General features: G+C 30.1%; 4 protein-coding genes across 4 annotated transcripts; 2 read left to right on the forward strand and 2 right to left on the reverse strand.

Annotated features, from left to right (window-relative positions):
• Window positions 1-3,839: 3,839 nt before the first annotated feature.
• On the reverse strand, window positions 3,840-6,934 carry LOC101507294 (probable histone H2A variant 3). Its single transcript, XM_004498592.4, has 2 exons — window positions 6,692-6,934; window positions 3,840-4,379 (listed from the first exon to the last, which is right to left on the reverse strand). The coding sequence occupies exons 1-2, from the start codon at window positions 6,797-6,799 to the stop codon at window positions 4,083-4,085; spliced, it is 405 nt and encodes a 134-aa protein (XP_004498649.1). The 5' UTR covers window positions 6,800-6,934; the 3' UTR covers window positions 3,840-4,082.
• Window positions 6,935-8,595: 1,661 nt separating this feature from the next.
• Window positions 8,596-15,203, forward strand: LOC101507601 (probable boron transporter 7). The gene is made up of 14 exons (XM_027333550.2): window positions 8,596-8,903; window positions 9,729-9,822; window positions 10,068-10,150; window positions 10,247-10,439; window positions 11,020-11,158; window positions 11,413-11,578; window positions 11,797-11,963; window positions 12,564-12,737; window positions 12,828-12,923; window positions 13,098-13,214; window positions 13,295-13,602; window positions 14,008-14,287; window positions 14,475-14,663; window positions 14,808-15,203. Exons 2-14 carry the CDS (start codon window positions 9,731-9,733, stop codon window positions 14,835-14,837), a joined length of 2,034 nt encoding a protein of 677 aa, XP_027189351.1. The 5' UTR covers window positions 8,596-8,903; window positions 9,729-9,730; the 3' UTR covers window positions 14,838-15,203.
• A 1,440-nt stretch (window positions 15,204-16,643) lies between these two features.
• LOC101507918 (potassium channel AKT1-like) lies at window positions 16,644-23,198 on the reverse strand. Its single transcript, XM_004498594.4, has 12 exons — window positions 22,805-23,198; window positions 22,121-22,486; window positions 21,854-21,911; window positions 21,074-21,388; window positions 20,677-20,922; window positions 20,423-20,521; window positions 20,005-20,037; window positions 19,716-19,901; window positions 19,372-19,569; window positions 19,205-19,280; window positions 17,662-18,264; window positions 16,644-17,019 (listed from the first exon to the last, which is right to left on the reverse strand). The coding sequence occupies exons 1-12, from the start codon at window positions 23,020-23,022 to the stop codon at window positions 16,751-16,753; spliced, it is 2,667 nt and encodes an 888-aa protein (XP_004498651.1). The 5' UTR covers window positions 23,023-23,198; the 3' UTR covers window positions 16,644-16,750.
• Window positions 23,199-30,673: 7,475 nt separating this feature from the next.
• On the forward strand, window positions 30,674-33,475 carry LOC101508456 (cytochrome b-c1 complex subunit 7-2, mitochondrial-like). The gene is made up of 4 exons (XM_004498596.4): window positions 30,674-30,902; window positions 31,003-31,160; window positions 31,890-31,937; window positions 33,206-33,475. Exons 1-4 carry the CDS (start codon window positions 30,809-30,811, stop codon window positions 33,272-33,274), a joined length of 369 nt encoding a protein of 122 aa, XP_004498653.1. The 5' UTR covers window positions 30,674-30,808; the 3' UTR covers window positions 33,275-33,475.
• The last annotated feature ends 20,219 nt before the right edge of the window (window positions 33,476-53,694 follow it).

The following is a 53,694-nucleotide window of genomic DNA, read 5'->3' on the forward strand; positions in this document are numbered from 1 at the left end:
GTGGTGTAGGAGGAATGTGTTGAGTATACCCAAACTGTCGTATGCACCTCTCGGGTAAATACGGAACCATCGTGAAACACCAACAAATGTATCTTGTAAATAATGACACAGACTGAAATCGTGTCACAGCGTTCTCATCGTAATTTGGTGCCCAGATAATATCAGTATCCCTCAAAGCATCCAACTTTGCCCTGTAATATGCAACATTCCCAGGTGTTTGTTTTGCAGTCCAATGAAACATCTGTGGCATCGAGGAAATATGTTCATCCATATCCCGTTTACAAATATCAGGAAAATGTTCATAAATCCAAGTCTGTAAATAATTGAAATGTAGTAAAATTATTAAGGTGATTAAATAATTAAAAAAATAATGATAAGTATAATAAATATAATAGTACTTGAAATAAAGATAAATATCCTCCAATCTGTTTGGTTGCAGGCAATGTACTATCTCTAAGATAGTCATATAACACAACAAGTGCAGACGGTCCCCATGCCCATTTCCCACAACTATCAAGATCTTGAAACAGAAAGAAATATTTTGCAGATACAAGTGTAAAACTTTTATCAGCAAGAATGGTACATCCTACCAAATGAAGTAGATATGCAACTCCCAACAAATATAATATGAGGCCCCTCTATTGGTCCTAGTCTCAGTGACAGCTTCATCATATGCAACTCCCAACAACTCAACAGCAGCAACAATTGCCAAATCTTCATTGACATTTGCGGGAGGTGTGAAAAATTCTCCAGTACATGGGATGCTCAAAAGACCCCTGACGTCGTCAAGAGTAATAGTCATTTCACCGAATGGCAGATGAAATGAACTAGTCTCTGCGTGCCATCTCTCAGCAAAAGCAGATATCATGTTACCATCAATCATATGCAAACTACATCTTCTCAGAGGACGTAATCCAGATATATTAATCCAATGATCTATTTGAGCAGGTAAATGATATCTAATATCAATAAATTTGTCTTGCTTTTTGCCATTGGAAACAACTTTCAAGGCACGTCTTTCCTGTTTAATTAAAAATAACACAATTAAAAATATATTATAATCTTATACTACAAATAAATTATAATGTGTAATAAAATAACCTATACTACAAATATATTATAATATGTAATAAAATAAATTATTTACTAACCTGTCCATTCCACACATTAATTGCAATATGATGCTCATAATCTTTAAGGACAGAAAGATCATAAGGACCTCCAGGAAACATGGGTTCTTCAGGCTGGTGCTGCTGACCATGTTCATCATCAAACTGTTGCTGCTGTTGATCATGTTCATCATCAAACACATGATCCTGCTGGGGCTGGTCATCTTGGGGCTGGTCATCCTGTTCTGCATCAAACATAAGATTTTGTTGGGGCTGCTCATCCTAGGGCGCCTGCCTTTCCTCATTTCTCTTTCTCCTTTTTTCAACATAACTCTCCTATTTGATTGTGTAGGAGGCCGAACTCGCGAATGATCACCACCGTCAGATTTTCCTCCTCTGGTCCTCACTAACAAAATTCAATAAAAATAAATTACACAGTGTACCGGAAATTTCAAAAAGGAATGAAATTTCCGGTACACAAACCGGAAATTTGAAAAATCCGGTAGTTCAAAATGCATACTGGAAATTCTAAAAATGAAATTTCCGGGAATGCATCCGGAAATTTCAAATTTCCTGTATTGATTTTGAACTACCGAATTTTTTAAATTTCCGATTTGCCTTCCCGGAATTTTCATTTTTGAAATTTTCGGTATGCATTTTGAACTACCGGAAATTTGAAACCTTTTGAAATTGCCGGTAAAAACTTTTTTTTTTTTTTTTTTTTGAAAAACTCACTTTTCCGCATTTTTCAAGTGTGGGGGGTAAATTGTTTTCATTTTTTCTTATTTTGACTTTTACTGATTTTTTTAAGGTTATTTTGGGTATTTCACTCAAAAAACATTAAGTTGGGGGGGTATAAGTTTAAATGGGGGGTACAAAAGCTAACTCTCCGCTTTCTTTTGGGTATGTAAAGTAAGGTAATTAGAATCGGTCGGATATTGAACCGGTGTAAGCAACTGTTTAAGGTTTAAGATATGACCGAAATCAAATTGGTATTAATTAAATGAAATATTTTTTGTATTGAATTTTAATATATACTATATCTAAAATATGATATTTAGTTTTATAATATTAAAAACTCAAATATATGTAACTAATTAATTGAGGACTACTTAAATTTGACTATCTTAATTTTTAAAAACTACCCTATATCCTATCAAACGCCCAAAAAAAAGGCTATTCTACAAGCTTTCACTCACAAAGCTAGTTTATCAAGCTTTCAGGATTCCAACAAATTATACTCTGCCTAATGTTAAATTTTTTCAACTAGTAGCCTTATGCATCTTCCAATGTTTTTTTGTGTGTGTGTGTGTGTGAAGAATACCCTTCCAATGTAACATCATATTAAGTCGATCAGAATACACTCTAAATTTACATCGGCCCAAAAATTTCTAAGATATACTCTTAATAAAACTAAGAGTAATATATCCAATAATATCTAGTATCCTTATGCACATTGTGGATGCTAATATTTAGAGTTAGAGAGGACCACATAAACAAAAAGCATATTCAAAATTTGAGTTTAAATTCAATATCAATAGTTAAGCAAGAAAAGACTCATGTCATTTTGCTAAATACTTTTGGATGGTAAAGAGTAAAGACATGATGTCCTCCAATTAAATGATAAGGCACATAGTTCAAAATATGTGAATAATCTGAGTTCATTATTTATCAAAAAGTAAATTTACAATGGGGTAATGCAAGTAATAATTGGCACGTAGGGTGTGAGGATTGTAATTTTATGCTCACATATGTATATGATTACGCTTACTAATGTAAACAAATTGCACATAGAAATCAATCAAAATAATTTTTATATCTTGCTACAATTTGAATTATATTTACAAAGTGATACTATGAAGGGTAGCGTGGTGATGAAATTTAAATCTGGTTTAGACTATTGTAAAAAACTTGTTTAGACTATTGTAAAAAATGCATTCGTGTATTCAATATATTTATTAAACTCCGTGTAACTAAAATATTAAATGACTACATATATTATTTGTAAAATTAAGTAATATTGTAAAACGGAACTAAGATTAGTTTGATTCAAGCAATTATGCATAATATAGTAATATTAATAATAATGATGATGATTATGATGACCACGACGAAGTGATGATAAAGAAAAATTAATTTACATATGCTATTTTCCTATATATGTATATATTATATATTTCTAATAATAGTTGACATTAACCATACTTAACAAAAAAATTATAAATGGTAAATTTTAATTATTTAATATTTGAATTAAAATGATAATATCATATAAATTATTTAAATCCCTTTCCATTAGTGAAATCATAATGTTTAAATCCTAATTATTGTGTTTCTTATATTTAAATAGGTTTAAATGACTGTAAGGAGTTAGCTCAACTATAAAAGTTTGACTTTGTAATATAAAGAAACAAAGTTCAAATATCTTTCCAGACAAATGAAAACATTTAAATTCAATTATATAAATACCGATTGCAATCAAAGTTAGTGTAAAAAACATTAAAATCTATAAATAAAAATCAAAGCTATTTTCTAATGTATTTGTAGTTATAAAATCAAAATCAAAATTAAAATCTTTAATTTTTTGGACCATCCAATGGGAAACAAAATCCTGAATGCTTGAACTCGAAATTCCCTCACAATCCGAATTCAAATATCACTATAAGAAACTGTCAGCAAAAGACTATCCATGACTATTGCCTAACATTTCAGAAAAGCAAAACACAAAAGTTTAACAAAACAAAAACCAACATGGAGAGACTAGACATATAGTACCATAACACAAAAGTGAGCATGTCAGTTAATACAATCCATATAATAAATAAAGAAGAAATTTCAGATTATCTTAAGAAGGATGGCTCAATCAATCAAACCAACGCAGCGAGCAAATTATCTGTAAAATTAAGTTATCACCAAATTTACATTAAAATCGGTCTTTTCTTCCACGTTGATTCGAAACAAATTACGAACACTTCATTCCTTTGATGATTTGTTGATAAGAGACTTGTGGATATGAGGAATAACACCACCACCAGCTATTGTTCCTTTGATGAGGGTGTCGAGTTCTTCATCTCCACGGATAGCAAGCTGTAGATGCCTTGGGGTAATACGCTTCACCTTCAGATCCTTGCTTGCATTGCCGGCCAACTCCAACACCTCAGCAGTTAAATACTCGAGGATAGCAGCAGAATAAACTGCAGCCGTTGCCCCAACTCTTCCATGAGCCATCGTCCTTGACTTCAAAAGGCGATGGATACGTCCAACTGGGAACTGTATGTGAAACAAATTAAAACAATACTAACAAATTCAATTAAGACTACAAATTATAGCATGCTTAATCTGGACAAAATATTTAAACAATTCCAGGAATCATCGAAATACAATAATTAACTGCATGCAACATCAGTCCTTCACCCCTCAACCTTCAAAAAAATAGTTAATAATGGTAAGACAAATGAATAAAACCTTCTTGTGCCAAAAAGAAAAAAAATCATCACACATCATCCAAAAATACTAGTCACTAAGGAAACAAGATCATTGTTATAGATGAACCTGCTGAAGCCATGAAACATGTGGAACGGATGAAGAAAAAAACAGAAACCTCTGACTTACCGGATGCCGCAGCCTTTCATATCAGGCTGACACTTTGTGAAAACATCAAATTAGTAATCCAAAAGCCAGAAGGTTAACCAATATGTAGTAGATAAAACACAGATATATGCATAGCAGCACAGAACAAGTAATGCAGAACAAAATTGCAATCTTCATTTAGGCCAGGTTGAGTACATTCCTATGTAGTCAATAACAGATAGTGTAGCGCAGCGGCCAACCCCCAAAACGCTATAGTGGTGTAGCGGGTAGCGGTATGACCGCTACGTCGAAGTCTAGGGAAACATTACAAGCAATTTATACCATACACATATAGAGGCTAAAAAATAGAAAAATGCTAACACTAAAGACATATACACTAGTCACAACTTCAAAGTTCATTGCTACAAATATTTCAAACATAATACAAAGCAAAATAGAGGACTATAAATGCAGAAACAAAAAACAGAGCACACTAATGGGGTACTGTGAGAATGCTTTGAGAGAAAGCTCTATTGGTAGGGATGAGTTGAAATCTCTGCTTTGAAAAGAAAGCTATGTTGGTAGGAGAAGAGGGTTGAGAAGAAGCTTCAGAACATAACTTTCAAATAGGAGAAGTAAGGTCCCGTACGATTACTGTACGTCTATACCCTTTCTTATTTTTATTTTTATACTTAAAAATAACCTAGAAAGAAAAGGACAAAAAAGATAAATTAAAAAAACCCTAAAACGGTTTAAAAGTGAGGGTATTTCTGGCTTTCCATTCTTAAATAGCGGAGAGACCAAAATCCGCTATTTTTGGCCACCATATAAACTGCCATAGCCGCCATCACATGTAAAATGGCCATGGAGGATTGTTGAAATACACACCTGAAATTGTGGTCAACAAAATTCAAAATCATGGTTAATTGCGTTTAGTGGATGGTCTCATTTGCGATACCTTGTTATATTAATCATCCACTAAACGTAACTAACCATGTATTTGAATTGTGTTAACCATCCAAATTGTTGTAGAATTTTGTTGTCAAATTTAGCACAACTCTCTTATAACTCAGATTTGTCAATATATCAATAATTGATTTTATCTAATTAACAGTTGAAATGTTTTAATATGAGAATTCAATGTAAAAGAATAACTCAGGTCAGGACCTAGTCTCTATTAAAAGTCCAAGGAAATAAAAAAAAAAGTCATAAAACAAGGTTAACTATAAACTAAAAGTTAAGGAAAAATGGTGGAATGAACAGAACCTTTCTAACAAAACCATACACATCATTATATGAGAATGGAAATCGCTTTTATAAACTTCCATGCTCTGAGTCTGAGGCACCAACACTTTAGTTAAAGCCGGTGTTAAACACATGTCAATGTCCAAAGTCGACACAACACTGACATGTGTAGTTAGATTTAATTTCTTTTATTTTTCAAACAATTTTGCTAGTTATATCTCTTTTATTTTCAGTTACACCCAAAAAATAACCTTTTTCTCACACATGTTTTTAACTAAGTTCATGTAAGTGAAATAAAAGTGGTGTAACTAGCAAAATTATTTTTCAAATTATTATCGGTGCCAATGTCTCAGTGTCAGTGCCCTGTCTGGTATATGAGCTTATTTCCTTCTTACCTTCCATGGTAAGACAACAAAAACAATACAATGCAATGTAAAAATAAAATGTACCCAAAATTCAATCATGGTAAAAAAAAAATCTCTTAACTCCATTTTCTATCTAACATTAAATCAAAAATCAGTTTCATCCATAACAAAAACATAAAATAACAAATCTAGAATTCAGTTACAAATGGTAAAACCCAATAGATAAAAAGGGGGAAAAAGAAAAGAAAAATGAATGTTTTGGGTATGTGGCATAAGGTAAATGCGGAGAACAAGTGGATCTCAAAGAAAAAAGTGAAAAAGTTTTCAACTTGGGAGGTTTTGATAAATAAGGAACAGAAAAAGATGAAATAAAATGGAAAAAGAGAAAGGAAGAAGAAGAACCTGAAGACCGGCTCTGGAGGAACGAGAAGTGGGTTTCTTCTTGTCTTTGTCTTTGGCGGATGATGGGGTTTTACCGATTGTCAAACCCTTTGCGCCTTTCCCCGACATTTTTCTTCTCACTTCGATCACTTCACAGAGAGAGATGAGAGAGATGAGAGAGAGAGTGAAGAGAGAGAAATAGAGAGAGAGAGGGGTTTGGTTTTGTTTGGTTTGGCTTTTCAGCTTTCGTTTCTATTGTTTCACCCACGCCTCTCTTTTATTCTCAAATATCTAAATTATACTTTTTGTTAATAAAATATCTAAATTACTCTATGAATGTATATATAGTATTTGAGGTAGATATTGTCTTTAGTGAATTTAGGAAAAAGTATATGATATAGTTTTTAAGAATTATTATAAAAGTTAAATACTCCTAGTTTATTCTTCAAAAATATTGTCAGTTTCATTTTTATTTAAATATGAGTTTATTTTAAACTACTAGTAAGGAGTTTGAAGGCTCGTATACAAGGTCAATGATAGTTCTTCAATAAATTTTATTTATTTTTAATATTTATTTTGATTTTTTAGAGATTCTTTTAAGGATTAAAAATATAATATTAAATTTTTGTTAAAAACAAATTAAAACCGACAAAAAAATTATTTAAAAGAATTTAGGAACTAAAAAGATTGAGAGTTTTTTTATATGAACTAAAAATAAAGTTTCAAAATTTTATAAGGAATAGAGATTTATTTTATTTTTTTAATTATTCAAATTTTCTTTTCTTTTTATCAGAAGTTCAACTTTTAAAATTAGAATAAACCTATAAAATATTTAAAACGACTGTCTCAAATAGTAGAATTTTTTTTCATATATTTTGTATTAAAAAAAATCAAAATATCTCACTTTAAAATTAATATACTAAAATGTTATACCTTTTTAGATTTTTAGGAGGTTGCGAGACAGAGATTGCATACTTAGAAATCTTGACAGCTCTAAATATGTTAGGGCGTGGGTTAGCATAGGACATTGTATTTTGTTGTGTTTAAATATGAGTGATTATATTATATCTCACATCAACTATATATGAATAAATTAAATACTTGATATATAAGAGATATTATCTATATATATCTAATACCTTAAGGTTTTGGGTGAAGATATATTATCAAATTCTCTTGTGATTCTAGAGCATATTTGATTTGTTGTGGTCCGTGTGCCTCTGGACTCCCTAACAAGTAGTATCAAAACTCTTATTCAACTTAACGGGTGAACGGGAGTGGATCCTGGTCTTTAATCTTTATATCGAAGTGTTTTTGTAGGCACGACATGACGTGTGTCCCATTGGTAATAACATCAATGCAAATATATATAGAATGAGTGAGACGTAAATTGTGAAGTTCAAGTATGAGTAATTATGTTTCACATTGACTATAAATGAACTAAATATTATTTAATAATACGTAAAAGATGTGACTTATATATCTACTATCTCAAAATTTTAAGTTGAGATATTGTGTTAAAATCTCTTATGATCTTGAAACATTTGTCTTGTTGACCAGGAATCTCCCATTCATATTTTTGGGGTGCAACAAAAATATATTTGAATTTACGCAACACATTCAAAATCTCATGTAATACCTTTGTTAATTAATGAGTGAGGAGGAATGCAAATTGCAATGCACCAACCATATGGTATAAGATAGTAAAGAGATATTTTTGGCACCAAATCTGAAAACAAATGAAAATCTAACTAGATAGATCATAGAACCACACATGTTGAAAAACATGATTATGGTATCTCCGACATCATAGGATCATATATATATCTCGAAAGCCACCCCACAAAACTCGCTCTCATTTTAATGTTGTGTTTCAAACATTTTCTAATTTTTGCATGCATGTCACCCTCTCCCTCTCTCCCTCTCTCCTTCTCTCCTTCTGTGTTTCAAAACTCGCTCACATGTTGTCTCTCTCCTTCTTGGTAAATTTGCATCCCTCTCTCCCTCTCTCCTTCCACCCTTGTTGCCTTAGAGAGAGACAAAGATAACACACATCCAAAACTCATCATCATTAAAATTTTGACTTAATTTTTATTCTTCCACGACACTCTAATTTTCTTCCATTTTTTTCATTTTTTTCTCAAACCCTTTAACCCTCCTTCCTTCAACCATTCTCCATCATCATTTTGTTCTTCCTCTACCTCTTGAGAGTCCACCTAGGCCCACATTTCAAGTACGTCTTCAATTTCTCGTTCTTTTTGTATGTAGTATCATGATAGGTATGTCATAATACCATGTATTTAATCTGTTTTGTCATTTATTTATTTATTTTTATTTATCCAAATTCAAGTAATTATGTTCATTAATTATATGCAAAGTTTGTTCATGTATATATATATGACTTATGCATGAAGCTTCTTCATCATGTTCCTTGACATATTTTATTCTCCATTGCATTGTTTAGAGACCTTAATAAATAAAAATACAAATATTTTTTTTCAATTAAAATGACAACATTATGTCATTATCTATTATTTTATACTAACCATGATTTCTTTGTCTGTCCATGCATCCAAACCTTACTTGTTTAATTAAGTTCTTAGGCTATTAATGGGACAACATTTATGATGAATCATGCCAATGCTTTAATTGTTTCATATTTTTATGTTAGTTTGTGTTGTGTAATTCATATCAACTAAATTGCTATATAGGATTGATTCCATGTATTTAATTTGTGTATTACCAACCTTGGTTGAGTTTAGCGAAATGGACTAGTCTTTCGCAACGTAGCGAATCACGGTTTGGATACTAATTCATATGCTCACATTTAGTGTATGAGAACTCCTCGAACAGAATGAATGAGCTCCGACAAAAGGACACTTGTGAATTTTTTAAAAATTGAATTTTGTGCCTTATTTCCATAATATGTTTTCTTAATATATGGTGATGGATTTGAATGAATAACTCAACATTTGAATCATCTCATTATTCAAATGTTATCAACATTCTGAAATTTGTGAGTTGGATGATATGTACTAATAATCTCTTGCTTGATCAGCTATGGGACCATTTAGAGGAATAAATCAAGATTTCCAAGGAAGAATGGAATGTTATAAACAAGATTGGACTAGTGCAATCGGTTCTGGTGTTAGGTAATTCTAATCTATCTTCTTGCTTTATGGTTGCATGCTCATGAAACTTACTCCGGTGTTGTTAAACAGCGGTTAGCATAGCAGAATTTAATCAAGTCGCTATCGTCCTACATACTGTTTAGTACAAGTTATTGTCAAATAGCAGCTATAGCACCGTTGCATAATGAAATTTAAACAAACTATTATAATTTTGGCGTTAACAACATTGCTTTTATTCTAATCTATGGTTTTTTGAACAATGCTAGAATATTGGCTCCAACTTTCTACATATTCTTTGCTTCTGCACTTCCTGTTATTGCTTTTGGAGAGCAACTTAATAGAGATACAGGTAAAAATGAGAAAAACCTTTCCAATAGCTTCAAATAATCTTTATGTTATTTGATGTATTTAAGGTAGCATTATCCATGTCATGTTTTTTTTGCAGATGGAAGTCTGAGCACAGTTGAAACATTAGCATCTACTGCTATTTGTGGAATTATCCATTCAATATTTGGTGGTCAACCTCTGTTGATTGTTGGAGTTGCTGAACCTACTGTTATCATGTACAACATTCTATACAGTTTTTGCACAAAAAGACCTGAATTAGGTGCCAAATTGTTTTTGGCTTGGGCTGGTTGGTATGTATGGCATTTAATTAACATTCTAATATTATATTTTGGCTTTCCCTTTAGTCCATTAATGTGTCTGAGAATCACTAATTACACACTATTTAAAGCAGTATGTAACCCTAAGCTTGAATAATAAAAAATTACCACAGTCGAAAAGTAGGCACAATTAGGCTGTTCTCCATGATCAAATCTTGTGTGTTCATTGTTTGTGTTTTTCATATCTGCTCTATGTTGAACTAGGGTTGTTGTTCTAGTTAATCTGTTATGTTAAAGACTAACAATCATGGTTTTAAATTGCAATTGTTCGATGCAACTGCAGTTGCAGTTGCGGTTGCAATGTCATTGCAGAGACCTTTGCGATTGAAATCGCAGTTGCAGACTGCAATTTAAAATCATGTTAATTCAACACACTTTTTAAAAGTTATATGAAAAATTTAATTTGACTTCCAGAAATAAAGAGTTAAAGAGTGTGATAAAAAAAGTAGGTTGAAAGTGTATTTCCAATATTTCTCTTGTTCATATATATAGCTGTTGAATTGTAGTATATCAATGGCTAACTTAGTAACTTGTATGGTAATATTTTTTGCAGGGTTTGTGTATGGACATCAACGTTTTTGATTGTGCTTGCAATTTTCAATGCTTGTGCGGTTATCTCTAGGTTCACAAGGATTGCAGAGGAATTATTTGGCATGCTAATCACTGTCCTTTTCTTTCAACAGGCTATAAAGGTAAATACATAGAAGATAAAATTAATTCATATGTACCATGTAAAGATTATTTACATTGTCAATCAATTATGATCGTAAGATCATAACTGTCAATCAATCAACCTGTGACTTGTTGACACTGTAAGAATTTTTACACTGATAGAGTATAAAAATTAAACTCATGTAGATAAATAGCTAACTCTTGCTAGCAAAATAGAAAAGAATTTTGAATTGTAAATAATTTGTTTGAACCTCACAATTGTTTTGATCCATAGGGACTCATAAGTGAGTTCAACGTACCAAAGGCTCAAAACCCCTGGTTAGATGAATATCAATTCCATTGGAGGTATACAAATGGATTACTTTCAATCATTTTCTTTTTTGGATTAATTTTCACTGCCATCAAAAGTAGAAGAGCAAGAACATGGCGATACGGAACAGGTAAATGACTCCAAAATCCAAATATCTAGTGTATCAATGTTTTAATTTGTGGTATGCAATGTCAATGTTCTTTTAGTTTATGCATCTGTCCATAATTTTTCATGATATCAACCGCAACTGCAATTTAAAACCTTATATTGTATGATAAGCCTATACTACAAAAAAATGTTATTATGTTGAGCTTATGTTCTCTTATCTCCTTTTGGCATTGAATGCAGGGTGCATAAGAGGTTTCATTGCAGATTATGGTGTTCCAATGATGGTAGTGTTATGGACTGCATTATCTTATACAGTACCAAGCAAAGTTCCCTCTGGTGTTCCTAGAAGGTTGTTTTGTCCACTTCCTTGGGAATCTGCATCTCTCTACCACTGGACAGTAGTCAAGGTATTTTTATACATTAACTAAATTTTATACACGGTGTTGGATCATTTTCTTAAGGGAAATACTTGTTTAGTCCCTATAAAATCATAACTCAAATCATTATTCCCTTAATATTTGCTTGCATTTTCGGTTCCTGTAAAATGCAAAAACTATGCTTTTAGTCCTTGTCGAAGGACTAAGTACACATGTTTTTATTAAATATGGGAATAAAAAAAGTGGAAGGGTAGATGTGCTCAGACTTACCCCTACCGAGATGCTATTTCCAGGAATTGAACTCGGCAACCTTACCATTTTTGTCAAGGATAGCCTTCAATGACATACAAGGACTAAATAAAATAAAAAATTTATAATGACTACAGTTGAACGGTCGTAATTTTTCTATATAGTAATAACATAATTTTCTCTGTAGAACTGAACCAAACCAAACTTTTTTTGAATTGAACAAGTTCATATAAATTGAGAACCAAAAGTTTTGCTCATATCATCATGTTATCTTGCACCATACTCTATTGCTCTTGGATATAACATGTTTTTGAAAATGACTCTAATTTCATGTTATGCAAGTCCTAAAATCCATCTAAAGTCATTGATTGCAAATTGTAGGATATGGTAAAGGTACCCTTGCCATATATTCTTGGGGCATTTATTCCAGCTATGATGATAGCAGGTTTATACTTTTTTGATCATAGTGTAGCTTCTAAGATGGCTCAACAAAAGGAATTCAACCTTCAAAAACCATCTTCCTACCACTATGATTTACTTCTTCTTGGAATATTGGTATGTTTATTGTGTTGTGATTTTGAGTCTTGTTTTATGTAAACTCCATGTTACAAAGTTTCCTAACATGTATATCCTTTTGATCTTTAGACTTTGATTTGTGGAATTCTTGGTCTTCCTCCATCAAATGGAGTCCTTCCTCAGTCACCTATGCATACAAAGAGTTTAGCAGTTCTTAGGAAGCAGGTAAGTATCATTTTTTTGCAATAAGACTAAGACCCTAATTGGATAAATAGCTTCATTGAACGGTTATAGCATAAACACTTATCAAACTATTTTCATATAAGTTATAAGGTGTTTTCATAAATTATTCTGGAGAGCTTATGGAAATATGCTGAAAACATGCCCTAAATTTTCCAGTTGATCCGAAAGAAGGTAGTGAAGAGTGCCAAGGAATGCATTAGACAACAAGGAACCAACTCCGAATTATACGGAAAGATGCGAGCTGTGTTTATAGAAATGGATGCAGCACCTACTGTAAGTATTTGTTAACTTGATAAAAATTTGTGTATAAGTACATTTCCAAGATTGATCAATTTTTTTCATATTTGGTATAGGTTAAAGAGTTGGAGACTTTGAAGGAGGCTGTAATGAAATCTAATGAAAAGAGTGGTACAAAGGAAAAATTTGATCCTATCAAACATATAGATGCTTATTTGCCTGTTAGAGTTAATGAGCAAAGAATGAGCAACTTATTGCAGTCTCTCCTTGTTGGTTTATCACTTTTGGCTATCTCTGTCATCAAAATGATACCTACCTCAGTTCTTTGGGGATATTTTGCTTACATGGCAATTGATAGTCTACCAGGAAATCAGTTCTGGGAAAGGCTTTTGCTTCTCTTCATCGCCCCAAAAAGGCACTACAAGTAAGCATTTTTTTTATCAGTTATTCTGGTCTTGCAGTGACAAAAACCGATTTTTTTTATGAATTGGTTTTCTAAAATTGGTTCCGGCTAAAAGTGAGTTTATCAGTTAATTTTCTCACAAAAAAGAAGTGTGTAGTCTATAAAAAGAAATGCTAAAAGATAAGTCTAATGGAAGTGGATTCTCTAGATTCTAGAATCATGTGAAGAATCATGCAATCGCATTTCTAAGTCATTGGATAAATATTAGACGACTATTATTTCGAGTTGCATTATAAAACTAACTTGGTAGTCGTCCAATCTTTATCCAATGGTCAAATCACTTGACTGTGTGACTTGCATGTGTCACTTGAATACACATTATCCGAGGCCGGTCTATTATTCTAATATATCTATATTTTTATGCAGAATTTTGGAAGGCTCTCATGCTTCATTTGTGGAGTCAGTACCATTGAAGACCATAGCTGCATTTACAGTTTTACAATTTCTATTTTTTGCATTTTGCTATGGAGTGACATGGATACCTATTGGTGGAATATTGTTTCCTTTACCTTTCTTCCTTCTCATAACTATAAGAGAGAAATTGCTTCCAAGGTTATTCAAAGCAAATCATCTTCAAGAATTAGATGCTTCTGAGTATGAGGAAATTATTGGTGCTCCACTTGGTCCACACTGTATACCACTGATTGTAAGTTTTTTTTTCTTTCATTCATTCATTTATTCAGCTAAGTATGTTTTTTATTTCAATAAAATTAACAAAATTTGATTTTACTTTCTCTCCAAGTTTTATGGTTTAAATATGTATTTGTTTCGTGCAAAGACATGGTATTTTACTTTTAGTCTCTGTAAATTTGATGTTGAAAATGTTTGATCAGGACAAAGATACACGTAATAGTAGTGACGCTGTTGATGATGGCTTAGAAGATTATTATGATGCAGAGATATTGGATGAGATGACAACTCGTAGAGGTGAATTGAAATTTAGAACAATAAACCAAAATGATCATGGTAGAAACTTCAACCGCACCTTCACTTATGGCTTCAATGAAGACAGACACTCTCAGGTTTGTCTTACAATTTCAAGGACAAATTAACTGTGACATTCACTTTTAATATGGAAATATATATATGTAATGTAGTATGTATTTTATGTTTTTTTCTTTGGATTATGACTTTATGTTAGCTAAATATGGCTTGGACTTTGACAGGTTCACCCTGAAGAATCTAGCCGGATATGATGAATTAGCCTCTCTGCATTAGCCAATTGTTAGAATGTAGAAAAGTGTTTGATATATGAGTAAAGATCAATCCTCTTCAATGTCATGCTCAAGATTCTTGTAACGTCGATAGGGTTGGAGAAGATCGATGTTTTGTGGACGACGAAGAAGAAGAGATTCGATATGAGGAACAGAAGAAATCATTTAAATTTTGAAGTAATAGGCTTCAATATTACTATTAGGAAAGTTGCATTCAAATTTGATTCATCAAGGATCATTTTCCTTCATTAGGTGGTTAGAAAGTTCACAAGAAAAAAGAATGAGAATGGGTGGAGATGAGATTAATATGATATGAATTTAATTTATACACACTTTCGATGTAAAGGATTTTTATAATGCATGACAGTTAAACTCGATATGATATATGAGAAAGAAAAGGGGAAGGAAGATCAAGGGAATGAGGAAATCCAAAATTACTAAACTTGATTTCAAGGTGAAATATAGATAAAACCTTAGAGCATTCTCTCTTATTTTATCATTGTTCCATCACTTGTTCTTTTAGTGAGAATTTGTAAGAACAAATATTTATTTAGTCAGTATTTAGATCAAGTATTATACCATCCATAGTACTATGCTTCATGATTTTATTCATATATAACATTTAAAATGGTGCAATAGTACTAGTAAAATTACAATTTGGACTAACTTCTGGTCTAGAAATAGTTTTTAACTGAGATGAAATTCAGTTTCTAGGTTTTAAAATACCTTGTACATTTAATTTAATGAGAATTAAATGAAAAAAAATGTTGAAATGTAAAAGTTTGTTTCAATTCATCCATGACCTGAAAATTTAACAAAAAATGTTTAATTTAGAACATCATAGAAAATCCTCTTTATGCGGACTTTTGTCTGAATTACACATAATTACTTTCTCATAATGAATTGAAAGATTAAGACCAAACAAAAAACTAATGGAAACAACATCTCCATTGCAATTAGGACTCAGCTTAATGAGGAAATATAATAATCATAGCAATGTTGAAAATTTGTTGATTTGCAACCATATTAAAACAAAAGAATAACAAGGACAGAATTAGCAATACATGCTAGGCATATCAGAGTCGTGGATTCCATGACTTAATGAGCCCTTCCTTGAAAAACACTCCAAAGCTAAAGAGAACAAATCTAGCATAAAAGGGAAAACACTTCTCCAAGAATCAAAGGAAGATTATAAAACAACCATTTGATCTTTGTAACACCTATATGTTATTCCCAATTTTTTAGAAATTCATAAATGTAAATGTATTGTAGATTTAGAGTTGAAATTGTGGTAGCTCAACTATTTGAAAAAAAGGAAATACTTGTTTTAGTGAAAAGAAAATGTATGTATACATAAATATTTCTTTCAAAATTGTTTCAGATTGATATCAATTTACTTTTGGATAAAACTCGCATTTATACTAGAGTCAATCATTCTATTCGGGTTAAAGAATAATAATTGTAGAACTTTTTTTTAAAAATTTATTATCGAATCATATACTTTCACCGAGAGGGTATGTTTACGCATTTTCTCCACTTTATTGACCTACATACTTCTATAAAGCCAACTCATCAAATTAATGTTTTTTTATTATTATTAAATGTAAATAATTGTTGTGTATTCTATTTTTTATTAAGGTAAAAGGGAGTTTGTATAGGCAAAAATAAACCAATGTTCACTCTATTTAGTAGGCAAAATAAATGTTAATTGAAGAAATTTTCAAGCCATTATATGAGGGATCAAAAGCATTATGATTGAACCAAATAATTGATAAATATATACCTCTTATCTTCTCATCTATATTTTTGTATATTTGTGTAAAAAATTTGTGTACAATCCTAATTTATAAATTTACAAAAGGGTATATAGGAGCCAATTCAAGTAGTTTCAATGGTTAGTCTAATGCAAGAATAAGAGTATCACCCTCTCTTATCAAGCTTATGTCTTCAACTTCAGCTCCATCTTCAGTCAAAATTTTAGTGGGAGAAAAGTCAAACTTTTTAGCACCAAGATGTAGCAACTCTTGAAGAGAATTTGGTAGAAATACAAGTTTCTTAGCATGTTCATCTTTTCCTTGACAACTAAGCATTACTCTAATTGGTAATTCACTCATACTTGTTGATGTGGTGAAACTGCTTTGAGATGTAGAGGATTCAATTTTATCTGAAAAAATAAACAAAATAACAAATCATTCACTTTTCTTAAATCAATTTATAGATTAAATCCATTGTTGAATTACAAATTACTATCATGTCTACAAGATATTAGAGAAATTCAAAATTAGTTAATACATTTTTGGGACATATCTAAATTAATGTCATACAAAATTCACAAACTTATTATGAAAGATAAGAAAATTTGGTATTTTTAAATTTTACAAGATTTGATACAAATAATCAAAATAATGAATAATACTATCTCCTACCTCTATCCCTATATTGTCCTTGTAACATGTAGTGGAAGAGAATGAACCGTTGACTTAGTTCCTAAGTCTTGGGTTTGACTCACACGGAAAGTAAAAACTCGCTAATTTTCATTTGAGAGAAAGGAAGCGAAAAGATTGTAAATAACAGTGTTGGTTAGAGATGTCAGACTATTACAAAAGATAGTACTATACTCATACAACCTGACACACATTCTAGCATAGCATCTAATTTCTTATATCTTAAGCTTTTTATTGGATTTGAACTTATGCAATAAAAAATATTTTTATCATTTCATTTTTTTCTTAAATCATTTGAAATAAATCCATATAAACTACTAAAATCATCGATTTATTTAAATTAGAAGACAAAATATATTTACCTTTACCTCTAGTAGCAGCTGACAACATTCCAAATAATGAATTATGAAAAGGGTTACTCCTTCTTCTCTTATGAGTATCCAACCATGTCAACTCTTGATTAGGTGGCAAGTTACCACTACCTTGAGGCATAGCTACCATAGAAGGTTCACTTGGACATTTTCCAATAAAACCCCCTCCATTATTATTTTTATTTGGCATTGGAGGAATAACATATGACAAATTATCCTCATTTCCAAGTTTTTTAAAAATATTTTGTATCTCTTCATGACATTGATGTTCTGCATAAGCTCTTGGAGTCCAACCAAAATCATCTTGTTTATCAATATCAGCACCTTGTTCTAAAAGGAATTTAACCATTTCAACATTTCCATCACAAACAGCAGCATGAAGTGCTGTGGTTCCCTTATTTGTGGGCTTATTCACATCACCACCACATTCAACAATACTTTTGAGTAATTTTATTTCATTTTTCTCAACAGCATAGCATGCTAAACGACCTACATCAGCTGATGATATGTCTCCACCATTGTCCATAAGTAGTTTTGTTACTAATTCATGCTTACCCATAATTGATTCCCATAGTGGTATAATTCCATTTGAATCTGTTAAGAAATGTATAAGAATAATTATTAGAGACTATACAACATTGCTAGTCCAATTCTTTTATGAAAAGAAGTTACTACTAATTAATAACACAAAAAGGGTATGCTTGATAAAATAACAATTCAACACTAATAATTCATCCTAATAACCAATTTATTATTGTTTGTTTCAGGACCATTGTTGTCGGCCATGGATCGCATAATATAGCGGCTTGTTAAATTTTCGATATAATACAATGTTATAATTGCTATTTGACAATATTTTATACTAAATAATGTATTGCTGAACAATGGGGATTTGTTCATATTTTGCTAAGCTATAATGCTATAGCCATTATTTGACAACACTGTTTAGGACATGAAACAAGTTTAGGGCTAGTCAAAATCGAATTTGACAAAATCATGTGAGATTCTTCTCAATGAGAATCAAATAATTGCACTTTCAAGAATAACATACAGACTTCCAGAAATAGTTTCCATCAAAGCAAGTTTTTCTTGCTTTCGATAGAATTTCTTTTAAAGCCTCTCAATATCTAAAACAAACAGGTTAGTACCCTGTTCGTTTTAGCTTTTTGAGAGATCTTAAACAAGATTTTGGTGGCAGCAAAAAAATATTTATTTGGTAAAAAGGTGCATAGAAAAGCGTCTATTTCCCGTTTGCTTGAAATATTAAGTGTTACTTTAGAGTTTATTGTGTATGCAAACTACTCTTGATAGAAAAATTAGGGCAAGTTTTATAAATAGGAAGTATTATGATTTAGTAATTTATATTTGGAAATTGAAACTTTTAAAATTTGTCAAGTAACTGTCCAATGCTAAATGTCTTACACTTCTTTATGTGTGTTCATGTTTGAAAAGTAGTGATAAATAACATCATTTATAACACTACATGTTTTTACTTTTTAACAATGACTGAAATTACAAAAACCTCAAACTATACCTTGAATGTTGGGATCAGCACCAAATTCAAGAAGCAAAACCACACAATGATCATTTCCTTTAGAAGCTGCAATATGCTACAACATGTGAAAGTAGAGTCTGTAAATGTCTAGCATATAGTATGTAGAAAACTATATATGTTCACATTAGAGTAAATAGAATTCTAACCAATGGTGTCTTTCCAGTTTTACTATCTATTTCATTTGGATCTGAACCCTTCTTCAGCAATTGATGCAACAAAATATCATCACTTTTGGAAGCTGCAAATATTAAACTTATAGGCAAATCCATTTTGCCTTTAGCCAACATTGTCTCTATGTCAGTCATTACTCCTACCATTGTTGAATCATTTGATTTTTGCAAATGCTACAGAACAACAGAGTATAAAACATATCATAGATAATGTAATCCTCCATATAAAACCAACGATTCATTAGCCCTTTAAAGCATATCAATCATTTCTAGAAAAATACAACTTAAAAAAGTTGAAAAATCTCAAATATGTTATATACCTGAAGAAAATTGTTCATGATTATTGTTCCATCTCCAACATTGTTATGAACAAGGTTTAGAAATGTTGTTCGACTCAAACGCAAAGTCTGGCTTAATCGCTTGGTACGAACCGTATAAAGTTGTGGCCTATAACATAAGACTCCTATTTCTCCAAAAACTCTATCTGTAAATGTTTCATCAAGAACCTGATACAATTGAAAACATGTTTTGTTAGTCATGGAAATGAGTTTTGTTTTTCAAGATGTTAAATCTGATGATATCAAATAAAGGAATGCAGATATAACTTGCCTTGTCTACTCCATCCCTATGAAAGATAATATCCTGTTGGTGACAAGAAATCAAAGTTAAAGTATTTCATAATGGAGAAATGAAATTTGAGAAACTACATATTTCATATATACTTAAAATTTGTTAGTTACATTATCATTCTCTTTGGTTTCAATTGCAATATTGTTACTCTCCTTGGTTTTTGTTTGTTTACTCTTGTGTCAATTAAGAATTCTAGAACAGGATAGCGTAAAGGAGGGGATTCGAATCCTAGTTGCCTTTTATAATGTTATTACGCAGCTTGCAATTTGTTTTTGATGACTAAAATCATTTGAACTTTGTTGCACAGATAAACTTAAATACAATCTGTGTAGACAATCTTCTTATCACTTTATTACAAATAAATGAAAATAAAGAGAGGGATATAATAATATCTTACAGCAGCTCCATTAACCAATATATAAAAATCTGTTGGTGTTTCATTCTGCAAGATCACTTCTTCTTTTGGAGGAAAAAACTCAGCCTTAACCTCTGTCACCTTCAAATTTTGATATTTCAAACATAGGCAGATAAAATAATACATTCATTCAAAACATTAAGAATAACAAGAAAGCAAACATGCAAAAAATTAATCTTTGAGCTTTACTTAGTTAGAGACATTGCATATACATAGCAGATAGAATAATATTTTACCAGTTGAAATAGTAGGTCATCCGACACACCTCGAAACAAGTATACTTTTTTGATATGTTCGAAGAATCGATAGTGCGCAATGCTTGACTGAATGGCTTTCGGAAGCGAATCAATTATCTCTTGTTGCTCCAATCCTTCTAAATTTGTTATGTACTTCATATGAAAATGAGCAAATATCTGTTCTTGTAAACGAACCGGTAACCGATTCCTGTGAGCGAAATTTGATGCAGCTTGGACAGTATCTCGCTAATTCGCCAAAAAAACAAAACACATTCAAAATTGAAATAAATGATCCTCTTAGATAAATTAAAGATCAGAACTAGTACTTTATAGAACATCATGATATTAATTCAGAATGTGGTAACTTAATTAAGTGCATGATATAATATATACTTACATATCTCTTAGTTTTATCTGTCCAATGAACAACCAAATTGGTCATGTTTCCTATAAGATATGCAGTGAGTCCAAAATTGAATAGCATATAGAAAATGTCAAATATCATTTCACCAACATTTATAGGATGCAAATCTCCATAACCAACTGATGAAAGAGTCACTATGGCCCAATAAATTGATGTTACATAACCATCCCACAAACTTAGGCTGTCACCATTTGAGACAAGTGAAAGCCATGTAACTTTTTTATGGCCATGTGATTTAGCAAGAAAATAGAAAAAGCAAGCTGCGACATGCACCGAAAATAGTGTTACCTACACAAAAAGGCATCACACTTAATCTCATAAGATAGGTTTTTTTCCTTTCTAAGTTATGATAATCGCCAACAAAATAGTTGGTTAAGCAGTTCAAATATATGGTTAATTACGTTTAGTAGATGACTGATAGATATAACATGTGTAAGAAGTCATTAATCAAATATATGATTAACCATGAATTTGAATGTAATTAACCACGATTTTCAAGTGTTCAATTACATGTGATTTAAACACCTGGTAGTCTTGGCTAATCAATCACGTTTAGATTCGTCGTTAATCATATTTTGTAGATAGTTAATAAATTTCAACATCTGTTATATCCATTAACTATCTACTAAATGTAATTAAACATGTATTTGAAATTTTGAATTGTGTAAACGAACTAATTTGTGTCGAATTTTTTTGAATCTTATAAGTCATAACTATGCAAAAACAATAAATGTATAGATAGAAAGTACTTACACATATAAGTTTTATACATCGCACCGTAAAGTAGTTAAATTTCCTATCCTTTTCTAACCTGACACAAGTAACAAAGAAGGAAAATAAGTAAATTAATCAAAACATTAGCCTAACTCAATTCTACTTAAACAAATTTAACATGATCCCTTTAGTAGGAAAACAAAAGTGCAGCCACTATTGAGAATAAGTAAATTTATGCACAAAAGTTACAATTGATCTTAAAAAAATAGACAGCACATGTGAATGCACAGATATTTTGCTAGTTACCTTGAAAACAATTCACCAGCTCTACGAAGGCGCCAAAGGCGAAAAATAGTTAACAAACCATATGCATTGAATGGAGATGGCAATACAGCATGAATAAGCTCATAAGGAATGACAGAGACCATATCAAGTATGAACCAGGAAGACAAATATCTGGTAGCAATTTTACTCGGCACGTCGACGAGTAGGCAACTTGATTTGTCAATGTAGGCAACAAAGAAGGTTATAATAATGTCAACCAGAAACAATGTATTCACAATGTTGTCTACTATAGCAAGTGCACCCTTTGATTTCTCAAGAAACCCAAATTCAAAAGGACACACCCATGCTGTGTACAAAACCCATATCATCAAAAAGCTGCACCATTGTCTGCAATATCAACTATCACATATCATTATCATTCATTCTATACATTATTTACCATAACCTAAATTACCGTCACATTTACGTTATATTATTGAAAATTACCGTCAAATACAGCTGATGTGGTTATAATTATGATCACAATGTGGTTGCGAATATATCAAAAACACCAATTTTTTCAAACCTTAATCATAATCTTAATTTATATCATGACATAAATTTAAATGGAAAAACAATATATTTACAAATTTGATATTTTTTAAAGATAAAAGAAAATTGTTATTATTATTATTATTATTATTACTGATTATTAATAAATCTTACCGATACGTATAGTTGTTTGGGGAGATGATGTGACCGCGAAGATGTTTCCGGCTGCCACCGATGGAGTTGGTGGCGCCGAGCGATGGAAGAATGATTCCGGTGAGACTATATTGGCTGGTACCAGCCTCTTCTTTGTTTTGATTTTCGTTGTCATTGTCATTGTCAATGTCATTCTCATTGTGACGACCACGAGACATTAAACCAAACATCTTCATCATTAAAAGGATCAAGGGGAGACACTACATGGATTCATGTGTTCTTACTCAACTCCTAATTTGTTCATGTTTTTTTTATATTGGGTGACATATTGGTAGTAATAATGTTAATGTTAACCAATGCAATTTAAAACAATTGTATATATGTTGTTTGTGATTATGCCACTAGCTAGAATAAAAAAAACCATAGTATTGTGTTTGATGAATTCAAAGGATGTTTGTGTTTGATGAATTCGAAGGATGTTTGTGTTTGTTACTATTTTTAGTGACGGTGCTAGTCAATGCGTGTGATATTTAAATTTAAACTCCTTGCTTGTTTGCTGGGGCTCTTGCCATTTGGTATTTCGTACTCTCTCCCAATTACTCAATTGGGTTCACAATCATTCACACCATAACAATTTACTATTTAATATATCAATAAAATCATTTGATTATTCTATTACCTAAACCATTTTGTATTTATATTTGGAGTAAACTCAAATGAGGTGAACGGAATTCAAATCTCAATTGAGAGATTTTTTATTTTTTTCATTAATCAATTTTATTTGGTGAACGAAATAATTCACATGCATAGTCAACGTTAGTCAAAATATCGATGATTAAGAATGTGTTTTACATTTGATTTTTACAATGCCTTAAACAAAATCATCTCTAAAGATAGGAACCATTAGAAAAAAAAAAATTGGTATATACAAAAAATTTATAAGTGTTGTTGAAATTGGAGATCAATCAACCACTAAACCAATAATGTTTTTGGTTTCTGTAAAACGCAGATTGTTCAGATTGTAAAATAAAACGGAGAATGATCAATTTGCAGAAATGGAGAATGTTCTCCGTTTTCTTACTAACAGGTTTTAAGGCTTTCAATTATAAAATGAACACACATAACTGTTAACCCAGTTCAGAGATAAATTGCTACATCTGGGGATTGAATTCGACTTGAATTATCACTTATAATGAGATGAAAATGATTCAATGTTTATGGACTTATGCTGCTAGTTTTTCACATTTTGCAAAACTGCAGCCTTGCATTATATTTTTTGAGTTCTATTAATGTCAGTCTTGTTTGTTTTGGCTTATATACAGTTTGTTTACAATTTATGAGTAACAAACTAAAGTAGTTACAACTAACTAACTGAAAATAACTACCAAAAACAGATTATATCTCAAAGACTTCTTAATTGAGTACCACTCTTAAAAATTCTCCACCTTGGTACCAAATGAGAAACTTCAGCTTGTGATTCTTCAAATCAGATCCTCTTAGTCCTTGATCTCAGTTTCTGGACTTGATTTGAAGCATATCCAAATAGTGTTTGAATTTGCTAAATGTGACAAGTCTCGTAAACGTGTCAGCTAGGTTGCCACTTGTGTGCACCTTTGCCACATTTATCTCACCTTTTTCAATGACATCCCTGATGAAATGAAGCTTGATGTTTATGTGTTTGGTTCTTTCATGATACATTTGATTTTTATTCAAATGAATGGCACTTTGGCTGTCACAATTTATGCAAATCGACTCTTGTTTAACACTAAGTTCAGTGTCAGCCAAATTTCTTCTTTCACAGCTTTAGCAAGAGCAACATATTTTGCTGTTGTTGTTGATAATGTCACTATGTGTTGTTAAACACTGTGAACACATATCTTGTAAGAGATCTTCTTCTATCTAAATCTCCAGCAAAATCAGAGTTTACAAATCCTTGGACTGGTTTTGATGATTCTGAACTTTTGTTGTATTCCAAACACATGCTTTGAGTTCCATTTAGGTACCTTAGAATCCATTTAATAGCTTACCAATGGCTCATTCATGGATTTCCCATAAACCTGCTTGTGACACTTACAACATGAGAAATGTCTAGCCTTGAGCAGACCATAGCATACATAATAGTCCTTATGGCACTTGCATATGGTATATTCTTCATGTCTTCTGCTTCTTAGTTTGTGTTTGAAGACATGACTGAAGAAACTTTGAAGTAAGCTGCTAGTGGAGAGTTGATTGTCTTTGATTCATTCATATTGAATCTATTTATGACCTTTCCAATGTAGCTCTCTTGGAAAATTATCAATTTTCCTTGCTTTCTAATTCTGATGATTTCCATTCCTAAGATCCTTTTCCCCAAGTCCTTCACCTCGAATTCTTTCTTCGGCTGACCCTTTAACTTTTCTATTTATTTTATACTTTTAGATGCTATTAGCATGTCATCCACATATAGCAGCAAGTAAATGTATGTTGCTGATGATACTTGTTTGTCTCCAGCAAAATCAGAGTTTACAAATCCTTGGACTGGTTTTGATGATTCTGAACTTTTGTTGTATTCCAAACACATGCTTTGAGTTCCATTTAGGTACCTTAGAATCCATTTAATAGCTTACCAATGGCTCATTCATGGATTTCCCATAAACCTGCTTGTGACACTTACAACATGAGAAATGTCTAGCCTTGAGCAGACCATAGCATACATAATAGTCCTTATGGCACTTGCATATGGTATATTCTTCATGTCTTCTGCTTCTTAGTTTGTGTTTGAAGACATGACTGAAGAAACTTTGAAGTAAGCTGCTAGTGGAGAGTTGATTGTCTTTGATTCATTCATATTGAATCTATTTATGACCTTTCCAATGTAGCTCTCTTGGAAAATTATCAATTTTCCTTGCTTTCTAATTCTGATGATTTCCATTCCTAAGATCCTTTTCCCCAAGTCCTTCACCTCGAATTCTTTCTTCGGCTGACCCTTTAACTTTTCTATTTATTTTATACTTTTAGATGCTATTAGCATGTCATCCACATATAGCAGCAAGTAAATGTATGTTGCTGATGATACTTGTTTGTAATACACACAACTATCAAAATTACTTCTAGCATAACTTTGACTAAGCATGAATGAATCAAATCTCGAATACCATTGCTTTGATGATTGCTTTAACCCATAGAGTGATATTTTTAGCAAGTAGCCCTAATCCTCATTTCCTTGAGTCCTAAAGTCATCTGGTTGTTGCATTAAGTTTGTTTCATTCAGATCACCATGGAGAAATGTTGTTTTGACATCCATCTGCTCCAATTTCATGTCAAAGTGTGCTACTATGGCTAGAATTATCCTTATAGATCCATGCTTGACTACATGAGAAAAGATTTCATTGTAGTCTACATCTTCCTTTTTAGTGAATCCCTTTGCTACTAGCCTTACTTTGAACATGGGTGGTTCAACTCTTGGAATTTCCTCATTCCTCTTGAAAATCCACTTGTTGCCTATAATTCTGGAGTTGGTTGGCTTAGGTGTGAGTTCCCAAGTGTTGTTCTTCTCCAGTGATTTCAGCTCCTCAGCCATAGCTAAAGTCTATTTGTCTTTGTCTTGATACCTGACAGCTTCATTGTAGTTCATAGGATCTTCATGTATGATCTCTTTAACAACATGTAATGAATGGCTGATCATGTCTGCATAACCATATATTTGAGTGGGTTTTGATGTCCTTCTTTATCTGTCCTTGATGAGGTTATACTCATCTAATTCCTGCTCTGGAAACATAACATGTTTTGATGGATTTGCATCAATCTTGTCTTGTTGAGCTTGTTGTTGTTCTGAAACCTAGAACATTCTTGGTTTTTGTTGATATTTCTCCTTTTCTGTGGCCGAAACCAAGAACGTTATCCGTTTCTCTGCAACTTTCTCCACCTCAATATCAAACCTCTCAGTTATGTCTTGTTGAGTCTGTTGTTGTTCCAAGAACGTTCTTCGTTTCTCTCCAACTTTCTCCACCTCAAGATCAAATCTCTCATCTTCAATTTGATGTGAGCTTTTATTCGCATCATTGTTAACAGACTTATATAGCTCAACCTCATGAAACTTAACATCTTTGCTAATGATACATTTCCTACTTTTAGGATACCAAATCCTATAACCTTTTACACCAGTTGGATGTCCAACAAAGTATCATTTCTTGGCTCGAGGGGCTAGTTTCCTTTTCCCTTCATTTACATGGTAATATGAAGCACATCCAAATACTTTTAGATGATTGTAGTTTGCAGCATGCCTAATCCATATCTCTTGAGGGGTTTTGAGTTAAATTGCAGTAGAATGACTCAAATTTATCAAATAACAAGATGTATGAACAACTTTTCCCCAAAAGTGTGCATACATCCCTGCATTTGACATAATGCATCTCATTCTTTCAAGCATGGTTCTATTCATCTTTTCCGCTAGTCCATTTTGCTGAGGTGTGCTCCTTACAGTCCCATGTCTGTTCACACCATGAGTTTTGCAAAAGCTAGTGAATTCTTCACTACAAAATTCAAGACCATTATATGTCCTTACAATTTTAATCCTTTTGTCAGTCCTATTTTCAATCATAGACTTTCAATCTTTAAAGGTTTTTAATGCTTCATCCTTACTTTTCAACAAGTAAATATATATTTTTCTACTATAATCATCAAGAAATGCAATGAAATACTTGTTACCTCCATGTGAAGTAATCTTTTGCAGGGCCCCATAGATTACTGTGAACATATTCCATAATTCCTTTTGAGCAATGTTTTCCTATAGAGAACTTGACCCTATGCATCTTTCCATACACACAATGCTCACAAAATTCAAGATCATTGATCTTGTCTCCACCTAACATGCCTTGTTTGTCTAGAACTTGCATTCCATTTAGGCTAACATGTCTCAACCTTTGATGCTACAAGTTGGCTTTGCTTGATGCTTAAACAGCCACTGTTGCCATTCTTGTCATTGATTGACCATTGAGAAGGTAGATGTCATGACCCCTTGTTCCCTTCATGATTACCAATTATCCTTTTATGACTTTTAGAGTGTTTTTCTCTACTTTGTATGAACATTCAGCTTCTTTCAGCATTCCTAAAGAAATTAAGTTCATTTTTAGCTCTGGAACATGTCTTACCTTTGACAAAATCTTCATGGTTCCATCATCTAGCTTCAACTTGATTGAACCAATTCCAACAATCTTGCAGGCTTATTTGTTCCCTATAATCACCTTGCCTCCATCAGTTTCTTTGTAGTCAAGAAACCAATCTCTAATTGAGGTCATGAGAAATGAACACTATAAGTCAAGCACTTCGTCATCATCCATGATTTCAGTCAAATTTGCCATAAGAACTTATGTACTTTCACATCCTTCAAAGGCTATAGATGCATTTCCATAATCATCATCACTATTTGATCATTTCTTTCCTTTCCAATATGGGCATTATTTCTTGAAGTCCCCTTCTTTCTTGCATATGAAATATTTTATTTTAGACTTGTCCTTTTCTTTATTCTTGAACTTGTTCTTCTGTTTTTGATTTTTCTTCCTTGCGTTGGCCTTGACAAATAATCACTCACCACTGATTTCTTTTTCTCCATTTGACTTCCTCTTCAATTCTTTGGAGATTAGTGCAACTTGTACTTTTTCTAATGACAAAGAATCTCTACCATAAAAAAGTGTATCACACATATTTTTAAGAGAGCTTGGTAATAAATTTATCAACAATAGTGTCTGATCCTCATCGTCCAATTTTACATCAATATTTTCAAGATATAATGCAATCTTATTAAACTCATCCATATGATCTTCAATTGGCCTCTCAGGTTGCATCTTGAATGTATATATCTTTTGCTTTAAGTATAAACGATTTGCTAATGATTTTGTCATGTATAGAGATTCTAATTTGAGTCAAATACCTGTTGCAGGTGTCTCCTTTGACACTTCCCTCAGAACCTTATCTCCAAGACTCAAAATTAGAGTACTATGAGCCTTGTTCACGATATCCTTCTTCTTCTTTTCTGGTAGTGTTGATGCCATGTATTTCTCTCATCCCAGTGCTTCTGTCAAACCTTGATGAACCAACAAAGCTTTCATCTTGAGACGCCATAACCCAAAATCATTCGTCCCATCGAATTCTTCAAGTACATACTCTGTTGATGCCATATTTCCTTTGAATCGAATACTCATGTGCTCTTGATACTAGTTGTTGTTGAAATTGGAGATCAATCAGTCACTAACCAATAATGTTCTTGGTTTTTGTAAAACACAGATTGTTCATATTGTAAAATAAAACAGAGAATTATCAATTTTCAGAAACAGAGAATGTTCTCCGTTTTCTAACTAACAAATTTTAAACCTTTCAATTCTAAAATAAACACACACAATTGTTAACCCGGTTTAGAGATAAACTCCTACATCTGGGGGGGACTGAATACGGCTTGAATTATCATTTTATAATGAGATAAAAATGATTATAATGTTTATGCACTTATGCTGCTAGTTTTTACAGTTTGCAAAACTACAACCTTGCATTCTATTTTCTGAGTTCTATTAATGTCAGTCTTGCTTGCTTTGACTTATATACAATTTATTTACAATTTATGAGTAACAAACTAAAGTATTTACAACTAACTAACTGAAACTTCCTACCCAAAACATATTATATTTCAAATGTTTCTTAATTGAGTACCACTTTTAACAATAACAAAAGTGTGAATGAATACCTCGATTACAAATATATAAAACTTAGTTCAACCGACAAATATCGATATTGTTAAACTGAATATCATATCCCGAGTTCGAATCTAAAATTTTCAAACGTGTATGAATTTATCTATCATTTTATTAAAATAAAAAAAATAAAAAATAAAAACAATTACAAACTACACTGACTTATTTTTTTATTAATCAAATTTTAGTATTATTTCTTATTTTTTTATCTAAACATTCAATTAATCATTTTGTAAAGAAAAAGTATTTAGATAATTAATCAATGGTAAAAAGGGATTGAAGTTTTTGTACCAAATATTAAATTTTATTTAAAAGAAATTGGTGGATTAAACAACAAGTCGATAGAAGGGATGTAGATTTTTTATTTAAATATCATTTTTTTAAAAAGTTAATTAAAATAACCCACTTTAAATAAAATATACTAAAATGACTTACTTTTTGGCATGAGTAGAAAATCGCATTTTGCAATCATGTGAAGAACTATTTTTTTTTTAGTAAGAGATGGCATTTTATTTTGCATATACTAACAATTTAATTTATTTTGTTAATGATTTCTTCATATTTTTTCTCCAAATCAAATAAATAAAAGATAATGATAATAAAAATAATAATAATAATAAAGTAAATTATATTAATAAAAAAATACATTAAAATAAAAAACAAAATATATTAAATTAAAAAAATACCACAAATTAAAAAAAATACATTAAATTTAAATTAGTAATTTTCATGTACGATGTTTAAACTAATTTATATTTTTTACCGTGGTGTATTTTGTGTGATTATTTTATTATTATTATTATAATATAAAATGTTATTTATTATTATTATTTATTTATTAGATCAGAATAAAAATATAAAAAAATTGTTAATAAAACAAAATTATTTGATTTTATTTATTTATTTAATTTTATTAATATTATTATATTTTATTTTTAAATAATTTAATTACTTTTTATTAATTAAATTAATTATTTTAAAATTTTTAAAAATGAAAATATATAAATTATCAAAAGTTAAAATGAAAAAGATATATTTATATACAGGAGATGCGACCTAAAAAAAATAAAAAGTAAGAGATTTTAATATATTTTTTTTTTACATTAGACATTTTCATTAAATTTTTTGAAAAAGAGGATATTTAAATTAAAAATCCAAAGGGATGTGGCAATCAACACAAACAAAATTAGTCGTCGTAGACCGAGAAAACTTAGGGCGAAACGAAAGATAAAAAAAGCACACATAATTCATTCCTCTCTTCCATCTCGATTATTCCAGAAACTGCAACAAGCGAGAGAGAACAATGGCGTCCTTGCTTCAAGCGATTGTAGATCCAAAGAAGAACTGGTTCGCTGCTCAACACATGAAAGCCGTTTCCAATCGCCTTCGCAAATACGGTTAGTTCATTTCTTTCGATCTTTGAAACCCTAATTTAATTGCCGAACTCGTTTTCGATTTTTACTGATTTGTAAAATTCTATTATCTTTTTTAAATTAGGTCTCCGATACGACGATCTGTACGATCCGTTATACGATGTGGATATTAAGGAGGCTTTGAATCGCCTTCCCAAGGAGGTTGTGGATGCACGCCACGCGCGTCTTAAGCGTGCTATTGACCTTTCCTTGAAGCATGAGTATCTCCCTGAGGATCTTCAGGTTAGTTAGTTAGTTTTTTCTATTTTTTTATTTTCCGTTGCTGCTTTAAAATTTCAATTACAATTTACAAGCAAGATGGAGTTGAATACTCTGTGTTAATTTTTGATAAATTTATTTAAAATCCTTGTGGATGTGTTTATATTGATTGATAGAAATGGATGAAATAAAGTGAAGTTGAACCAAATAACGATTCTGGTTTCGTAGTTTTAGATTGTTTAAATTGCGATTGAAAATTACAGAATGTTTTCTGGTGGAATGCATCTCTTTGTATCTATGGTGTTATATTGTTTAGAATTGTGGTTAAATGGATTGACGCAGTCTCAATTGTAGTTGAAAAATTGATGGAGCGATCCTGGACATTTTTTAACTTCAACCTCAGTTATGTCATTAAAAAATCTTGATTCAACTTTCCCTAATTCGAAGGTGTAAGATGTAATTTGTTTATTTGTTTGCTGCATTTTATTGTAAATTATCCAAACAGTAGATGAGGATTTATTCTAATTCATTGTGGATATCCAGACCATTCAAATTTTACGGAATGTCCAGTGAACTCTCGTGTTTTTTCTTTATTATACTTTGATTTGGTATTTTCGAATTGTCTATGTAAAAATATCAAAGAAGATCTAATGCTCTTGTTTGATATTTGCTTGTGTGAAGAGTCTTTGATTATTCTAACCATAAACGTCAAATTTTGAGCACTCGAATTCTCTGTTTTTGATTTTTTTACAGGCAATGCAAACACCGTTCAGGGGCTACCTTCAGGAGATGCTGACCTTTGTAAGTGCTTTCATGATATAAGTAACTAATTATGTGGCGGTGGTGTGTGTGTGTGTGTGTGTTTTATTATAATATATTTCATGGAGGTTGATTTCATACTTACCAATTGTCCATTTTTTCGGTAACCCTTTTTTAGGACTAAACTTGTTAATGTGAATTGATGTTAGTTCCTTTACTTACACTAGTAGGCTACAGTTAGTTAATGTCTCGACTGTCTTCTACTCCCTTGAACACAATCCTAACCTCAAAATGCTTTGCTGAGATTGCTAGAACTCTTGTTGTCTATGAAATCATTTAGTAAAATAGTAGTATGATTGATGAGCTTCTTTTTGTTTTCTGTTTATTTAAGAAACATGAAATCTTTTATGTTTCAAATTTCGATTCATTTTTGCAGCTCCTTTTTGTTAGCAGTGTTGTCAAATATAATATGTTGTCATTGGTTCCTATACAAAATCTTGAAAATATGAAACAAATGAAAAACAATGCAATTTGTAATTCAATTGGCCACAGTAATGTAGATGGGAGTACACAAGGTAAATGACCCATGGGTCCCACATACAGCCCTTCACATGTAGACGGAGTAAAATGATAAATCACCAACAAAAAAATCTTCAAATTTCGCCCCTAGTCTTGAAGCTTGACATCTATTTCTATCCTTGATCAAAAGGTGTTCTTTTGATGTTCGTAGTTTGAGAGTCCAATAGAAAGACCACTCCTAGTTGAAAACCTTTGGTCATTGCTTCCAAATTAACACACTCTCACAGGATCATGGCTCTTTATTTAACATGTTAACGAATAGGGTATTTTTTTGTCATTTATATATAATATACATCCTCTCCTTTTCTACTCAACTAAATGAAAGAAGAGAAAATTTAAACTTTTCTTTCTTTCCCTTTTTCTTCATCCAAACAAATAAAAAATCACCTCATTTTCTCTTCTCTCCATTTTCTCTCATTGTTTTTTCTTCCATTTTCATCTGTCATTCAGACGAAATTTTAGAAGCAATATACCAAAGAATTTAGCTTTAGTTTGAAGTATTATAAAATCAATCTGTTGCTGCTGATCCTTCCTGCTTGTCAGGTTTTATTTTTTATTGCAAGAGCTTATTACTTTCAAAAATTGAAAGCATATAAGAATTTCTCACTTTTGATTGTTTTGAGTGGTGTAAGACTTGCAAGAATTTTATGTACATGTAGCAAAAAGTGTTCATTTTGAAAAAATCAATAGCTAGAAGTGATACTAAATGCTTTCCAACTCACAATTTTCAGGTGAAGAGGGAAAAAGCAGAGCGTGAAGCATTGGGAGCTTTGCCCCTATATCAACGAACCTTCCCATAAGTGCTTTAAGTATTACATGAAGCTATTTTGATTGGAATTGGATGCTGATTTGTATAATTTTGTGGTAGAATGTTTTCGTTGAAGAAGAAATCTTCGACAGCTTTGATGAAACCTTATATGGATCATATTTTTTTTAATGCTATAAACTTACCTCGAGCATTTTCTAATAAATGGCAACAATAAACTAATTTGCCTTTATAATTTATGGCTTGCATATTTTTTTGGCCCGTCTTTATTGAAATCATCGCTTGTTTTTTGTTGTATACCTCGCTGTCAGACTTGCCTTAAATGATGGAGCTATATTTCTTGAGAAAACTTGTAATTTTTTCTTAAATTAATTCACTCATAATTTTTATTATTATTAATTTACTTTTTAAAAAACTGACCTACTTTTTTAAAAATTTATTTTTCCTTACTAGTCAACTATATATATATATATATATATTTCTAAATCCTTGATTCTTGACTTTTGTTCAAGTATCAAAAGCATAATTATGCTGTGTGATGAAAAGTATACTACAAAACACTCCATTCCAAATAAAATCTAGGAGTATTCAACTGTTGAAAAGTCAAAATTATTTATTTTTATTACAAAATTTTTGCTTTTATAATTTTAATCTGTGTCTTAAGGGCATTCGATGGTATTACCTAATATAACTGGTTGTGATCAATTACCACGATCTTTCAAAAATGTAAACTTTATCTTTGAATTTTTTTTTTACAAATTTAACTATTTTTTTATTTATGATTTTAAGATTTTCGAAACAATCAATTCAAATTTTCTGAAAATCTTTAATCTATGTTTTTCGGTAATATATTTGTATTGAAAAAAAAAATATTTTTAAGTTTTCAAAAAAATTAAAAGTTTCAAGTTTTTTAGAATAAGTTGTGTACCAAAAAACTTGTAAAAAATTTACAAATTTTTTGATGCATATCATTTTTTTTCTTTTTTAAATTTCTAAAAAGTTTGAGAATTTTAAGTTTTTTGGTCCAGACTTGTTTTATTAGAGAAATTTATTTTAAATTTTTTTAAAAAATTTAGAGTTTCAAGTTTTTTGGAATAAGTTGTAACTGAAAAACTTGTGAAAATTTTTTCTGGTATAAATCATTTTTTCAAAACAAATATTTTTAAATTTTTAAAAAATTTGGGGTGTCAAATTTTCTGAAACAAAGATGTGTATCCGAAAACGTTTAAAAAAATCTAATACAAAATGGTTTCTTTTTTTAAATAATTTATTTTTAAATTTTCAAAAAATTTGGAGCTTTCAATTTTTTTGGAACAAGCTTTTTTACGTTACTTGATATGAGTAATTTTGTAAAAAAATTATTATTAATATGTTTAAATTTGTCGATATTAATATAGAATTTTTTTGAAGAATTTATCTAAGAATTCCAAAACCTATCTTAACATATATTTTTCTTTTTTTAGTTATCTTATTTCAAAAGATTTTATGCTGTGAAGAAAAATAAATTCTCCAAATCTCTCTTTTCAAAGTTCGTGCTTTCATTTCTTCTTTATTCATTTTTTTAAAAGTTTGTCTCTCTTAAGTTCTCGAATATATAAAATAGATGTTTGATAAGAGATTTATTGTTCGTGAGAATCATTTTTTTTCTATAAGTTCTCTTCACATAAGATAATCATATTCGAATTAAGAAGTGTTAGACACTAAATGTAGTACATCTATCAACAGAAATTCAAACGCAAATTTATTATGTTGTGAAAGTCTAGTTTCTTCTATTAAACTTAAATTTTATTGATCGTGAGAATTATTTTTATGATGAACTAAATTCACTATATCATTTTAAAGTCTATCTCAATTGAAACCTCAAATAAGAAAAGTGAGAAAGATAAGTAGAGTACTACTCTTAGGTAAAGATGTCACACAAAGAAAGTAACAAAAAAAAAAAGGAAAAAATGGAACATGTTAATGAGTCCCATATTTAAAGAGCTTTGGTCTAAAGTTTTATAAGTGAAGGTATTTTTGAGTCAACGAGTCGTTTTGTATAAAAGTTAATTTACGTCTCACCTAACTTATCCTTTCTTTTATTTCATTTTAAGTTTCAATCATCTTCTTTTTTCACCATTCTCTTATAATACGAAAGAAAGGATTCAAACATATTTTAAGAGGTAAATTTATACTTTCACGTAATATTAAAAATAATATATTTAAATATCTTAATTTTATTTAGATTTTTATTTATATTTAAAAATTTAAATATATTTAAGATTGAAAATAAAATATCATTAAAATATATAATTTATATTTCTATTTAAATTATGTTTAGTTTTGTTCTTTATTTAGAAATATTATATGTTTTAATATTATAATTTAATTCTATGTATAAATGAATGAATAAAAGTTAATAATATAAAATTTCATTAAAAAGAAAATAGATTTCCTTATACAAAATAAATTATATTTCGCTTCCGCAAATACAGGACACCCAAAAATCCTATCACATAGTTCTTCTAATTTGATAGAGACACTATTAAATTTAAGATGATGATTGAAATATAAGTATATGTACCTTAAATACTTCTTTATTTGTCATTTAAACAAATCTAACTAAATCCATTCAAATACAATTTTGTTTATACAGATTCTGTAATTTGTGTTTGGAGTCAATTCATTTTCCGACTCTAGTTCGTGAGATGTGAATGTGCCCCACAATGGGGCAATCCAACGGATTCTATTATATTTTTTTCTTAGCTACATATTTGATCTATTATTTTAATTTGTAAAATTAATTCTCTTATTTTTAAATTTATAAATTTTAGTCTATTTTTTTATTTCTTAATTATAAAATTATATAATATATTTTAAACGACGTAACATATGATACAATATTGTTGAATGATTAATATTCATAATAGTATAAGACAATCTTATAAAAACTACAATTTCAACTTTTGAAATTATTTATTTTTTTAATTTAATTAATAATATAATTAATCAATATATCTAAATTATTCTATCGTATACAATCGTATGATACATGATTTAGAATATGTCAAATCACTAATTTTGAATGAAAAAATCTAAAAAAATAATAAAAAATGTTGAATTTAAAATAGAAGCACACATTTTACAAATTGATAAAAATAAATGACCAAAACTATTATTAAACATTTTTTTTGCAGTATATAAGTCCTTTAAAAAATTTCTTTTAAAAAAAAATGTCAATTAATGATTTTCTATTAGCTAATTTGTTTAATTTTCAAATTTGGAACAAATTCATAAAATCAAAATAAAGTGGTGAAATTCATATGTATAAACACTAAATTAGATATATAAAAAAAAATGAAAAATGTAATTATGGCTCATTTTTCCTCAGTAATATTTCAGAGTAATAAGTTAAAACCTGCCTTAATTCCATCCTGGGGAAAAACAAGAAATTAAATTAAATTATCCTCTATCTAACCATATTAGACATTCCACGTGAAACCATGAGAAGGTTGTCCTACACTAACAAAGCCACCCACCGCTCTATTAAGTTGCTCATATATGTCCACAACAATTAATAGGTATTCCTAAAATTTTGAGTCCCTTGTAAATAGAAAAAATAAATTGGAGATTAAATAATGGAAATATAGACTCAAATACTACATTTTTTAACACTTGGGTCTAGTATAAGTGGATTGATAAGTCACTTAAATCAATATTTGATTTAAATCATTGATAAAAGTGAAATAGAAAAAAAGTAAATTGAATTATATAAATGTTTGAAAGAATTACTTTACATTAATATATAGACTTATATAGCCAATTAAATAAACAGTGAATTAATGTAAAATAATTAACTAGTCAGTATTACTAACTAATCAACTAAGATATATTTAATATCCTCCCTCAAACTATAACGTATTTAATAAACTTCATGTTTAGAAAATTTCAAGAAAGAAATGTCAAAATTCGTCGACTAAATGAATTTGAAACACCAAAAATTCATAAGTCAACGAATATGAATATTGTGTTTGACTATCCATATTATGAATAGAAGCTAATATGAATAAAATCTAAAATATCAATTAAGACTAAAAATAATGAAATTGTGTTTAACCCTCCGATATATAATTTTTTGTTTTGGATATAAATTTCTCAAATATCAATGAAGCTAAAAAGAATAAATTTTGCTTAATCATCCATTTCTTTATGGACATAAGTTAGAATAACAATTAAGGTAAACTAAAAAATAAATTTTGTAGAATACCAAGGTTAAAAGAAATAAAAAATGAATTATGTAGAATGTCAAGTAAAGCTAAAAGAAATAATGAATTTTGTAAAGTATCAATTAAACTAATTATAAAGAAAGAAGAAATATATCACTAAATTTTTTGTGTTTTTGAAAAACTTTGACAAGTCTTGATTATAGAACTCAACCAACAGTCTCACATTTTTCAATCTCATGTCCTCAGTATTTGTTTCTACTAGATTTGGATGTGTAGGTTGAAGATTCGCTTAAAATGATCTCTTGCATATTAGACTTAGGAGGTTGATGATTGTGTTTTTCATAGTGGAAAATTGTAATCCCTCAACCGTTTTCATGATCGTAGAGTTAGGATGTATGTATTTATAATAATTTCTAAGAAACTTGTCACATTTATTCCATAAATTGGTGTCTCAATCACTCAATTTTATCATTGTTATTTGTGTTTTGAAATAATGAATATTGAATTAGAGATGAAACACTAGAGTGTTGATAAAGAAATGTATCGAGTACAGAAAAAAAATGTTTCAATAAAAAAATTCTCAAAAGATTGAGATGAAAAGAATATAGCAGAATAATTGCACTGTGATATCATATTACAATTTTTGATATTTTTTTTTGGTAATAAAAGAAACAAAGAGAAATAAATAAATAAAACTACTCCCTATGAAAAGAAATTCTCAAAGCATTTACAAACAATTTAGAAGAAAGCTCTACTCGAGCCATGGAAACAATCTTTAGAAAGTTAAGTTGAGAAAATCCATTTTTGACAAAAAAAAAAAATATATATATAATCAGTGCATTGATTCCCTTATATAAGATTGTATTGCAACTCTACACTCTACTTCCTACTTTTTTCTACCTTAATTTCATACAAAATCATAGCGAAACGATTAATGATTTAATTCATCGACAAGAGATAAATGGAAAAAATTAAATTGAATAATATTGATGACATAAATAATTATTTAAATCAATGATTGCATAGACTTATATAGTCAATTAGATAAACAACTAACTAGTATAAAATAACTAATCAATTTAACTAACTAATCATCTAAGATATATCTAATACAAACATCTAATATAGCAAATAATTGAAGATTATTGGATGTGATTGGTTACATTTTTTTTTAATAAAAAAGGGGTTAATTTCAATTATTGTATATCTATTAGTAAAGTTTGATGTTTACCTATTTTAAAAATGTTAAGAATGAGTCTAATATTATTTATTATAGGCCTATTTTTTGTGTGTGATTTGTCGTTTTTAAAATCTTACCAGGGCTGAAAGCATGTTTAAAACCTATTTTAGTGTTTTATTTTATGAATATCTACTCAAGTAGACACCTCAAGTGGTAAGTTAAGTGTTCTAGGCTTATGTGAATAACTAATAAGTTAATAAGTCAATCATCTTAAATTGTATTTTAATATATAACATGAATTTTGGAGAATCTAAAGTTGTATGACATCTTATTATCAAAAAAACTATCTAAAATTTTTTTACAAACTTTGTTGGGGAAATATTCAAGGTGATTTTAAAATTGTAAGGCTATATCAACCTAATTATTTAAATTATCAATATTCTAAAATATTCTTTAAATTAAAAATATAGGGGATAAAAATAGTTCTCTCTAAGTTTAACTCCCATTTAGATCCACCATTGTAGGAGTAGATGCTGAAGAAGTTTTGGAAATTAGTAAGAGATCATGTGTTGGTTTCCCAAACTTATCTTGGAAACATAGAGGAGACAGTTTCCTTAAATGCATGGGACGTGGACATTGGATTAATGGCTTTCAATTTTATGCAGCAAGATACTGTTGGATGCAATGTCTTTCTCAAAGATAAAGCTCTACCCTTTGGGCCTCATATACACATAATAAGATCCATACATCATATCAGCTAAAATAAGATAACGATAATAGAAGTTATTGATATGATAAATATTATCATATTATTTTATGTTTGATGTACATGTAATAAGAAACATGATAATATTATTTTATTTTATTATGTATTTAGAACATATTTTATTATGATATGAAATAAAATATACTAAGAAAAAACAAACAACCATTGTAAAACAATTATATACTACTTTTTCCAAATTATTACTTATAATACTTTAAAATGTTATAACTAAACAAAAAATACTAATAAATAAATAAGTGATAAAATAATTTTATATTTAAAAAATCAATAAACACTACTAAATGAACAATTTAAAAAATAAAAAATAAGATCATGAATAAGCAAATAATTTAATTTGTTAGATAAGCAAAATAAAGATACAATATATATTAAGTTTAATTGCAGTTTTAATCCCTCTATTTTCACCTATTCAAAAAATTGATCCCTCTATTTTTAAAAGTCAACAGTTTTGTTATAAATTGATCCCTCTATTTTAAATAATATGACATACGATTTTATGATATAAAATCATCTAAATGTATTAACTATTGACACGTTATAAATTAAATTATAAAAGTTAAAAACTTATGACGTTAAAAGTTAAGTTTTTAAAGTATTTTATTGCATTTTTATAGGTGTTAATAATCTAATATCATCGTATCATATATCATATTATTTAAAGTATGTCAGATCATTATTTTTTAGTTAAAAAATCAAAATGAGAGAACAAAATTGTAAGATTTTAAAATAGAGAGACCGATTTCGTGAATCGGTAAAAATAAAATACTAAAACGGCAATTAAATTTATATATTTCATGTAAATAAAAAAAACTACATTTATTTTAAATTTTGAAATTAATATTCATAGTTTTCGAAAACTATGGATAATAATTTATTAGATTATATAAAGTGATAAAATTACCTTTGTCATAAAATCATACATGATTTTTAAAATTAATTATTAATACTTTATATTCAAATTTAATGTTAAATTCTATTTTTTTAATTTATATTTTATTATATTTTAATTTTATATACATTAAAATATAATTTATAAACGTAACTGAGTAAATTATTATTTTTATCTTATCCTGTTAATTTTTAATTCAACTTACATTTAAAATATTAATTATAACTAGAGAGACAAAATAACATAATCTTCATAAATAACTTATCATATTATCTTATTTATTAAACACTAGACTAAAACAAAATATCATATTTTATTTGTTATCATGTTTATTAAACGAACCCTTAATCCACAAGTAAACCACCAATTTTAAGACCTGAAATTGTAAATAAAAATCAAATTAGACTTGAAATTTGTAAAATAGCAAAACATTTCCTCATTTTGTAATTAGTCAATAAAGACAAGACCTCCATCAACTTGCTTTGTCAACAATGGTGAGGTGTTTACATTAAGGTATTTGAGATCCTATTTTACTTGATGCTTTATCCAACTACTATAATTTCGTACCTCTTTATAGTTTGTTTATCTTTTTTTCCAAATAAAAAAATCATTAAATCCGTGAGAACCACCTCTTTCGCGTGTAGAATTAACAATATAAATAAATGATTAATGAAATAACTGAAGTGTATAATTCATATAAAGAATAAATATTTATCATTAATTTATCAGATAAATTTAATATTTTTTTTATATTTTTCCAAAAATTAAATAATTGTAATATATTAACGGCAAAATATATTGTATAGTCTTTTAAGTTACATGAAAATATCAAATTGATTATTTAACTTTTTTTGGTATCAAGCTTGTCTTGTATGATTGTAAAAATTACAATGTTGAATTATTCCTAATCTGAACTTCATTTCAATCATTTGTAGTTAGATACTTTTAAAATGGTATTATGAGATTTGTTATCAGTTATATAAAGAACAACATTAAATTTTCATGTGATTTCATGACGTAGATTGAGATAATTTTGTAATTTCAAAAACTTTAAAATTTATCTCACTCGAACCCTCTATTGTTTAATTATTTTTCTAAAATTTGACGAGGGCTTATGTTTTGATGATTATTACAATCAAAACCGCTTAAGAATTACACGAGTTTATTAAAAAAAATTAGAAGAATTTTTTTATTTTAATTTTGCTGGTTTCAAATTATGATCATTGATGTAAACATTTACAAGTATAAAAGACGAACTAAACATTAAAATAAATATAAATGACTAACTTATTACAATAAAATATAAATAATTAATTTATTATTTTTGTGTAACTTAAAGGACCACATATGTATTATGTCTATATTAATTGTAATTTATTATGATAAGTATACACAAGTTAAATATTTATCGTTAAATAATTAGTTAAAATGAGTTTTTTTAATACCTTCAACATAAAATGAAACAATTATATTACAATAACTATAATTTTTCGCACTTTAAAACTTTCACATTTTATTTGAAAATAAGTAACTAAAAAACTTTTGGAACATTCTATTTATACACGAGACAAATATTTATTATTAAAATTTTATTTTAAATTAGTATTTTAAATTTTGTACAAAAAAATAAAAGCAATTATATACGATAACTATAAATTTTTTCTTTTAAACTTTTCCCAAGTTGTTTTTCGAAAAAACAAGTCACTAAATAAATCGTTGAAGTGTATAATTCATGAGATAAGTATTTATTATTAATTAATTAATTAAAATTTAGTATTTTTTTAATAAAAAATGCTAACATATGCTTTTAGGGTATATATTAAAGAATAAAAAGTAAAAAAAAAAATTAAAAATCGTATATTCAACTATTAAAATTTAAATATTATTTTCACTAGTTAATTAAAAGATTATCATTGACGGGACCGATTAATTGAAAGAGTAAGTGTGTCATTTACCCAAACACATGACAAAATGTTGTCACTAGTGCATAAAATAAGAAGCTTTTCTGTGGCACCTGATCTAGACACGTACAAATTAATTGTCATAGCAACATTTAATAAGAAACAATTTTATTGATCAAATAAGTTTCCCGTGCAAGTGCACAAGAATAATTCATATTACAATAAGAAATGTATTATATTTCAATAGTTTTACTTATATATCAAGCATATTAATTTTAGGTAAAATTATATTTTTAGTTTTTTTATTAATTATATGATTTTGATGTTTATATTTGTTCTTTCCAAATAAATCATTTATATCTTCAAATATGTAAATAGTTATTTTTTCATTTTAAAATAAGTGTCATTCACATATCAACAATTTTATCATATTTTTTATTATAAAAAAACTTGTGTAATTTTACGAACTACATACAAACTGCGTTAATTTAATATTAAAAAATACACTCAAATATTCAATTCAACAATCACTTTCTATACTAATCTAAAACTCATAAATCTTCAAATCTAAAAATCCAAATTTATAACCTATAAAATATTTAGATTTATAAAATTATTTGTATTTTATATTTATACCATCATCATTCATTCTATAAATAAATATAAGGTATGTTTTATTGGACTTTAATATTCTCAAATACATAAAAATACATATTCGAATTCATCAATTCGAATATATCAACTATTCATCAAATCAAAGTTATTGAAGTAAGGTGAACCATGTACAACCCTATAACCACAAAGTTAGTGAAGTAACCTAAACCATGTACAACCCTATAATCACGGATCTTGTGAGTGACCAGATGCATCCTCTAAATTTTTTAATTTTTCAATATATATATATATATATATATATAATAACGATGTATTATATATACCTCTCTTTGCTTATATATTTTCTCAATCTGTTTTTCCTCTCTCAAAATTTATACTAATAAAATTTAATAAATTAATACAACAAGCTATATATATAGATAAATTATATAATATTGAAGAATAAACTAATTAATCTCGAACAAATTATACCACTATATTTAACAACTCAATTACTATACAATATGATAGAGTGTTATACTATTTTTTCATTGTGAATTGTTTTAATTAATATGTGTTTTTTTTAGGAGTGACACGATTTTTAAACATAAGAAAATTGATACATATTTCAAGAAGAAAGTTTCGACAAAAATAAAAATTGTAAAATTGATATATTTTGTTTGATTGAATTATATGAAATTCTAAAAATTTGTGTGAATTATGTGACTTGTGAAAATTGTGTGACTTGTGAAAATTGTAAAACTTGTGAGAATTGAAATTCTAACTTTTGCAACTTGTAAACTATGTATGACTTGTGGGAAACTCTAAAAAAAAAAACTACATGACTTCTATGAATTTCAATTATAATATTTTAGTTAATATTCGTCGCTCCCCGATATTTTGTGCAAGATCCGCCAATGATCACATTATGCATGATTCAATCATATCGGTTGATATATAGAATGGATGATAATGAGTATTAATATGAAAACTCAAATTTCACAAATCCCATATAGTTTTAATTTGGATTTTTAGGTTTTAAATTTATAAATTTATGAGTTTAACCTTGTTTGGAGTGGATTTTGTTAGAAGAGTGATTATTGATTGAATCTTTAATTTTTTTAAATTATTTTTTAATTTTATATAAATGGATTTTATAAGTTGAAGAAGAAGATATCAAATTTTTTAATGCAGTGTTCTTGATTTTTTTTTTCTCCATAAAATCATAAATTAATTTTACAAAAATTATATAATTTTTTTATATAAAATAATAAGATTGTTGACATTTTAATGACACGTCTAACACTTTAAAAAAAATGACAACTTTATACCTATTCTAAAAGATAAATGATTGATTTGGAAAAAAAAAACAAGATAAATAACAAAAGAGTTATAACTAAATAAGCTAAAGAACAAAAAAAATATAATATTATTTATATTTTATAACAATTTCTACATATTTTAATGTTTCAATTTAATTTGAGATACAGTTTTGTATTTGTCTGTTTGACTATTGTTATTATATTATTTTAAAATCCAACAAACGGTCTATCATTTTTATAATGTTGATCTTATATATCTAACATAAATCAATTGATATATGCAAATGGACGAATATTTTAAATTTCAAATTATTCAAAATAATTTAAATAAATCTATGAACTAAACAAAATTGTAATTGGACCATTGAACTTGTCAATAGTTTCTAATTAAGTCTCAAAATTTTAAAAACTTTAGTTGATTTTATAAACTTTTAAATAATTTGTAATGAAGTCTATGAGTTTTTATTCAATTATAAAAAAAAATTAAAGTTTAAGGACCTAAATGCAAACTATTTAAAAGTTGAAAGAGACAATTAAAAGATTTTTAGTTCATAAAGCTAATTGTATATTCTTCACAAACTCAAAGAGCTAATTACAAAAAACAAATTATTCAAAAGATTTATTTAAAAATTATAATTCAATAAAAGAGATAATTAAACCCTTAATTTGATTTTTCAATTTATTGTATATATATATGTAAACAGTAACAATTCTTCGTGATTTTGTTAATCTAAATCTCAAGTATAAATATTATATTTTTCAAAATAATGGTAAAAGCAAAATTTGCTACAAAGACATCATCCTAGCGCTTGCATTTGCTCTCTGAGAACATGAAACTGAGGATGAAAGCACAACCACTTTCAAAGGTGAAAACGTCCACTCGTTTGTTATGAAGAACATACACCAAAAAAAACCATAAAAACAAAACCAAGATGTCCTCTAATAATAGGGAGGTGTCCTTGAAGCAGTGGCTATACAGTCCACCTTGTTCCTTTTTGCTGCCTCTTTCCCAACCCCACTTTTCCTACCTTCCTCGTGATATGTTTGTTCCTTTCGTACTATTTTAACATGCAAATGTTTCGTCTTCAATGTACATTTAATGATTGCATCGGTAAATATCTATGTTCTTCCATTGGTTGCCATTTCTTTCACTCTTTACTCTGCTGAATTCAATTTAGCTTCTATACCTATCCATTATAAACTTAAAATACACCATTTAGCTTATTGTTGAATAAATAAAATATTTCTATAAAATTATGATATTTTAAGTATAGTTTGTTTTAAAATTATTTATTTTAGTTTTAATTTTAATTTTATAGAGACAAAAAGCATTAATTTTTTGAGAAAAAACTATTTAAAATAGAAACTAAAAGTGAATAGTTTTTTTTTAAACAAAAAAGTTGAGTTTGTTTTTTTTTTTTATATAGAAACTAAAAACTTATTTAATTTTTGTTTAATAGTGACCCTTTTTAGCTCAAACCATTTAATCGGTTGTTTACGCGAATTTGACTTGAGAAATTTCTCATCTATATATGCTTTGACACGTTCTAAAATTCTAAAATATCTTTATCAAAAGGACATTTATGGATAATATTTTACGAACAACACACTTGTGGTATGTATGAATTTAACATTAAGCTTCCTCTCTTCTTCCTCATTTCGTTTTTTCTCACCTCACACTCCAAAAACCTCAAAATCAATCTTAAAATCTTACTTAGAAATTTGGTTTCCACCAAAGTCGCCTTCAAAACATCAATTTTCACTCATTTACTAGTCTTAATCAAGAGGTAAGGGTTGATTTCCCTTAATTCCCATTTTCAATGGACGTTTTTTCTTGGTGTTGGAGGCCTACCAAAAGGATCCTTCTGGTAGGTCAGTTTCTATTTTTTGTTTGATTGTATAGGTTTAGAGTTTGACATAATTAGGTTTAAGTGTTTTAGTTTTCATTTGTTTGTTTTAGTGACGAAGAGATCAAAATGTTACTCGGTTTATATTTGGTAGGTCAACACAACACATATCTATTCATAAAGAGCATGAGACGAAACGAGGTCAAGACTGTTGAGACAAAATCTCTCAAATGATTTTAATGATAACAAAATTACTTAAGAGATTATGATTGTGGTTAATGACTAACATGTGCTCTTGAGTGTATTCATTTAAGATAATAGGTTATTAATCATTAAGGCAAAAAGAAGGAAAAAGTGATTTTGGCCTGAGGATGGAAAACCCTCGTGAGGATGGAAATTGCTGCAAGCGCGAGGATGGAAATTGCTGCAAGTTGAAAAACTCCAGATCTGGACAATCTGATTTCTCACCAGAATAATTGTGTTTATTCAAATGTATAACAATGTCAAACATGAATAAACAAAACATTCAAAAGTAAGAGTCAAACGGTCAAAACAAAAAGGTGAATATGGCTAGATCTAGTATGTAAAGCAAAGGCTAGCAAAAGTGAAAGCAACCTATCAAGCATGTGCAAAGGTCAAAATCTGAACATTTAATGGGCTTGCACGTTTTAATTCATAAGGAAGTCAAGTTAGCAAAAGGCAACTTGAAACAAGCCAAAAATGGAAGATCACATGTTGCTGCCAGATCTGATCCTCGGACTGAGTATGACAGTCCTATGTCATAAAGTGGCTTTTTCTCTCTTGTCCACATCACCTCAAAAGATGAAGCCAACCTAGACCTTAAAGACTTCGAAAAATGCAGCTCAGAAACAGCCTTGCACTCTGATTAAAGTGAAAAAGCAAGGACATGTCAAGATCAAAGACTATGCTGCAAGAGGATGGTTCTGCCTAAGCCTAACAAGCTGAGTGGTAGTTCTGTAATTTTGATGAAAACCTTGGATCCTTTGAAAATGAGCTCCAACGGTCATCAAGGGCTTGGATCTGTATAAAATGCATACAAGCTCTCCATTGGAAGACACACAACACACTTGCATAAAAAGATCAAGCATCTTAAAGCTTTCAAGAAGCAAATCACATCCTCCCTTATTACTTTCTTTGATCCTACACTATATCTTTGTATATCTTTTGAGAAAGTATTAAGTATCAATCACTCTCATTCTACTTTGTAATTTCCTAGTGAGTGAAGCTTGGAAATATTTGGAAATTGATTGTAAGCTTGGTGAAGCTTGATAATACACAGTTGTAATCATCCTCGGGTTGAGGATTGATCTGTTTTGAAAGTTAGTGAAATCTCACAAGGGTGTGAGGACTGGACGTAGCCATCTTTGGGTGAACCAGTATAAAATTGTGTGTGTGTCCCTCATATTCTGCTCCTACTTTTTTACTCAGCTTAGATCTAACGATTTAAAAATCCCATCCTCGAGCTAGCCATCCTCAGCGAGAGGATAGTTTTAAAAACACTTAAAATATTTTTTAACAGCAAAATCCCTATTCAACCCCCCCTTCTAGTGATATTTAGCTACAACAATTGGCATCAGAGCAAGGTTCTCTAAAAAATACACCTAACAGTGTAAGAGAAAAAGATCCAAAAAGAAATATGTCAAAAGCTAAGTACATCCCTGAAGGAGGATCATCCAGCCGACCTCCCTACTTTGATGGTACAGATTACTATCATTGGAAAGGTAAGATGAGGCTATTTCTCATATCACAAGACAACAACATGTGGTCTGTGGTGGAAAATGGAGATCATGTCATCAGGACCAACAACGCAGATGCAACCTCCGATGAGAAACCTCAAGCACAATGGACGGCTGATGAAAATGCAAAGGTACTCCTAAACTCTAAAGCTCATTTATTTCTAACGTGTGCTTTGTGCAGGGAAGAGTATGACAGAGTTGAAGAATGCAAAAACGCTAAAGAGCTATGGGATACTCTAAGAATTCATCATGAAGGATCAAGTCATGTAAAAGAAGCAAGGATAGATATGGGAGTAAGGGATTTCGAACTATTCGAAATGAAGGAGGATGAAACCATTGATGAAATGTTCTCAAGGTTAACCATCATATTGAATAACTTGAGATCTCTTGGAAAATTATACTCCGTTCAAGAAAGGATAAGAAAGATCCTAAGAAGTTTACCAAAAGAATGGAGGCCAATGGTAACTGCCATTACAGAAGCAAGAGATTTGACCAACATGAAATTAGAAGATTTGGTTGGAACTCTAAGAGCTCATGAACCATTGTTATTGGCTGATAAACCAAACAAAAAGGGAAGAATGATTGCTCTAAAAACCAGCCAAACAGAAAGCTCCAAGAAGAATGAAGATGTCATAACAAAGAAAAGTGCAGAGTATCCTCTGTCTGAGGATGAGGATGACCTCATTCTGATTTCCAGAAAAATCCAGAGGATGCTAAACAGAATAGGACAGAATAGAGGACCTCCTCAAAAAGAAAAAATTGACAAAAGTCAAATAACCTGTTATGGATGCAACAAGATGAGACACTATAAAACTGAGTGTCCTCTCAACAAAAGGAACTCTAGAAAATTCCCATACAAAAACAAATCCATGATGATCACTTGGGATGATAGTGATGAGTCATCCTCGGAGCAAGAAAAGGAAGAAGAGGCCAACCTATGTCTCATGACAAAATCAGAAAATGACAAGGTAAGTATTTCTGATCTATGTCCAAATTGTGAAAAATTAGAAGTTGAATTTGATAGCCTTTTAAATGACTCATACACTTTATCTCAAAAATGCATGTTTCAAAAAACCCAACTTGTTGAGATAAAGAAACAAAATGAAGAGCTACAGAAAAAGAATGATGAATATGTTAAAATCATTCAAGAGTTGCAGCAATCTCACTTTCAAAATTCTGAGAAACAAAAAATTCTTGAATCGCATCCTCCTGACGAGGATACAGAAAAGGAAATTTTGTAAACTGAGGTTATGGAACTAAAAAATGATATTTCCAACTTTGTCAAATCTACAGAAACATTTCAAAAGATAATGGGGTCCCAATCTGGAATATTTGACAAGGCTGGAATTGGTTTTAAAAGCTCTCAAAAACAAAAATTATATGAAAACTTTTTCTTGCCTAAAAAACGAGAGGATAGGCCTAAATGCACCTTTTGCAAAAAACTTGGGCATACTTCCAAAATCTGTCATGCTAAGAAGAAAGCTAACAATGAAAAGGCAGCATGCTCATTCTGTGGTAAACATGGGCACCATGATTCTATTTGCCATCATAAAAGGAATATCCTCAAAAGAGGAAAAACTAACCAACAAGGACCCAAAGCTATATGGGTACCTAAGTCTCTTTTAAACTCTAAAACAGGTTCATCCTCTAATCAACAAAAGAAAGCCTTGGTACTTGGACAGTGGTTGCTCAAGGCATATGACGGGAGATAAGCACTGCTTCATGTCTTTGGAGATAAAGGATGGAGGATCAGTCACATTTGGTAATAATGATAAAGCTCAAATAAAAGGAACAGGTATTATTGGTAAGAATAATTCTGCAAAAATTGAAAATGTTCAATATGTGGATGGCTTGAAACATAACTTGCTAAGCATTAGTGGTTTTGAAGTTATTTTTAAGCCAACTCTATGTGAGGTTAAACACTCATCCTCGGGTAGAGTTTTCTTTTCCGGTTTTAGAAAAAAGAATTTATATGAACTTTATCTTGATGATTTACCTACTGAATCTTGTTTTGTTTCCATTGAAAAAGATAAATGGATTTGGCACAAACGAGCCGGTCACACAAGCTTAAACACTATTTCTAAATTAGCAAATTTAGAATTAGTAAAAGGTCTTCCAAAAATTAATTTTGAAAAAGACAAAGTTTGTGAAGCTTGTGTGAAAGGAAAACAAGTTAAAAGTAGTTTTCACTCTAAAAACTTTGTTTCAACAAATCATCCTCTTGAACTCATTCACATTGATCTCTTTGGTCCTATCAAAACTCCAAGTCTTAGTGGAAAAAGATATGGCTTTGTACTTGTTGATGATTTTTCCCGTTTTACTTGGGTTCTATTTTTAAAACACAAAGATGAAGCCTTTGAGGCATTCCACCATTTTTGCAAAAAGATTCAAAATGAAAAAGGTTCAAAAATTGTCTCGGTGAGAAGTGACCATGGAGGTGAATTTGAAAATGAATCTTTTAAAAATCTTTGTGAAGAAAATGGTATTTCTCACAACTTTTCTTGTCCAAGAACTCCCCAACAAAATGGGGTTGTTGAAAGGAAAAATAGAACTTTACAAGAAATGGCTAGAACTATTTTAAATGAAGCCAACATTGAAAAATATTTTTGGGCCGAAGCCATTAATACCGCTTGTTATATTTCAAATCGTACATCCATTAGAAAAATTTTGAACAAAACTCCATATGAATTATGGAAAGGGAGAAAACCAAATATTTCCTATTTTCACATATTTGGGTGTTATTGCTACATTCTAAATAATAAAGAAAATTTGGGAAAGTTTGATCCAAAATCCGATAAAGGAATTTTTCTAGGATACTCCACAACGTCAAAAGGTTATAGAATATATAATCTTAGGACTCAAACTGTGGAGGAATCCATGCATGTTATTTTTGATGAGTTTGATGACTTGTGTTTAGAGAAAAAGGATAAGGATGAAGAAGATGAAAATACATCCTCACAAGTACCCGGTCCTCACGCAGAGGATGAGTCTGATCCAACCTCTCAACAACTTCCAAGAGGATGGAAAACAGTCACGCATCATCCTCTAGATCTAGTCATTGGGAATACTGAAGATGGTGTGAGAACCAGAAACTCTCTAAGGGAAAATACTTCCAACATGGCCATGATATCACAAGTTGAACCCAAGACAATTGATCAAGCTATTGGTGACAAATCATGGGTTGAAGCTATGATGGAAGAACTCTCACAATTTGAAAGAAACAAGGTATGGAATCTTGTACCCCATCCTCTGGACAAATCTGTTATTGGAACTAAATGGATATTTAGAAACAAACTAAATGAGGATGGAGAAGTCATTAGAAATAAAGCAAGACTAGTGGCACAAGGGTACAACCAACAAGAAGGAATAGATTATGATGAAACGTTTGCACCCGTAGCAAGACTTGAAGCAATAAGAATCCTCTTAGCTTATGCTACTCATAAAGGTATAAAACTATTCCAAATGGATGTGAAAAGTGCCTTTTTGAATGGGTTCTTAAATGAAGAAGTGTATGTTCATCAACCTCCTGGGTTTGAGGATGAAAAACGACCAAACCATGTGTTCAAACTCTCTAAAGCTCTTTACGGTTTAAAGCAAGCTCCTAGAGCTTGGTATGAGAAGTTAAGTTCTTTTCTTAAAGAAAATGGATTCATTAGAGGACAGATTGATACTACTCTTTTCAAGAAAACACTTGAAAAAGATTTATTGATTGTTCAAATATATGTCGATGACATTATATTTGGATCCACAAATGAAAAAATGTGTGAAGAATTCTCAAATCTCATGCAAAGCGAGTTTGAGATGAGTATGATGGGGGAATTAAAATTCTTCCTTGGTTTACAAATCAAACAACGAGAGGATGGTATTTTTATCTCACAAGAAAAATACACCAAGGATTTGCTCAAAAAATACAACATGAGTTCTGCCAAGAGTATGGGAACTCCAATGCACCCATCCTCCTCACTCCACAAAGATGATGAAGGAACTCCTATTTCTGAAAAGGAATACAGAGGGATGATAGGATCCTTGCTGTATTTAACTGCAAGTAGACCGGACATAGTCTTTGCAGTCGGTCTTTGTGCAAGGTTTCAATCCTCTCCTAAAGAATCTCATCTCACAGCTGTAAAAAGGATTTTTAGATACCTTGTTGGTACTATAAATCTGGGAATTTGGTACAAGAAATGTTCCAATCTTGACCTTATAGCTTATTGTGATGCCGACTACGCGGGAGACAAAGTTGAAAGAAAAAGCACAAGTGGTGCTTGCCAATTTCTTGGTAAATCCCTAATAAGTTGGTCATGCAAAAAACAAAGTACCATTGCTCTTTCAACCACTGAAGCAGAGTATGTATCAGCCGCTCAATGTTGCTCACAACTGCTCTGGATAAAAAATCAGCTTGAGGATTACTCGCTAAGGTACGCAAAAATTCTCATCCTCTGTGATAATACAAGTGCAATAAATCTTTCTAAAAATCCCATTCAACATTCTAGATCTAAGCACATTGAAATTAAACATCATTTTATAAGAGATCATGTGCAAAAAGGGGATTTAGAACTGATTTTTATTGACACTGAAAATCAATTAGCAGATATCTTTACCAAACCTCTCCAAGAGGATAGGTTCAAAAAGATCTTGGATGAACTTTCAATTATTAATTTGTCTAAAGTTAATTGATTTATCTTGTGATGCTCTTTATTATATTATTATTTTTTATTGTATTTTTTTATTATTTTTATTGTATTTTTTTTATATAAAAATCTGTTGCCTTTTAAATATGTATTTACTTTTTTAGTAAGGCTTGAGAGGATATGAAACCCACCAGAGGACGGAATGTCCTTATTGGTGTAATTTCACGTGACAAGACAACCTAGGAAGAAAGCCCGCGCCTCTCTCTCTCATTGGGCAGTACGCGTGGCGCATGCCTCCTTACTTCACGCCATGCATTTAATGCAGAACGGCTACATGTCCAATCCATCATCACACTAGGTCTCTAGGATACGGCGCATTAAATGTTTCTGTCCCCTTCACGTTTCCTCACGTTCCCTCACGGTTACTCACACGTTCTCATCGTTCATTTCCCATCCTCTTCATTTTCTCTCATCAACCTTTTGCCCAGAAATCCTTTCATCACTCAACAGTTTCTTCCCTCACCTTCCTGCATCAATGGCACGAATCAAAATAACTGTAAAACGCAAAAAATCCTGTCAAGAACCTGAGAAAAACCAAGATGTCTACTCAAGCACTGAGTCATATTATAATGAAGGAAACCAATATGAAGAAACTTCCATGAACACCATTTCTTCATCTCAACCATCCAAAAGCTCCACTCCTCCAAAAATCGTCAAAAAATCCTCCTCCTCAACTCCTTCCAGGCGCTCCTCCAGAATCATGTCTGGAGCCGTTTCGACCAAAAAGGCAACCCCTCAGGACAACACGATTCATGTCATCAACTCTGATGATTCAGACACCACTCCTCTTGTTGAACCAGCACAACAACCTCTTCCTGCAAAATCAGATTCTAAAACTCCAACTCCCAAAAAGACCAAACCACCTTCATCAAAACCCCCTTCGTCATCAACAAAAATTTCTGCCAATACTTCTTTGTTTGATTCGGACGAAGTAGAATCGGTCTACACTTCAAAATGGCAAAACAAGTCTGTAGTAAATGGAAAAATTATTGACCTTGTTGATATTAAACAAGGAGGGTTCAACATTGAAGAAATGTTTGAACAACTTGGTTGGACCTCATTCTTCAAAATCAATGAACCACAATACCCACGTCTAGTAAGGGCCTTCTATGCCGCTTCAAAAGGATCTAAAGGCATGACAAATTTCAGTATGGTACTGAAAGGGGTTCATATGGAAATTAATCCCACCACTTTATGTCAAATACTTGATATACGTAATGAAGGAGCCCACTGCCTATCTGAGACATGGTATTCACAGTGTGTCATCACTAGGACCTCTGTGCT

The sequence above is a fragment of the Cicer arietinum genome, chromosome 4, assembly GCF_000331145.2.
Source record: "Cicer arietinum cultivar CDC Frontier isolate Library 1 chromosome 4, Cicar.CDCFrontier_v2.0, whole genome shotgun sequence".
NCBI lineage: Eukaryota > Viridiplantae > Streptophyta > Magnoliopsida > Fabales > Fabaceae > Cicer > Cicer arietinum.

Coding starts and splice junctions, on each gene's coding strand:
- LOC101507294 (XM_004498592.4), bottom strand. CDS start 6,799: ATGTCGGGGAAAGGCGCAAAGGGTTTGACAATCGGTAAAACCCCATCA. Junction 4,380..6,691: donor CCTCCAGAGCCGGTCTTCAG/GTTCTTCTTCTT, acceptor TTTCACATACAG/TTCCCAGTTGGACGTATCCA.
- LOC101507601 (XM_027333550.2), top strand. CDS start 9,731: ATGGGACCATTTAGAGGAATAAATCAAGATTTCCAAGGAAGAATGGAA. Junction 10,151..10,246: donor GCAACTTAATAGAGATACAG/GTAAAAATGAGA, acceptor TTTTTTTTGCAG/ATGGAAGTCTGAGCACAGTT. Junction 12,738..12,827: donor TACTTCTTCTTGGAATATTG/GTATGTTTATTG, acceptor TTTGATCTTTAG/ACTTTGATTTGTGGAATTCT.
- LOC101507918 (XM_004498594.4), bottom strand. CDS start 23,022: ATGATGAAGATGTTTGGTTTAATGTCTCGTGGTCGTCACAATGAGAAT. Junction 19,570..19,715: donor TCATGAACAATTTTCTTCAG/GTATATAACATA, acceptor GTTGTTCTGTAG/CATTTGCAAAAATCAAATGA. Junction 18,265..19,204: donor TGCTGATCCCAACATTCAAG/GTATAGTTTGAG, acceptor ATTTCTTAACAG/ATTCAAATGGAATTATACCA.
- LOC101508456 (XM_004498596.4), top strand. CDS start 30,809: ATGGCGTCCTTGCTTCAAGCGATTGTAGATCCAAAGAAGAACTGGTTC. Junction 31,161..31,889: donor ATCTCCCTGAGGATCTTCAG/GTTAGTTAGTTA, acceptor ATTTTTTTACAG/GCAATGCAAACACCGTTCAG. Junction 31,938..33,205: donor TTCAGGAGATGCTGACCTTT/GTAAGTGCTTTC, acceptor CACAATTTTCAG/GTGAAGAGGGAAAAAGCAGA.